The following is a 70,669-nucleotide window of genomic DNA, read 5'->3' as shown; positions in this document are numbered from 1 at the left end:
GGAGTCCAGAGAGCAGGAAGATGATTGAGTCTCTGGGAAAACTGGCTTTTGATCAGCTGCAGAAAGGAAACCTGATCTTCTATGAATCAGACCTGACAGAGTGTGGCATCGATATCAGAGCAGCCTCAGTGTACTCAGGAGTGTTCACACAGATCTTTAAAGAGGAGAGAGGTCTGTACCAGGACAAGGTGTTCTGCTTCGTCCATCTGAGTGTTCAGGAGTTTCTGGCTGCTCTTCATGTTCATCTGACCTTCATCAACTCTGGTGTCAACCTGATGGAAGAAACATCAACATCTAAGAAATCTTCATTATTTAAGAAACCTCAAATAATTTCTCTCCATCAGAGAGCTGTTGACCAGGCCTTACAGAGTCCAAATGGACACCTGGATTTGTTCCTCCGCTTCCTCCTGGGACTTTCACTGCAGTCCAATCAGAGACTCCTACAAGGTCTGCTGACAAAGACAGGAAGTAGCTCACAGACCAATCAGGAAACAGTTCAGTACATCAAGGAGAAGATCAATGAGAATGTGTCTGGAGAGAAAAGCATCAATCTGTTCCACTGTCTGAATGAACTGAATGATCGTTCTCTAGTGGAGGAGATCCAACAGTCTCTGAGTTCAGGAAGTCTCTCCACAGATAAACTGTCTCCTGCTCAGTGGTCAGCTCTGGGTTTCATCTTAGTGTCATCAGGAAAAGATCTGGATGTGTTTGACCTGAAGAAATACTCTGCTTCAGAGGAGGTTCTTCTGAGGCTGCTGCCAGTGGTTAAAGCCTCCAACAAAGCTCTGTAAGGACACACATTGTTAATGCAGTTATCTTTGATAGAAATATACTAATGATGAGGTAAACATATATGTTAATTTTTCAGCTTATATATTGTTGCATTGTCTCCTCAAAGTTTCTCACTGGGGGTGATGTGTGAAGGAGACACAGACTCCCTTCAGCAGCTGACATAGTGATACATATTAAAGCAGCAAAACTCGTCCTCTTTATGTTAAAATTTAAATTGTATTAATTTTGTTAATTGTGGAATTTTATCATTCTCTTTCCAGACTTCTTGTTTCCTGTAGTTCTAAACTTTAAGGATGGAGGACTAACTATAAAATGAACCATTTCGCAACAAAAGGCATCATAAACATGTGTAAAATAAGATTGATCCTTCTCTGTCCAAGAAAAACCTTGAAAAATATAATTTTTGTAGAATTGTATAATAACATATTTTCCTCCCTGTCTCCTCAGACTGAGTTACTGTAACCTCTCAGAGAGAAGCTGTGAAGCTCTGTCCTCAGTTCTCAGCTCCCAGTCCTCCAGTCTCAGAGAACTGGACCTGAGTAACAACAACCTGCAGGATTCAGTGTGAAGCTTCTCTCTGCTGGACTGGAGAGTCCAAACTGCAACCTGGAAACTCTCAGGTAAAATGTTCTCAATCCTAGTGAAACCAGATTTCTGTCCATTATATTCTATCAGTTATGATGCAAATGTTTTTTCAATAATAGAAGAAAATGATAATAGATCTTACTGTTAGATGGGTATTTCCCCCTATATTGGTTTTCTCAATGTTTTTTTTCCAAACATGAGTTTAAATTGGAGCAGTTTCTTTACACAATCCTTTTATAGAACAATTTGATTCTTGTTCAAATAGTTTTTGTCAGTTACTGCTCAGTTTTCCATCTCTGTATCCAACAGTTAAACATGTAAAGATGAAACTAGATTTGCTCTGCTTTGATTCAAGCTGCTGTTTTCCCTCAAACCAGCTCTGATGCTGATCCTCAAACTGAGCCTGATGCTGATCTTCAGCCCAGCCTTGATTCTCAGGCTTCATTGGACTCTTTCTGTTAAAACTGACATAGATTAATTTAGTTCATAGAGGAATTTAATATTTCTCTTGCCAGCCTCCTTGTTGCCTTTAGTTCAGTCCTTCATGGCTGGAGACCCAAATATAGACTGAACCAGTTCACAACAAAAGGCAACATGATTATATATAAAACAGTTCATTAAATCAGTAAAGAGGAACATTGTTGACTGGAAAAAAGACATTTTAATAAATTATTTAATAGTATATTTTCCTCCCTGTCTCCTCAGACTGAGTGGCTGTTACCTCTCAGAGAGAAGCTGTGAAGCTGTCCTCAGTTCTCTGCTCCCAGTCCTCCAGTCTCAGAGAACTGGACCTGAGTAACAACAACCTGCAGGATTCAGGAGTGAAGCTTCTCTCTGCTGGACTGAAGAGTCCAAACTGCAACCTGGAAACTCTCAGGTAACTCTCGGCCATCCATCCATCCGTCCGTCCGTCCGTCCGTCCGTCCGTCCGTCCGTCCATCCATCAGTTCAGACCTTGGTTTCTACCTCAATGTTCTCATTTTCTCATCATGTGATGAATTGTGTGTCTGCAGCTTATCAGGCTGTTTGGTCTCAGAGGAAGGCTGTGCTTCTCTGGCCTCAGCTCTGACCTCCTCCCATCTGAAAGAGTTGGACCTGAGCTACAATCATCCAGGAGACTCAGGAGTGAAGCTGCTGTCGGCTGGACTGAAGGATCCACACTGGAGACTGGAAGCTCTCAGGTATGGAGGAACCTGCTGCAGGAGCAGAGAAGGTCTGATAGAGGAGGAAGAGGGAGAAATGTCTTTAGTCAGTCTGCTGGGAAACATTTAGTTTGAAGCTGAATAGTTAACTTGTTGCTCAAAGGAACAGTTTTTGTCAGTCACTGCTCAGTTTTCCATCTCTGAATCCAACCAGTTAAAAATGGAAAGATATAATTTGAGATTCTCTCTGCTTGTGTTGAAGCTGGTGTTTTCCCTCAAACCAGCTTTGATGCTGATATTCAGACTAGATTTTCATGGACTCTTTCTGTTAAAACTGACACTGGATTAATGTAGTAATATTTCTCTTGCCAGCCTCCTTATTGCCTGTAGTTCAGTTCTTCAGGGTTGAGTCCCAACTATAGAATAAAGTTTTGAAAAATATGACCTATTCTTCAATAAGTCGAAGAATATTGTTGACTGGAAAGTAACACAAACATTTGATGATTCCTTAAACATTGTCTGCTTGAAAACATTTAGTTTGAAGCTGGTATACAGTCATATCATTTATAAATGAATGGATAACATTTTGAACCCCATTTTATCTCTTATTACAGTTTAAGAACTCAAATTATCTCTGGTCATTTTGGTTGTGTAACCTTTCAAACAGCAGCTCATTTAAACTATAAGAATCTTCCACATGGTTCTGAATGAACCTGGGAAACCAACCCATCTACTGAACCACAATAACATGGTATTCAGAGCAGCAGGGGGCCAAATATAGCTCCATGTGGAACCAAGAGGTTGGAGAGAGAAAATCAGTTGAAACTGTTTCCTATCAGAGTTCAGTTTGTCTCTCAGTCTTCACAAACCAGGAGCATCATGGGCTGGGCGGGGCTTCCACTGATGATCTACTGAGGAAATACAAGAAGCTGATTGGCTGATTTAAAAATAAGTTAAAAATATGCAGATTAATGATATCATATAAAAGATATGATATGTAATTGTAGAGACACAGCTGGGACACAATTTGGACTTTAAAAGAATATTTCATGGAGATCTAGACCAATCAGCCCAAATGAGGAAAGATCAGAAAATGGTCAGATGGATGTGGAAAAGTTCTCAAAAAGTGAAACAAAGATTCACAACTTTCAGGACTTAATGAAACCAAAAATACACAAAAACATGAAGCAAACTGTTTGAGGCAGAGTTTAGCAGTTTTATTTGTATGGTAGTTTGTCCTCAACTAGGTGGCGCTAGAGTCAGGAGGAGCAGCCTGGAGAAAAGGCTGATCCTCCTGATCTGTTTCCAAGCAGTCAGAGTGTAGAAGTTGAGATCTGGAGAAGTTTCCTCCTGTTGCTGCAGCAGCAGAGATGTTCTGCTTCATGGACTAAATCAGGTTGGAAAGAGGAGAGATCTTTACTGAGCTGCAGGATAAAAGCTTCTGAAACATTTCAACTCTTTCTGGAAACTAATGAGACAGAAAAACAATGAATGTTTTTTACCATCCAGACCTTTGGAACCAGTTCAGCTCAATAATTCAGTTGTATCTGTGGAAGATGAACAGATTTGATGTGAAATGATGAAATTCTTCATTTCTATCTGATGTTCCAGCAGATCTGTAGAAAATGGAGCTGCAGCTCTCAGACATTTCATGTTTTCTATCAATGAATCCACTGATTAAAGCAGGAATCTCATCTCCATGTTCTCCTCCAGAGGTTCCCAAGGTTTGTTCCTGGAAGCTGCTGCTGGTTCCTCCAATCCAGGCTCCGCCCCCTTTAGAGGAAATCTGTCCATATACGGTGCTAAGAGTCACCTTGATGCTGCAAAGCTTTGTTCAGGGATGTCAGGATGTTGGTGTCAGTTGGTTCCAGGCTTTAGTTGTTCTCCTCATGAGGAGCTGAAGTCTCTGACAGGAACGTGGAGCTGAACAGGAGAAGAACTTGAAGCTTCTTCTTGGCCTCTGATTGCAACAGCAGGACAATCCAACATTTTAGTCTGACTTCATCTGGAAATATTTCTTTGACCCTCAATCAGTGTGAAGGCCAGCTCCTCATCAGAGCTGAGATCTTCTCTGTCCTCCATGCTGGAAATGTAGAAGTCCAGCAGCTCCTGATTAGTGACATCAGAGCATGACATCATCAGTAGAGTGATGTCATTTCCCTCTGAGAGCAGCTTGGAAATCTGAGAGGAAAGATGCAAACAAAGACTCTCTGGACTGTTGGATCTGCTGGTTCTGGTTCCAGATGCTCCTTGGACACTTTCACAAGCCATTACTGCAGCTGCTGGATTCAGGATGCTGCTTCTTCTTCTTGGGCTCATTGTAAATGTGTGCAGCGCCACCTGGTGGTGCTGGTTGGTAGAGGAAGTGCTGAAAGGTTGGAGGTGTTTGTCAGAGGTGTGTGATGATGGAAGCCTCTCCCTGGTTTGTGAGTCTGAGCTCAGAGATCAAATCTTTGATTCTTGTTGAATCTTTGTTGAATGTGATGCAGCTTCTCCTTTTTAATGTTTGTATTTCTGGATATTACAGTGAGGCCACAGCAGGTTTTCAGCAGCACGGCTGTTTAGTGTTTCATTCCTTCATCAGTGTGTGGGAGTGTGGATGGATCAGGTATCCAGGTGTTGATCAGAGTTTAGATTGATTGTATTTTAATGCTGATTATTAAATCAGGTGGAGCTTCCAGAAATGTTTCCTTAGTTTCCTGATGTCCTTTTAGGCTTCAGTGAGTTTCTTCAGGTTGTTACTGAGGGATTTCCTTTCTCCTCTCTGTTGGAGCTTTTCCTGTGTTTGGAGAAATGAGTTGTGCTGCAGCAGCACCAACTGTCCTTCCTACATCCACTGCAGTTTGCAATCCAGATGTTGGACTGTTCCTGTCTCAGTGGAGGACAATATGTGTCTGAGAGACATGTAATGTCCATGTTTGCTGCTGAAAGAGACTGATGGTCTGACCCCCCTCCTCCTTTCAGGGTGGAGCCTGCTGGAGGCCGATTCTTGACTCCAGGTCTGAGGAAATGTAAGTGTGTTTTTCATCTGATTCATGACAACAAAGCAGCTCACATTCAACCATCTTCAAACTGTCACATCACTCATTCAGGAGTCAAAGTGTCAATAAATGATCAATAACTGCAGCTGGATTGTGTTTGTTCTCCATCAGATTCCTGTCAACTCACCATCGACACAAACACAGTGAACAGATTCCTCAAACTGTCTGAAGACAACAGGAAGGTGACACATGTGGAGGAGCTTCAGTCATATCCTGATCATCCAGACAGATTTGATCATTATCTTCAGCTGCTGTGTAGAACTGGTCTGACTGGTCGCTGTTACTGGGAGGTTGAGTGCAGAGGAGATGTTTATATATCAGTGAGTTACAGAAGAATCAGGAGGAAAGGAAACAGTGGAAACTGTTGGTTTGGATATAATGATCATTCCTGGAGTCTGAGCTGCTTTGATCGTCATGGTTACTCTGTCTGGCACAATGACATAGAAACTCCTCTCTCCTCCTCCTCTGACTCTAACAGAGTAGCAGTGTATGTGGACTGTCCTGCTGGCATTCTGTCCTTCTACAGAGTCTCCTCTGACTCACTGATCCTCCTCCACACCTTCAACACCACATTCACTGAACCTCTGATTCCTGGATTTGGGTTCTGGTTCTGGTCCAGTTCTGGTTCTTCAGTTTTCTGATCTGATTTGAGTCTAAAGAGTCTAAAGTTTTTCCTCCTGTCAGAGAAACTCTCTCACTGTTGAACAGATAGTTCAGTCTCTACAATCTATTTCTTGTTGAAACGATTCTGATTGAGTCCTTGGAAACTTTTTCTTCTTCTAGTCCTTTAAAGATGGAAGCTGGGTTTATTCCAGGATTATTCCCGGATTATTCCAGGATTATTTCAGGATTATTCCAGGATTATTCCAGGATCCACATGTTTTTCAGTTTGTTTTCTTGTCATAGCTTCACTCTATCAAGAGATGCTGGTATACTGGTGGTGAAGCAGCAGGCAGAAAACCCAGGATATAGTTAAATGATGGTTTTAATAGTAAAAATAGTCCAAGTGGAAACACAAAAACAGGCAGCATGGCTGAGCTGAAGCCAGGGCTCAACGCCTGTAGCAACTGTTCATCCTGGTGGACAGAAGAACAGGCTTGACAAAATGACGTGGAGAACGATGAGGACCCGATGAGGAACAAAGGACAACCGTGGGATTAAATACACAGATGGTAATCACAGAAACGAGACACCTGGGAACAATCAAGGGGAAACAGGACAACGCAGAGACTGGAAGCATCACAGAAAAATAAGGACCGCTCATTTTGAAGGCTGCCTACGTTCAATAACATGAAAAAACTGCATGTTTTATATGAATTCAATTAGTTCTTAATACTCTTTACACAAAGTGAAAGTACAAATGTAATGTGTTTAAAATTTCACAATAAAATAATCTCATTAATCCTACATGATTAATTTTCCATTTTTATTCAACAATTAATAATTTCACCTCCAAAAACCTAATTTCTAGTTTATTCCTTGACCATTTGTTTATTATTCCCCAATAATTAAATCAAATTTACTGACAAAGATCCATAAGTTAAAACCTGAATCTCTAACAGGGAACATTTAATGTCCATATCTGGTTTAAAAGGCTCAAAATTAGCAGCCATGTTTAAAAATGTTGGTCATCCTGAAACCCAAGTGGCTGATGGGAAACCTGAGGGGTTAGCATGCTAATCTTTATCCCTGTATCTACACTTTAATTACTTTTTCAGTGAAATGCTGAATTTAAATACTTCATCATGTATATTTACATAAGTCTACTCTGAGTCTAGTCAAAGTTTTTATAATGAATCAGTGATTTATGATGGGTTCAGATCCAATCCAAGCTAAAATTATCTAATTGTTCATAACATAAATATCATGTTTTATTATAATTGAGCAAACCAAGAGATTATTCGTGTGTTTTATTTACTGTCACAAAGCTTGACCTCATGACCTCGTGTGTTTTCTCCTGTAGAGGAAGTGCTGCTGCTTCTGTTTTAGCTCAAACCTGAAACAATCGACCTCCTGATGAACACAAAGTTCTGCAGAGTGTGTGTGAACACACCACTGGGTGTGTGTGTGTTGACCGCTGCCTTCTTGTCTTGATCACATGCAAATTAGCTGTTATGAAATGTATTTCCTGCTCCATTTCAGAAACACTTTCCCACTCAGAAGTAAAATACACACATTTTGAAGCGATGTTCATTTATATTTGTCAAACTGGCAGATTAAGCAAAGATCAGAGTGTTTGGTTATTGATCTCTGTTAAAAAGGGAGAGGTTTCGGGTTTTCATAACTTTAGAGCAAAGATAAACTCTGAAGGACTTTCCAGGATGTGATTACATGATCCTTACAAAACATTTTATTCTTAGACCAAAAATAAACAATTCCTCTTCATTTCAGGTGAATAACTGCAAGGTGAAAGTCCTGATACACAAAGAGTGAGTCAAGATTCCAGGATTTTACTAATAAAACAGTTTTTTATCAAGCCAGATAATTTAGAGGATTTTCTTTCCAGGCTGAGAGAAGAAAAATGGATGAACATTCAGGTTGGAAACATCATCAAACTGGAGAGCAACCAGTTTGTTCCAGAACTTTCTGATCTCAGATCTGGAAACAAACTTTAACTGAGACGTTACTGAAGCTTGATGTTCAGTTGGTCCAAATCTAAAGCTGGTCTGCAGAGATGACTTCAGGGTTTGTTTGTTTCTGCTCACCTGGAGCACCAGCCGGGTGGAGTCAGTCTGAGTTCCTTCATCATCTAAAGAGAACATTGAAGATCCTCCTGGAAAAAATGGAGCTTTGGAAAGAAATCAGCAGGAAGTGAAAGAAAAATGGATCTTCATCACTTGTGAAGTGAACGACATCAGAGTCGGATTCAGTGGAGTCATATGAAGAACAAAAACTGAGGCTAGAATAATAAACATCATGCTAAATATCAGCTGCAGCTAATCTGTCAGAAGAAGCTTCAGGTTGAATCTAAAGGAGGCTGAAGATCTCAAAGTGGATGAGAGGAAACCTGATGAGCTCTACAGTCCACTAGATCCAGATCAGAACCCTGGAGAACATCTACGCTGGAAGCAGAACCACAAGCTAGAAAATATCCAGGTTTCTCTCCAACCTGAACACAGGAAGACCTTTCTTCTTCTGCTGCAGCTGAGAAGGTCCTGCTGCAGAACTGGAGCCACACAGTTCCTCCACAGCAGAACAGAGGAGGTTCTGGAGGAGACCAGGGTCCACATCTGGACTCAGAGTTCTCCTGAGCTTCAGCAGAGCTGCTGGCTTTGGTTCTGATCCGCCTCTGTTCTGGTGTCTGATCTCCAGAGAGGATCTGAACCGACCCATCAGAACTCAGTGGAGGTGGTGGAGGATGAGGATGGGGCGCGGCGAGGAGGTGGAGGAAGAGCGCCGTGATCCATCTCTCTGCTGTGGAGACCTGAGGGAATCTGACAGAGAAACAGCAGCCTTGAAATTACAACAACACTATTATTTAATAGTGTTGTTGTAACACTATTGCTGTTATTACATTATCAATGACGATAACGTTTCTCCAACATTGATGTTGAGGGTCAAGTGTTCAAATTAGTGATAGATTCCAGTTTTGACATCATATCAATTTGATTTGTTATTGATTGTTAGGAAATGCACCATGTTGAAATCATATAAAAGAAAATTAAGGCTGCCTGGGAAAATACGAATCACTCTGTTAAATTAACATTTTAATATGAAATTCAAAAGTTTTTGTGCAGACAAATCTGCAGGTTTTCCTTTTTAAGAAGAATATTCTAAGACTTAATGCATCTCAAACTCCCTCCAAGCTCATATATCTTTCTAAAAAGTTACTTTTAAATTAGTTTTGTCTTATTTTAAGTGTCCAAATGTACTTGAACAATAAACTAGACCAAAAATAAATGGTAATATTTTGTTTTTCTCTGATAGTATCCACGTTTTAACTCAATATAAAGTCAGTTCTTGTAATTGTGGCTGGAGAAAGACATTCTCTACCTTTTCTCTGCTTTTCTAGCTGAAGAACAGCGCGCTAGCATGGCAGGCAAGTCCACTGCATATGCAAACATGTAAAACATGACTGCATATATGTCTTAAAAATAACTTTAAAAAACCACTGCACAATTATCTGAATGAAGCAACAAGACAAAACCTTTGTTGCCTCTTTACTGCAACTCCTAGTTTGAAGGAAGTGAGGAAGAGGAGGAAGTTAAAGAGGAAGGGGAGGAAATGGAGGCAGAGGTTTGTTGCAGTTGAAAGTGGTTTTTAACATCCTTCATTCTCCAAATCCAAAGTCATTTCCAAAGATTTTCCCCAAACTGAAACGAAAACATCCAACATGGTGGAGTTTTGTTGTCTGGTTTGATTCTCATCTGTGAGGATTTCCTCTTTAGATTAGCAGCATTTTCCCTTATTTCCCATAAAAGCGCCACTTTCACATCACCTTCAACTGTATTTTTTCATTTTAACACTTTATTTTGTTCCTTTTCTAAACCATGTGTGATAGACTGAGAAGGATGAGGTGGGTTAAACATGTTATCTGGGATTAAATCACCTTAATATTCACCAAAAAGTCCAGAAATCATTTGGATTTATACAGCTCCTCCACCTCTTCAGGACAGTTTGACACTGTTTGTGTTTTTTTATATCTCTAACAATTTTCTGACTCAAAGATGGACGAACCGTTTGAGAAGGTAGGCACAAGCAGAATATCCTAAATTAGATTCTTAATATGCAATTTCCACTTGATGAGTGTCAAAATGGGGCATTTCATCCAAAATGTCTTGTTTTACCTCCCAACTTTCTGCCACATAGAGAGAAAATGCATGTGAGGATCATGAGGTGAGTTCATGCGTGTTACAGGAGGTGAACTGTAACATGCATGTTATTATGAGTAGAAATGCAAACTACACCAACAAGGTGTTTAACGGACTCGTAATGCAACCGTAGACTCTCAGGTGTTTTGTAATAATTCAGCTTTAGAAGTAATTTAGCTTCCAGGTTCTGAGTCTCAGTAAAATCCCAAAACTTCCCAGTTTTATTTCCATTTTTCTTTCTCTAAAACCTTTGTCAGCCTTTTGAACTTGAAGGTTTCTCTCCTCCAGATGGACACGGAGGCCAGCGACCTGCTGAACGACCTGCAGGTTCGGCTCAACAACATTCTGGACGACCTCAGCAGCACGTTTGGGAACAGGTACGCCGCCCTCACACCCCCACGTTTCCCCACTTTGTCCCAGTGCATCACTGGCTTTTCTTCTCCTGCAGCTTCCAGAGCCGCATCACCGACTGCATGCGGCAGATGGCGTCGCTGCTGTACCAGATCAAAGGACCGCTCAACGAAAACACCAAGAACCAGGTGGAGGGCGACTCGGACAACATGCTGCGGCCGCTCATGGACTTCCTGGATGCGCAGTGGGTTCAGTGGGATTTCCCCAAACACGGCTCGTCCGTCGGCGTGTGTGTGAACGTCTTGTTTTTGCAGATTAACGCTGTTCGCCACGGTGTGTGAGAAAACCGTCCTGAAGCGCGTTCTGAAGGAGCTGTGGAGGATCGTGATGACCAGCCTGGAGAAGAACATCGTCCTGCCGCAAGGGAACGACACCTTGGTGAGTCTGACGCTCGTCTCCGTCACTGGACAGGTTTCCATCCAGATGGTTTTGAAATGTTGTCAAAAAGTGTGAATTAAAACACAATCTTACCAAATATTTTTGATCTAGTTGTCAGTGAAACTATCTTAGAACAGCAGAAAAATGAGAAAACTAACTCACAAGTAGCTTTTCAGCAAGAAATAGAAACTTGTTTTAAGTCAATAATTTCTTAATATTGCTGACAAAATTTGATTATTTCACCTAAATCAAGATATTTTTGCAATATTATAAGATATAATAACCAGACTAACATCTTATTATATCAATTTTGTGCAAAATAAATATAATGAACTTATTTTGTGTAGGATGGATTATTTCACTTATAACAAATCATTTTCCCTTAAATTAAATAATCTGCCAACTACTTTTTTTTTAATCAATATTAAGGAATTATCGACTTAAAACAAGCTTCTTCTTGTGATAAGTTACTACTAAGTTATTTTTGTCTTATTTAAAATGTGCTGAGATATTTTTAAATTCAAATTCAAACATTGGATTGAATTTCTCTGGATAAACTCTGAATATCTGAAGTCTGACGTATGATTGCTCTTTTCTCTCTGCACACTTACACAGACACAGGAATTCGGGACAAAGAATTAATTAAAGAGCTAAATCAAGTTATTCCACTTTTTAATTCTTAACAATCCCAAAAGAAAAGTTAAATGTTGTAATTCACATTCGTCAAATTTGCACTAGAAACTAGACCAACAATACTTGGTAAGAGTTTATGGTTTTGCAGTGTAATTTGCATTTTCTTTTATACATTATTATAAAAATTTGTTCAAAATTTGAATCACAGCTGGATGGAAACATGGCTGCCATTTTGAAATGGATCAACTTGTAATTGTGTCAGATGATGAGATGTAAACATTTTGACAGACGTGACCAAACACAAAAAATATTTTTATCCATTATGTTTTAAAATGATGACTGTGGCATATTCAGTTTAATTATTAGTCAACAAACTGAACATCATCCAATCACATATAGAGTAGATAAATAACTCACTTTACGTATGAACATGAGTTGTATCGATGCTTTTTTTCCATTTCCATCAAACTTTACTAATATGATACTTAAAATTGAAACAAGGCTTCTGAAAACTAAAAGAATCATTCATTTTTCTGTTTTTCCTGAAGGGAGCACAGATCCTTTCTGCTGCTAAAGAACTGGGACACCTTTCCAAACTGAAGGTATCAGGTTGCCTTTGAGTTTGCTTTCTCCTATGAATTGGTCTAGTCAAAGTCTTGGTTTGGGTTGTTTAGGATCACATGGCAGGAGACGCGCTAAAAGCCTGACGCCCAGGCAGTGTGCCGTCATGGATGTGGCTCTGGATACCATCAAGGTGAGAGCGAAACGTTGACCTGTGGTCAAACAGAAAAGTACAATTCATTCACATTTTAAGAGTCTTTTAGTTGATTAACTAAAAGTCTGATTAACTCCACTTTAAGTTTAATCATTCAGGTTGTAGAACGCTGATTCCTCTCGTTTTGTTTCCTACGCAGCAATACTTTCATGCGGGCGGGAACGGCTTGAAGAAGACTTTCCTGGAGAAGAGCGCTGAGCTTTCGTCGCTCCGCCACGCTCTGTCGCTCTACACCCAGACCACCGACACGCTCATCAAAACCTTCGTGACCACGCAGCATTCACAGGGTAGATCCAAAGCGCCTCAAAGGAGATTAAATACGGGAGAGTTTCAGATTCCTCGCTGCTTTTATCTCCTGGATTTGGTTGTTTAAGTTGCTGTCTTGTTTTTATCTCCTGCTGCCTCTGTGCCAGTGCACAATGGGAAGGGTATTAGGTTAACCCCTAATGAGAAATCCAGCCCAGCAGGGGTAGGTCTCCATGAAATCATCATCAGCCCAACTTCCCTTCATCGTTTTCTCTCTTCTGTTTTGTGAAACTTGCGTTTCTGTCGCATGACTCTATAAAATGTGGTTTTCTTTGCCTGCATTGGACCAAATGTTGTTTGTGTTAAACCAGGCTCAGCTGTGGACAAACCCATCGGAGAGGTTTCCCTGCAGATTGAGCTGTACACTCATCCCAAGAGCGGAGAGCGGAAAGTTACTCTCAAAGGTCCGTTTGGGCTCATTTTGAAGCAATAAAATCAAAGCTGGAGCATTTTAGTGTCATTTCTGTTTAAATGTTTGTGTCATTGATGCAGTGATTGCAGCCAGTGATTTGAAGTGGCAGACGTCTGGGATGTTCAGACCCTTCGTGGAAGTCACGATGATCGGGCCGCACCTCAGCGACAAGAAGCGCCGATTTCAGACCAAATCCAAGAACAACAGCTGGTCTCCCAAATACAATGAGACCTTTCACTTGTAAGTTCAAAACCAAACGTCGTGACACATTTAGGATTTGAAGCTCTTTTAATTCTGACTTCATAAACTGTTGGTTACACAAAACAAAGTCCTTGTGAAATTACTGGACAATGTCAGCTAATGCGCTAGCAGCACAGCTAATTGTTCATTTAGTGTTTCTGCTAAACATTTAGTGAACTTCCTCAAATTTAACTTTTCCAAATAAAATCTGGATTTATTTTAAGAAATTAATTGTGGCAATAGTTTTAAAAGTTATTTAAAAAAAGCTAAAATTAGCTCTACTATTAGCACATTAGCAGCTTAATGGAAGTGTCCCTTCTGCTGCAGATGTCAAACTTTATTCAACTGAAAGTGTAGAAAACAGCAAAAGTACATTACTGCTTTAGAATTTAACTTGAAAACTGATTTAGGGGAATCAAAATGTGTTGCACAACAAATTTGCTCTGCTATTAGCAGATTAGCAGATTAGCAAAAATGTTTTGATTTAAAATGGAAAATTAGATCATCAAAAGCTAGGTGCACGAATGTTTTTAAAGTTTCAGAAAAAGCACAAAATCAGGAATTAGCTCTGCAATTAGCGCCCTAGCCCATGTGCTCCCACTCCTGTGTTCTGCTTTCGCTCTGCAGCGTTCTGGGTGTTCAGGACGGGTTCGAGTGCTACGAGGTTCAAGCCTGCGTCAAGGACTACTGCTTCGGCCGCGCCGACCGGGTGGTGGGCCTGGCCGTGGTGCAGCTGAGGGACATCATGGAGAGGGGCAACTGCGCCTGCTGGTGCCCCCTGGGGCAGCGCATCTGGACGACACGGGCCTGACCGCCATGCGGATCCTCTCCCAGCGCTCCAACGACGACGTCGCCAAGGAGTTCGTCCGGCTCAAGTCCGAGACCCGATCAGCAGAGGAGGGAAGATGAGGCTCTGCTTGATGCAGTGGCACTGCTTTGACCTCTGACCTGTCTTGGCTGCTGTGTAAAACCTCACCAGCTTCCAGTGTTCTTCAACTTCACATTTTTTTAAGTCTCGTCCGCCTCTACTGAGGAGGCAGAACCCATCCAGAACCTGTCAAAGGGCCGAATAAGAACCCACCCGCCCCGAGTGTTCTTGTGCAATAAATCCAACCCACCCCTCCCAAAGTGTGGCCAAGTGGTTCAAGCCTTACACTCTGCAAGCTGTGAATGTGTGTTCATGTAAAAGGAAAGAAATTCCTGTTTTTAATGAACACAAGTCAAATATTTCACTTCACTTAGCAAAGAAAAACTACAAATCACAATTTGTTTTCTAACAGTTTGAGCAGGAAAATGCCTTGTCATGCAGAAACGATGCTAATCCTCGTTTTCACATGAAAAATGTTTGAATTTAACTCATCGCTTCATTTCATCCTCTATTCGTAGTAATTTTTATTTCTCTCTGTTTTCTGCATGCCATGGCCATTTTATTTATATTTTTGTATATTTATTTCCCTTTTAAAGATTTGATCTGATTTCTGCTCCATTTTTTGACATCTTTGTTGAGATTTTTGGGGTTTTGTTACAAACTGAGTTGCACAGCAGGACTTGAGTTGGAATGATTACAAGTTTACATTTCTCTCCTTTTTTGTTTTTTATCCTGCTCTTCATACGAGTGGCCTTAATTATAAAAATGTTTTATTTTTTGTTTATTTTTAATCTCTTTACCTTGTAATCGTTATAATTTGCATATTGTTTCTCCAGATTGATGTCCTTAACATTTTGTATTTTTCATTTTAGTTATTTTATGTAAGCTGTAATCTGTCATGCTGAGTATCAATCCCATGTTTTTTATTTACCATTTCTTTGTATTTTCTGTAGACAGAGATTTATTTTGAACTCTTTTTGTTTCAGCAGCTTTTTAATGGATGAAATTAAACTACAGATCCAGCCTCTTACCTTCCCTCAGTAATTCAATGTTTCTGTTGATGGGAGCAAATATTTCCTTGTGCCAAGTTAAGTTTTCACTTTAGGTTTTTTTAATTATTGCACATTTTTGTAACTTTTGACCATAAAATCACTGCATTTATCTGGAGTTTTCATTGGACTGTCACGTCTCTTTAAATCTGTCTCACTGTGTATGATTTCCACTCAATTTTTTGTATAAAGTATTTAAGACTTGTATGGAAATGTCTTTTATTTCTTACACTACTGACTAAAAACGTAATTTTCACAGTGAAATCAGTGTATTTATACTGGGCAAATTTATAATAGATCTTATTGCACTTTGTGAGGAAAAAGGCACAAATTCAACTGGAAGACTCTTCTAACCCCACCTGCATCATCCAACCGTTGCTTCCTGTTCATCACCATTGATTAATCAACGCTGGTCCAAGACGCGTCACGTCCAATCACTGTCCAAGTCCCAGCTGAGAAATAGCACCGTCCATGGCGTCTTCTGCTGTCCAGCAGAGCTCAACCCTCCTCCACCCTTCACCTCCACTCGCTCGGCTCTCCGGCTGCATCCTTTCTCACCTCCATCACCAATGTCTCGTCTCGGGGGATGACGTTCCTTTCAGCATATGGAATGCTCATCCAAGCTCATCGCAAAGATTGTGATGATCGATGTCCTCAGCCGGGGCCCAAGCGCCAAAGACTTAAATTTTGTATGTCAATAAACTCTTCTAATGGTTTCCATTTCTCCGTCTAAGTCTCTCCAGATTGAATTAATGTTCAGATGAAATCAACTCAGATTTTTCCATTGTGAACTAACCATAAAAGCATCTGAATATGTGTGAAGGGGACAATTCTAGTCCAAGTTCAGGAAGCAAAAACAATCTTTAATACATCTGCAGACAGAGGGAAAAATATACTCTGCATTAGGCGAAAATCTAAATCTGCTCTAACGAACTCAGAGTTACATAGTTGCTTTATTCACCTCTCAGCTAACAGAGGAGAAGATTAAGTTCCCAGACGACCCGCCTGGGAAACTTCAGCAGACGCATCTTGTTCAGTTAGTTTGTACACCCTCTGCAGCTGCACCGAAAACATCTTGACTATGATACAATTACATTTATGTGATACATAAAAGAACACTGTATGATGCAAATAAAACATTTTCTCTTTAAAGAAAAATCTACTTCACATATGTTGGACTGTCATTGTTCCAGAAATGGTGAATTTCATATGTGCATCTTTTATTTCACCAGTTTTTCTTTCCACTCCACTTTTTATTAAAATGTAATACTGTCTTCTGGGAAAAGCCATCTTGTTCAAGAATGAATTTTTGTGGCAGATATTTACTATGATTGATTACTCCATAATGTGGCAATAGTTACCTTTTTATTGGTTTTGCATAACCATGCAATTTATTTTCTTACAGAATAAAATTTTTTCAATTAGCTAACTGAAAAGTGAGTTTAAAACTTCTTTTAGTGTTGTAGTTCAGTCTCCATCCAGCAGAGCGTCCCACTGGTCATTCTGAGGAGCCATTGATACGAGTTTGCAGTGGTATCTCTGAAGAGGAATGAGGTCAAAACTATCAATATGGTCCAGTTTGGGGTCTCCATTTGTGGATTGTTTGGAAAATTTAGATGGATGTTGGAGGAATGTGTTGAATGGTCGGTCATCACACACGTCTTCTGGTTCTGACCACAAATAAAGACTTTCTGGGAGGAAATGAAACAGGAGACTGAGGACATTCTGAGGACAGATCTCCCCATGGAGCCTCTTCTGTTTCTGCTGGACATAAACACCAAGGATTTACTCACTAAACATCAATGTACATATTGTTGCACCTTCTGCTGCTGGTAGCAAGAAAGACAATTAGACTAAACTGGACTAAACCCAGTTCACCAACTGTTGCTGAATGGAGAAAACTGAAACATGACAACATGATGAAGCGTCTGACTGAACAACTAGACATGAAAAAGATTATTAAATATGTAGTTTGGAAAATAAATACTGAATTTGAAAATTAAATGTTTAGTTTGTAAAATAAATATTTATTTTGAACCCAAATATTTACCTAAAGCTTTATTTCCCAAAATTTTGTTTTCAATCAAAGTAAACATTTAGTTTATAATGAACGTTTGGATGACATGATGAAAATATTTGTTTGAAAAATGCATTTTCACAACTTTTTCTTTATGACATGATGAATAAAGTAAAATACTGTTCTTTATTTTTTGTTTCTATCAATCATCACTACAGTCATGATCAAAAATAAGTACACCCTCATTTTAACAGCACTTTTCTCCTTCCTCATAAAGATTTATCAACCTGCCTCTGATTTCAACTCAGAGCTTCTCCTTCCTGGTTCTGTTGCTCTGAAGAAAAAACTACAAGTCAGGTGAGCTGTGACGTCATCAGTTATGCAACATCCGTCACATTTACTTTCGGTTTGAATTCACCTGTTCAGGTGTGGCTCCAGACAGTTTGTCGGGTTTCTGTCTGTTGTTTAAATTTTCTTGTTTAACTCTTTGGATATTTTGAACAAACTGTAAGTTTGATTTGTTTATTTATTGAACTTTTTCATCACTTTAACTTTTTCCTGATTGTTTCTAATCTCTGATGTTTGGAGAAAAGTTTAACTTCTGATTTCAGCTGAAATTTTAATATCTGCTGTTTGAAGGCTAATCTGCAGAATTATTAGATTATTGATGAACTGGAATCAATCAACATGATGAACAGCTGATGTTTCACTGTTTTCTTCTCCAAACTGATTCATGTTTTTGTTTCCTGGTACTGAACTCTAGTCTCACCATTAATGTCAGCAACAGTTTCCTGTTGCTTCCTTTCAAAATAAAATATTATTAAAATATTATTATTGATTCAGTCAAATTATTAAATAGTAAACATTTAACGCAGCTGATAATCCACGTGTAGAGATTAATCATTAATTAAAATATTTCCTGTTCATGTTGAATCAGTGAATGTAAATGTTGCTCCATGTCTCCATCTAGTGGACTGATAGTAGAAGTGCAGCAGCTGATGGCAGCTTCCTCTGCCTCTCTGCTGTCTGACTGCATTCACCTGACACTGATATGAAGCAGAGAAGAAGAGCCAATCAGAGGAGGAGCAGCTGATCTTTTTCCAGCACTAATGATGTAAAGGATGATCAGAGTTGATGTGCAGATGAATGATGTGTGTTTCCTCTGCAGGTGAAGCTAGAAAGTGTGTGTGAGCTGATGTGGATTCAGCAGCATGGATCAGTGTGAGGACAGAGAGGAGGGAGTCCCTCCCTCTAAAACCACTCTGTGTGGGGAAGATGAGAGCCAGAGCAAAGGTCAGAGGTGAGGTCACCATCTCTAACTGTCCACAGCCCTTTTCACACAGCGTTCACTATATCAGGCCAGAACAGACGTGGTGATGAAGCTGCTGCTGCTCCTCTTTGCTGATTCAGTTTTAATCATCATGTTTCTGTCAGAATCCATCAGAGACGCAAACCAGAACCAGAACCAGAACCAGAACCAGAACCCAGCTGTGTGTCCTTAAAGAGTGACTGGTCAAAGGAAGAGTTCATTGACTTTAAATCTCCTGGATCTCCACCATCAGAGAGGTGAGATGTTTCTAACTGCTGTAACTGTGGAAACTGAACCATTATGAACTCAGATGTTCCCAGTTTTATTTATTTATCTATTTATTTATTTATTTACTTATGTATTTATGTATTTATTTATCTTAGTTAAACCCCAAATAGGGCGCTCCAGAATATGTCATTTCCTTTAACAATAGCTTTGCATGTGTGTACTCTATGTGTGTGCACATATGTATGTATAAGCATGCAAAAAGCTAAAGGAGATAGAGAAAAACAGAATTATTTATTCTCAAAAGAATTTCCAGGATACATTATAAAACTCTCATTTTAACACTCAGGAGAGGACCACTCTTGGACACACACCCACATATTACAATCAATCAATTTTATTTATAAAGCACCTTATATTAAAAACACCTAAAAGTGCTCAGTCCTCCTTCATGTCCACATCACCTCAGATCTAATATTAAGACCATGATAGATGTCCCACTCTGTCCCGAAGACCTGTGTGGACAGAGCCTTCACTTCAACTGTCTCCAAGCTCTGGGACATTGTCTCCACCAGCATCAGATCTAATGACAGTGTGGAGTGTTTAAAGTGCAACATCAACTTTTTTACATCTAATAAATGATTCTGGTGTTACTGTAATTATGATTCCTCTTTCTAACTCCTTTTGTGTTGTGTATTGTGTTCACGACATGCTCTGTTTTTTCTGCGTTTCAGTATTTTTACTGTGAAACTCCTGATGATTTCCTCTGTGAAAACTGCTGGATGAATATTTCCTGACTTCCTAATTGTTCCTGGTTCCTCCACAGAGTGGACCAGCAGAGCTCAGAGGTTCCCAGTGGTCCATCTGTCCAGGAAGATCAAACACAGCTGGACTCCATATTTTTGGTCATTAAATATACATCTACTTTTCTATGGGTTCTGTTCACATTCATCTCCATGCTGCACTTTGTAGACCAGAGGACTGTCAGTCTGTCCAGCATCCATCTGGTGTTTGGCTCCATGATTTCACTCTGATGTTTCCTTCATCTATTTTTCTGTTCCAGCTGCTGGAGGACAACATTGTTACTTTTGTGAAGAACGAGTTGAAGAAAATCCACAACGTTCTGAGTCCAGATTACCCAAAACATTCAGAGAGTCAGAGAGATGATGAGGTGTTGGAAGGTGATGATGAAGAGCAGATGAGCAGCAGAGAGGCAGTGATGAAGATCACACTGAACTTCCTGAGGGGGATGAAACAGGAAAAGCTGGCTGACCGTCTGCATAGCAGTAAGGATTTTTACAAAGATTTAATGTGATAGATAAATCATAAATTTATTGATGTCTGAAAAGATGGAATAACATTCATCACACTGGATAACCACACGACCTGGACTCCAGTCATCTTCATCTTTGTTTCATTATTGATTTTACTTTTTGTGTTAATTAAGGACATCTTGCTGCAGTTTGTCAACATCAACTTAAATCTGGTCTGAAGAAGAAGTTCCAGTCTGTGTTTGAGGGGATTGCTAAAGCAGGAAGTCAAACCCTTCTGAACCAGATCTACACAGAGCTCTACATCACAGAGGGAGGGACTGGAGAGGTCAATGATGAACATGAGGTCAGACAGATTGAAACAGCATCCAGGAAACCAGACAGACCAGAAACAACAGTCAGACAAGAAGACATCTTTAAAGTCCCACCTGGAAGAGATCAACCAATCAGAACAGTGATGACAAAGGGAGTGGCTGGCATTGGGAAAACAGTCCTAACACAGAAGTTCACTCTGGACTGGGCTGAAGACAAAGCCCACCAGAACATCCAGTTCATATTTCCATTCACCTTCAGAGAGCTGAATGTGCAGAAAGAGAAAAAGTTCAGCTTGGTGGAACTTGTTCATCATTTCTTTAGTGAAACCAAAGAAATCTGCAGCTTTGAACACTTCCAGGTTCTGTTCATCTTTGATGGCTTGGATGAGAGTCGACTTCCACTGGACTTCCACAACAAGGAGATCCTGACTGATGCTACAGAGTCCACCTCAGTGGATGTTCTGCTGACAAACCTCATCAGGGGGAAACTGCTTCCCTCTGCTCTCCTCTGGATAACCACACGACCTGCAGCAGCCAATCAGATCCCTCCTCAGTGTGTTGGCATGGTGACAGAGGTCAGAGGGTTCAATGACCCTCAGAAGGAGGAGTACTTCAGGAAGAGATTCAGAGATGAGGAGCAGGCCAGCAGGATCATCTCCCACATGAAGACATCACGAAGCCTCCACATCATGTGCCACATCCCAGTCTTCTGCTGGATCACTGCTACAGTTCTGGAGGATGTGTTGGAGACCAGAGAGGGAGATGAGCTGCCTAGAACCCTGACTGAGATGTACATCCACTTCCTGGTGGTTCAGACCAAAGTGAAGAAGGTCAAGTATGATGGAGGAGCTGAAACAGATCCACACTGGAGTCCAGAGAGCAGGAAGATGATTGAGTCTCTGGGAAAACTGGCTTTTGATCAGCTGCAGAAAGGAAACCTGATCTTCTATGAATCAGACCTGACAGAGTGTGGCATCGATATCAGAGCAGCCTCAGTGTACTCAGGAGTGTTCACACAGATCTTTAAAGAGGAGAGAGGTCTGTACCAGGACAAGGTGTTCTGCTTCGTCCATCTGAGTGTTCAGGAGTTTCTGGCTGCTCTTCATGTTCATCTGACCTTCATCAACTCTGGTTCTGACATGATCAAAGAAATACAAAGATCTAATACATCTTCATTACTTAATAAATCTGATCTAAAGTGTCTCCATCAGAGAGCTGTTGACCAGGCCTTACAGAGTCCAAATGGACACCTGGACTTGTTCCTTCGCTTCATCATGGGACTTTCACTGCAGACCAATCAGAGACTCCTACAAGGTCTGCTGACAAAGACAGGAAGTAGCTCACAGACCAATCAGGAAACAGTTCAGTACATCAAGGAGATGATCAGTGAGAATGTGTCTGCAGAGAAAAGCATCAATCTGTTCCACTGTCTGAATGAACTGAATGATCGTTCTCTAGTGGAGGAGATCCAACAGTCTCTGAGTTCAGGAAGTCTCTCCACAGATAAACTGTCTCCTGCTCAGTGGTCAGCTCTGGGTTTCATCTTAGTGTCATCAGGAAAAGATCTGGATGTGTTTGACCTGAAGAAATACTCTGCTTCAGAGGAGGTTCTTCTGAGGCTGCTGCCAGTGGTTAAAGCCTCCAACAAAGCTCTGTAAGGACACACATTGTTAATGCAGTTATCTTTGATAGAAATATACTAATGATGAGGTAAATATATATGTTAATTTTTCAGCTTATATATTGTTGCATTGTCTCCTCAAAATTTCTCACTGGGGTGATGTGTGAAGGAGACACAGACTCCCTTCAGCAGCTGACATAGTGATACATATTAAAGCAGCAAAACTCGTCCTCTTTATGTTAAAATTTAAATTGTATTAATTTTGTTAATTGTGGAATTTTATCATTCTCTTTCCAGACTTTTGTTTCCTGTAGTTATAAACTTTAAGGATGGAGGACTAACTATAAAATGAACCATTTCGCAACAAAAGGCATCATAAACATGTGTAAAATAAGATTGATCCTTCTCTGTCCAAGAAAAACCTTGAAAAATAAAAATTTTTGTAGAATTGTATAATAACATATTTTCCTCCCTGTCTCCTCAGACTGAGTGTCTGTAACCTCTCAGAGAGAAGCTGTGAAGCTCTGTCCTCAGTTCTCAGCTCCCAGTCCTCCAGTCTCAGAGAACTGGACCTGAGTAACAACAACCTGCAGGATTCAGGAGTGAAGCTTCTCTCTGCTGGACTGAAGAGTCCAAACTGCAACCTGGAAACTCTCAGGTAACTGGGCCATCCATCCATCCATCCATCCATCCGTCCGTCCGTCCGTCCGTCCGTCCGTCCGTCCGTCCCCCATCCATCTCATTGTAGATTTTAATATTTCTCTTGCCAGCCTCCTTATTGCCTGTAGTTCAGTTCTTCAAGGTCAGAGTCCCAACTATAGAATAAAGTTTTGAAAAATATGACCTATTCTTCAATAAGTCCAAGAATATTGTTGACTGGAAAGTAACACAAACATTTGATGATTCCTTAAACATTGGGGGTTTCTGTAAAAAAGAAACGACTTCCTTCTGCATGGATATAAACTATAAAATTAAACAGTTCATAACAAATGGAAATATCATGTAAAATAAAATTGTTCTTTCAAATCAACAAAAAACATTGTTGACTAGAAAATGAAGGCTTGTATTAATAGCATATTTTCCTCCCTGTCTCCTCAGACTGAGTGGCTGTAACCTCTCAGAGAGAAGCTGTGAAGCTCTGTCCTCAGTTCTCAGCTCCCAGTCCTCCAGTCTCAGAGAACTGGACCTGAGTAACAACAACCTGCAGGATTCAGGAGTGAAGCTTCTCTCTGCTGGACTGAAGAGTCCAAACTGCAACCTGGAAACTCTCAGGTAACTCTGGGCCATCCGTCCATCCATCCGTCCGTCCGTCCGTCCGTCCGTCCGTTCAGACCTTGGTTTCTACCTCAATGTTCTCATTTTCTCATCATGTGATGAATTGTGTGTCTGCAGCTTATCAGGCTGTTTAGTCTCAGAGGAAGGCTGTGCTTCTGGCCTCAGCTCTGACCTCCAACCCCTCCCATCTGAAAGAGTTGGACCTGAGCTACAATCATCCAGGAGACTCAGGAGTGAAGCTGCTGTCGGCTGGACTGAAGGATCCACACTGGAGACTGGAAGCTCTCAGGTATGGAGGAACCTGCTGCAGGAGCAGAGAAGGTCTGATAGAGGAGGAAGAGGGAGAAATGTCTTTAGTCAGTCTGCTGGCAAACATTTAGTTTGAAGCTGGTATACAGTCATATCATTTATAAATGAATGGATAACATTTTGAACCCCATTTTATCTCTTATTACAGTTTAATAACTCAAATTATCTCTGGTCATTTTGGTTTTGTAACTTTTCAAACAGCAGCTCATTTAAACTATAAGAATCTTTCACATGGTTCTGAATGAACCTGGGAAACCACCCATCTACTGAACCACAATAACATGGTATTCAGAGCAGCAGGGGCCAAATATAGCTCCATGTGGAACCAAGAGGTTGGAGAGAGAAAATCAGTTGAAACTGTTTCCTATCAGAGTTCAGTTTGTCTCTCTGTCTTCACAAACCAGGAGCATCATGGGCTGGGCGGGGCTTCCACTGATGATCTACTGAGGAAATACAAGAAGCTGATTGGCTAATTTAAAAATAAGTTAAAAATATGCAGATTAATGATGTCATATAAAATATATGATATGTAATTGTAGAGACACAGCTGGGAAACAATTTGGACTTTAAAAGAATATTTCATGGAGATCTAGACCAATCAGCCCAAATGAGGAAAGATCAGAAAATGGTCAGATGGATGTGGAAAAGTTCTCAAAAAGTGAAACAAAGATTCACAACTTTCAGGACTTAATGAAACCAAAAATACACAAAAACATGAAGCAAACTGTTTGAGGCAGAGTTTAGCATTTTTATTTGTATGGTAGTTTGTCCTCAACTAGGTGGCGCTAGAGTCAGGAGGAGCAGCCTGGAGAAAAGGCTGTTCCTCCCTGATCTGTTTCCAAGCAGTCAGAGTGCAGAAGTTGAGATCTGGAGAAGTTTCCTCCTGTTGCTGCAGCAGCAGAGATGTTCTGCTTCATGGACTAAATCAGGTTGGAAAGAGGAGAGATCTTTACTGAGCTGCAGGATAAAAGCTTCTGAAACATTTCAACTCTTTCTGGAAACTAATGAGACAGAAAAACAATGGATGTTTTTACCATCCAGACCTTTGGAACCAGTTCAGCTCAATAATTCAGTTGTATCTGTGGAAGATGAACAGATTTGATGTGAAATGATGAAATTCTTCATTTCTATCTGATGTTCCAGCAGATCTGTAGAAAATGGAGCTGCAGCTCTCAGACATTTCATGTTTTCTATCAATGAATCCACTGATTAAAGCAGGAATCTCATCTCCATGTTCTCCTCCAGAGGTTCCCAAGGTTTGTTCCTGGAAGCTGCTGCTGGTTCCTCCAATCCAGGCTCCGCCACCTTTAGAGGAAATCTGTCCATATATGGCGCTAAGAGTCACCTTGATGTTGCAAAGCTTTGTTCAGGGATGAGATGTCAGGATGTTGGTGTCAGTCTGTTCCAGGCTTTAGTTGTTCTCCTCATGAGGAGCTGAAGTCTCTGACAGGAACGTGGAGCTGAACAGGAGAAGAACTTGAAGCTTCTTCTTGGCCTCTGATTGCAACAGCAGGACAATCCAACATTTTAGTCTGACTTCATCTGGAAATATTTCTTTGACCCTCAATCAGTGTGAAGGCAGGCCAGCTCCTCATCAGAGCTGAGATCTTCTCTGTCCTCCATGCTGGAAATGTAGAAGTCCAGCAGCTCCTGATCAGTGACATCAGAGCATGACATCATCAGTAGAGTGATGATGTCATTTCCTCTCAGAGCAGCTTGGAAATCTGAGAGGAAAGATGCAAACAAAGACTCTCTGGACTGTTGGATCTGCTGGTTCTGGTTCCAGATGCTCCTTGGACACTTTCACAAGCCATTACTGCAGCTGCTGGATTCAGGATGCTGCTTCTTCTTCTTGGGCTCATTGTAAATGTGTGCAGCGCCACCTGGTGGTGCTGGTTGGTAGAGGAAGTGCTGAAAGGTTGGAGGTGTTTGTCAGAGGTGTGTGATGATGGAAGCCTCTCCCTGGTTTGTGAGTCTGAGCTCAGAGATCAAATCTTTGATTCTTGTTGAATCTTTGTTGAATGTGATGCAGCTTCTCCTTTTGAATGTTTGTATTTCTGGATATTACAGTGAGGCCACAGCAGGTTTTCAGCAGCAGGGCTGTTTAGTGTTTCATTCCTTCATCTGTGTGTGGGAGTGTGGATGGATCAGGTATCCAGGTGTTGATCAGAGTTTAGATTGATTGTATTTAATGCTGATTATTAAATCAGGTGGAGCTTCCAGAAATGTTTCCTTAGTTTCCTGATGTCCTTTTAGGCTTCAGTGAGTTTCTTCAGGTTGTTACTGAGGGATTTCCTTTCTCCTCTCTGTTGGAGCTTTTCCTGTGTTTGGAGAAATGAGTTGTGCTGCAGCAGCACCAACTGTCCTTCCTACATCCACTGCAGTTTGCAATCCAGATGTTGGACTGTTCCTGTCTCTGTGGAGGACAATGTGTGTCTGAGAGACATGTAATGTCCATGTTTGCTGCTGAAAGAGACTGATGGTCTGACCCCCCTCCTCCTTTCAGGGTGGAGCCTGCTGGAGGCCGATTCTTGACTCCAGGTCTGAGGAAATGTAAGTGTGTTTTTCATCTGATTCATGACAACAAAGCAGCTCACATTCAACCATCTTCAAACTGTCACATCACTCATTGAGGAGTCAAAGCGTCAATAAATGATCAATAACTGCAGCTGGATTGTGTTTGTTCTCCATCAGATTCCTGTCAACTCACCATCGACACAAACACAGTGAGCAGAAAACTCAAACTGTCTGAAGACAACAGGAAGGTGACATATGTGGAGGAGTTTCAGTCATATCCTGATCATCCAGACAGATTTGATCTTCCTCTGCTGCTGTGTAGAACTGGTCTGACTGGTCGCTGTTACTGGGAGGTCGAGTGGAGAGGATTAGTTTATATATCAGTGAGTTACAGAAGAATCAAGAGGAAAGGAAACAGTAGAGACTGTTTGTTTGGATATAATGATCATTCCTGGAGTCTGAGCTGCTCTGATAGTTATGGTTACTCTGTCTGGCACAATGACAAAAACTGATCTCTCCTCCTCCTCTGTCTCTAACAGAGTAGCAGTGTATGTGGACTGTCCTGCTGGCATTCTGTCCTTCTACAGAGTCTCCTCTGACTCACTGATCCTCCTCCACACCTTCAACACCACATTCACTGAAACTCTGATTCCTGGATTTACAGTCTGGTCTTATGGTTCCTCAGTGTTTCTGAGCTGATTTGAGTCTAAAGAGTCTAAAGTTTTTCCTCCTGTCAGAGAAACTCTCTCACTGTTGAACAGATAGTTCAGTCTCTACAATCTATTTCTTGGTGAAACGATTCTGATTGAGTCCTTGGAAACATTTTTTTCTTCCAGTCCTTTAAAGATGTAAGCTGGGATTATCCCAGGATTATTCCAGGATTATTCCAGGATTCACATGTTTTTCAGTTTGTTTTCTTGTCATAGCTTCACTCTATCAAGAGATGCTGGTATACTGGTGGTGAAGCAGCAGGCAGAAAACCCAGGATATAGTTAAATGATGGTTTTAATAGTAAAAATAGTCCAAGTGGAAACACAAAAACAGGCAGCATGGCTGAGCTGAAGCCAGGGCTCAACGCCGTTAGCAACTGTTCATCCTGGTGGACAGAAGAACAGGCTTGACAAAATGACGTGAAGAACGATGAGGACCCGATGAGGAACAAAGGACAACCGTGGGATTAAATACACAGATGGTAATCACAGAAACGAGAAACACCTGGGAACAATCAAGGGGAAACAGGACAACGCAGAGACTGGAAGCATCACAGAAAAATAAGGACCGCTCATTTTGAAGGCTGCCTACGTTCAATAACATGAAAAAACTGCATGTTTTATATGAATTCAATTAGTACTTAATACTCTTTACACAAAGTGAAAGTACAAATGTAATGTGTTTTTTTCTAAATTCCTTCATTTTATGAAAAGATGGTTAGCTCTCTTTATACAGGAGAAAACTATTTTTAAGAGAGTTGCCACTGATCAATTAATCGTTATTGATTCTAAGACCAATCATCTTTAGATTAATTCAATCAATCTGTAAAAATATTAAATAAATTAGTGTTTTTCACTGGCTATACCCAGTAATTATTCATTAAATATAACAAATTCTAAAAACACCAGACTCTTAATGTTATTTCTTTAAAAATAAGTTTTGTTTCTAAAATGATCAAAAATAAGTTACTTGTTGATTTTATGAGGATATTCTGTAAAATTGTAACATTTTCAAATGTCACAATAAAATAATCTAATTAATCCTACATGATTAATTTTCCATTTTTATTAAACAATTAATAATTTCACCTCCAAAAACCTAATTTTTAGTTTATTCCCTGACTATTTTTTTTATTATTCCCCAATAATTAAATCAAATTTACTGACAAAGATCCATAAGTTATAACCTGAATCTCTAACAGGGAACATTTAATGTCCATATCTGGTTTAAAAGGCTCAAAATTAGCAGCCATGTTTAAAAATGTTGGTCATCCTGAAACCCAAGTGGCTGATGGGAAACCTGAGGGGTTAGCATGCTAATCTTTATCCCTGTATCTACACTTTAATTACTTTTTCAGTGAAATGCTGAATTTAAATACTTCATCATGTATATTTACATAAGTCTACTCTGAGTCTAGTCAAAGTTTTCATAATGAATCAGTGATTTATGATGTGTTCAGAGCCAATCCAAGCTAAAATTATTTAATTGTTCACAACATAAATATCATGATTAATTATAATTTAGCAAACCAAGAGATTATTCATGTTTTTATTTACTGTCACAAAGCTTGACCTCATGACCTCGTGTGTTTTCTCCTGTAGAGGAAGTGCTGCTGCTTCTGTTTTAGCTCAAACCTGAAACAATCGACCTCCTGATGAACACAAAGTTCTGCAGAGTGTGTGTGAACACACCACTGGGTGTGTGTGTGTTGACCGCTGCCTTCTTGTCTTGATCACATGCAAATTAGCTGTTATGAAATGTATTTCCTGCTCCATTTCAGAAACACTTTCCCACTCAGAAGTAATAAAATACACACATTTTGAAGCGATGTTCATTTATATTTGTCAAACTGGCAGATTAAGCAAAGATCAGAGTGTTTGGTTATTGATCTCTGTTAAAAAGGAGAGGTTTCGGGTTTTCATAACTTTAGAGCAAAGATAAACTCTGAAGGACTTTCCAGGATGTGATTACATGATCCTTACAAAAACATTTTATTCTTAGACCAAAAATAAACAATTCCTCTTCATTTCAGGTGAATAACTGCAAGGTGAAAGTCCTGATACACAAAGAGTGAGTCAAGATTCCAAGATTTTACTAATAAAACAGTTTTTATCAAGCCAGATAATTTAGAGGATTTTCTTTCCAGGCTGAGAAAAGAAAAATGGATGAACATTCAGGTTGGAAACATCATCAAACTGGAGAGCAACCAGTTTGTTCCAGAACTTTCTGATCTCAGATCTGGAAACAAACTTTAACTGAGACGTTACTGAAGCTTGATGTTGAGTTGGTCCAAATCTAAAGCTGGTCTGCAGAGATGACTTCAGGGTTTGTTTGTTTCTGCTCACCTGGAGCACCAGCCGGGTGGAGTCAGTCTGAGTTCCTTCATCATCTAAAGAGAACATTGAAGATCCTCCTGGAACAAATGGAGCTTTGGAAAGAAATCAGCAGGAAGTGAAAGAAAAATGGATCTTCATCACTTGTGAAGTGAACGACATCAGAGTTGGATTCAGTGGAGTCACATGAAGAACAGAAAACTGAGGCTAGAATAATAAACATCATGCTAAATATCAGCTGCAGCTAATCTGTCAGAAGAAGCTTCAGGTTGAATCTAAAGGAGGCTGAAGATCTCAAAGTGGATGAGAGGAAACCTGATGAGCTCTACAGTCCACTAGATCCAGATCAGAACCCTGGAGAACATCTACGCTGGAAGCAGAACCACAAGCTAGAAAATATCCAGGTTTCTATCCAACCTGAACACAGGAAGTCCTTTCTTCTTCTGCTGCAGCTGAGAAGGTCCTGCTGCAGAACTGGAGCCACACAGTTCCTCCACAGCAGAACAGAGGAGGTTCTGGAGGAGACCAGGGTCCACATCTGGACTCAGAGTTCTCCTGAGCTTCAGCAGAGCTGCTGGCTTTGGTTCTGATCCGCCTCTGTTCTGGTGTCTGATCTCCAGAGAGGATCTGAACCGACCCATCAGAACTCAGTGGAGGTGGTGGAGGATGAGGATGGGGCGCGGCGAGGAGGTGGAGGAAGAGCGCCGTGATCCATCTGTCTGCTGTGGAGACCTGAGGGAATCTGACAGAGAAACAGCAGCCTTGAAATTACAACAGCACTATTATTTAATAGTGTTGTTGTAACACTATTGCTGTTATTACATTATCAATGACGATAATGTTTCTCCAACATTGATTATTTCACCTAAATCAAGATATTTTTGCAATGTTATAAGGGAAATAATAACCAGACTAAAATCTCATTTTATATCAATAATTTTGGGCAAAATAAATATAATGAACTTATTTTGTGTAGGACAGATTATTTCCCTTATAACAAATCATTTTCCCTTAAATTAAATAATCTGCCAACTACTTTTTTTTAAATAAATATTAAGGAATTATCGACTTAAAACAAGCTTCTTCTTCTGATAAGTTACTATTAAGTTACTTTTGTCTTATTTAAAATGTGCTGAGATATTTTTAAATTCTAATTCAACATACTTTATTTATCCCAAAAAGAAAAGTTAAATGTAATTCACATTCGTCAAATTTGCACTAGAAACTAGACCAACAATACTTGGTGAGAGTTTATGGTTTTGCAGTGTAATTTGCATTTTCTTTTATACATTATTATAAAAATTTGCTCAAAATTTGAATCACAGCTGGATGGAAACATGGCTGCCATTTGAAATGGATCAACTTGTAATTGTGTCAGATGATGAGATGTAAACATTTTGACAGACGTGACCAAACACAAAAAATATTTTTATCCATTATGTTTTAAAATGATGACTGTGGCATATTCAGCTTAATTATGAGTCAACAAACTGAACATCATCCAATCACATACAGAGTAGATAAATAACTCACTTTATGTATGAACATGAGTTGTATCGATGCTTTTTTTTCCATTTCCATCAAACTTTACTAATATGATACTTAAAATTGAAACAAGGCTTCTGAAAACTAAAAGAATCATTCATTTTTCTGTTTTTCCTGAAGGGAGCACAGATCCTTTCTGCTGCTAAAGAACTGGGACACCTTTCCAAACTGAAGGTATCAGGTTGCCTTTGAGTTTGCTTTCTCCTGTGAATTGGTCTAGTCAAAGTCTTGGTTTGGGTTGTTAGGATCACATGGCAGGAGACGCTAAAAGCCTGACGCCCAGGCAGTGTGCCGTCATGGATGTGGCTCTGGATACCATCAAGGTGAGAGCGAAACGTTGACCTCTGGTCAAACAGAAAAGTACAATTCATTCACATTTTAAGAGTCTTTTGGTTGATTAACTAAAAGTCTGAATAACTCCACTTTAAGTTTAATCATTCAGGTTGTAGAACGCTGATTCCTCTCGTTTTGTTTCCTACGCAGCAATACTTTCATGCGGGCGGGAACGGCTTGAAGAAGACTTTCCTGGAGAAGAGCGCTGAGCTTTCGTCGCTCCGCCACGCTCTGTCGCTCTACACCCAGACCACCGACACGCTCATCAAAACCTTCGTGACCACGCAGCATTCACAGGGTAGATCCAAAGCGCCTCAAAGGAGATTAAATACGGGAGAGTTTCAGATTCCTCGCTGCTTTTGTCTCCTGGATTTGGTTGTTTAAGTTGCTGTCTTGTTTTTATCTCCTGCTGCCTCTGTGCCAGTGCACAATGGGAAGGGTATTAGGTTAACCCCTAATGAGAAAATCCAGCCCAGCAGGGGTAGGTCTCCATGAAATCATCATCAGCCCAACTTCCCTTCATCGTTTTCTCTCTTCTGTTTTGTGAAACCTGCGTTTCCGTCGCATGACTCTATAAAACGTGGTTTTCTTTGCCTGCATTGGACCAAATGTTGTTTGTGTTAAACCAGGCTCAGGTGTGGACAAACCCATCGGAGAGGTTTCCCTGCAGATTGAGCTGTACACTCATCCCAAGAGCGGAGAGCGGAAAGTTACTCTCAAAGGTCCGTTTGGGCTCATTTTGAACCAATGAAATCAAAGCTGGAGCATTTTAGTGTCATTTCTGTTTAAATGTTTGTGTCATTGATGCAGTGATTGCAGCCAGTGATTTGAAGTGGCAGACGTCTGGGATGTTCAGACCCTTCGTGGAAGTCACGATGATCGGGCCGCACCTCAGCGACAAGAAGCGCCGATTTCAGACCAAATCCAAGAACAACAGCTGGTCTCCCAAATACAACGAGACCTTTCACTTGTAAGTTCAAAACCAAACGTCGTGACACATTTAGGATTTGAAGCTCTTTTAATTCTGACTTCATAAACTGTTGGTTACACAAAACAAAGTCCTTGTGAAATTACTGGACAATGTCAGCTAATGCGCTAGCAGCAGAGCTAATTGTTCATTTAGTGTTTCTGCTAAACATTTAGTGAAGTTCCTCAAATTTAACTTTTCCAAATAAAATCTGGATTTATTTTAAGAAATTAATTGTGTGGCAATAGTTTTAAAAGTTATAAAAAAAAGCTAAAATTAGCTCTACTATTAGCACATTAGCAGCTTAATGGAAGTGTCCCTTCTGCTGCAGATGTCAAACTTTATTCAACTGAAAGTCTGGAAAACAGCAAAAGTACATTAGTGCTTTAGAATTTAACTTGAAAACTGATTTAGGGAATCAAAATGTGTTGCACAACAAATTTGTTCTGCTATTAGCAGATTAGCAGATTAGCAATAGTGTAATCTACCACTGCAGATGTGGACCTCAAATCAAAGTAAAATGATTTGATTTAAAATGGAAAATTAGATCATCAAAAGCTAGGTGCACGAATGTTTTTAAAGTTTCAGAAAAAGCACAAAATCAGGAATTAGCTCTGCAATTAGCGCCCTAGCCCATGTGCTCCCACTCCTGTGTTCTGCTCTCGCTCTGCAGCGTTCTGGGTGTTCAGGACGGGTTCGAGTGCTACGAGGTTCAAGCCTGCGTCAAGGACTACTGCTTCGGCCGCGCCGACCGGGTGGTGGGCCTGGCCGTGGTGCAGCTGAGGGACATCATGGAGGGGGGCAACTGCGCCTGCTGGTGCCCCCTGGGGCAGCGCATCTCCATGGACGACACGGGCCTGACCGCCATGCGGATCCTCTCCCAGCGCTCCAACGACGACGTCGCCAAGGAGTTTGTCCGGCTCAAGTCCGAGACCCGATCAGCAGAGGAGGGAAGATGAGGCTCTGCTTGATGCAGTGGCACTGCTTTGACCTCTGACCTGTCTTGGCTGCTGTGTAAAACCTCACCAGCTTCCAGTGTTCTTCAACTTCACATTTTTTCAAGTCTCGTCCGCCTCTACTGAGGAGACAGAACCCATCCAGAACCTGTCAAAGGGCCGAATAAGAACCCACCCGCCCCGAGTGTTCTTGTGCAATAAATCCAACCCACCCCTCCCAAAGTGTGGCCAAGTGGTTCAAGCCTTACACTCTGCAAGCTGTGAATGTGTGTTCATGTAAAAGGAAAGAAATCCCTGTTTTTAATGAACACAAGTCAAATATTTCACTTCACTTAGCAAAGAAAAACTACAAATCACAATTTGTTTTCTAACAGTTTGAGCAGGAAAATGCTTGTCATGCAGAAACGATGCTAATCCTCGTTTTCACATGAAAAATGTTTGAATTTAACTCATCGCTTCATTTCATCCTCTATTCGTAGTAATTTTTATTTCTCTCTGTTTTCTGCATGCCATGGCCATTTTATTTATATTTTTGTATATTTATTTCCCTTTTAAAGATTTGATCTGATTTCTGCTCCATTTTTGACATTTTTGTTGAGATTTTTGGGTTTTGTTACAAACTGAGTTGCACAGCAGGACTTGAGTTGGAATAATTACAAGTTTACATTTCTCTCCTCTTTTGTTTTTTATTCTGCTCTTCATACGAGTGGCCTTAATTATAAAAATGATGTTTATTTTTAATCTCTTTACCTTGTAATCGTTATAATTTGCATCTTGTTTCTCCAGATTGATGTCCTTAACATTTTGTATTTTTCATTTTAGTGATTTTATGTAAGCTGTAATCTGTCATGCTGAGTATCAATCCCATGTTTTTTTATTTACCATTTCTTTGTATTTTCTGTAGACAGCGATTTATTTTGAACTCTTTTTGTTTCAGCAGCTTTTTAATGGATGAAATTAAACTACAGATCCAGCCTCTTACCTTCCCTCAGTAATTCAATGTTTCTGTTGATGGGAGCAAATATTTCCTTGTGCCAAGTTAAGTTTTCACTTTAGGTTTTTTTAATTATTGCACATTTTTGTAACTTTTGACCATAAAATCACTGCATTTATCTGGAGTTTTCATTGGACTGTCACGTCTCTTTAAACCTGTCTCACTGTGTATGATTTCCACTCAATTTTTTGTATAAAGTATTTAAGACTTGTATGGAAATGTCTTTTATTTCTTACACTACTGACTAAAAACGTAATTTTCATAGTGAAATCAGTGTATTTATACTGGGCAAATTTATAATAGATCTTATTGCACTTTGTGAGGAAAAAGGCACAAATTCAACTGGAAGACTCTTCTAACCCCACCTGCATCATCCAACCGTTGCTTCCTGTTCATCACCATTGATTAATCAACGCTGGTCCAAGACGCGTCACGTCCAATCACTGTCCAAGTCCCAGCTGATAAATAGCACCGTCCATGGCGTCTTCTGCTGTCCAGCAGAGCTCAACCCTCCTCCACCCCTTCACCTCCACTCGCTCGGCTCTCCGGCTGCATCCTTTCTTCACCTCCATCACCAATGTCTCGTCTCGGGGGATGACGTTCCTTTCAGCATATGGAATGCTCATCCAAGCTCATCGCAAAGATTGTGATATTCGATGTCCTCAGCCGGGCCCAAGCGCCAAAGACTTAAATTTTGTATGCCAATAAACTCTTCTAATGGTTTCCATTTTCTCCGTCTAAGTCTCTCCAGATTGAATTAATGTTCAGATGAAATCAACTCAGATTTTTCCATTGTGAACTAACCATAAAAGTTAATCTGAATATGTGTGAAGTGCACAATTCTAGTCCAAGTTCAGGAAGCAAAAACAATCTTTAATACATCTGCAGACAGAGGGAAAAATATTCTCTGCATTAGGCGAAAATCTAAATCTGCTCTAACAAACTCAGAGTTACATAGTTGCTTATTCACCTCTCAGCTAACAGAGGCGGAGATTAAGTTCCCAGACGACCCGCCTGGGAAACTTCAGCAGACGCATCTTGTTCAGTTAGTTTGTACACCCTCTGCAGCTGCACCGAAAAACATCTTGACTATGATACAATTACATTTATGTGAAACATAAAAGAACACTGTATGATGCAAATAAAACATTTTCTCTTTAAAGAAAAATCTACTTCACATATGTTGGAATGTCATTGTTCCAGAAATGGTGAATTTCATATGTGCATCCTTTTTTTCACCAGTTTTTCTTTCCACCCCACTTTTATTAAAATGTAATACTGTCTTCTGGGAAAAGCCATCTTGTTCAAGAATGAATTTTTGTGGCAGATATTTACTATGATTGATTACTCCATAATGTGGCAATTATTACCTTTTTATTGGTTTTGCATAACCATGCAATTTATTTTCTTACAGAATAAAATTTTTTCAATTAGCTAACTGAAAAGTGAGTTTAAAACTTCTTTTAGTGTTGTAGTTCAGTCTCCATCCAGCAGAGCGTCCCACTGGTCATTCTGAGGAGCCATTGATACGAGTTTGCAGTGGTATCTCTGAAGAGGAATGAGGTCAAAACTATCAATATGGTCCAGTTTGGGGTCTCCATTTGTGGTTGTTTGGACAATTGAGTTAATCAATTTACTGGATTGAACTGGAGATTGATAACACAAAGAGTGGAGTTTTCTAATTTGCATTTTTATGCCATAAAAGAATTGGAAATCAAACGTGCAAAGAGTTTGATGGGAAAGTAAAAACCAGATTTAATAGAACACACTGTGTCAAATAAAGTGTTACTCCTTTGAAAACGTTCATTTCCAGGATTCCAACCACAGATGGATGTTGGAGGAATGTGTTGAATGGTCGGTCATCACACACGTCTTCTGGTTCTGACCACAAATAAAGACTTTCTGGGAGGAAATGAAACAGGAGACTGAGGACATTCTGAGGACAGATCTCCCCATGGAGCCTCTTCTGTTTCTGCTGGACATAAACACCAAGGATTTACTCACTAAACATCAATGTTACATATTGTTGCACCTTCTGCTGCTGGTAGCAAGAAAGACAATTAGACTAAACTGGATTAAACCCAGTTCACCAACTGTTGCTGAATGGAGAAAAACTGAAACATGACAACATGATGGAGCGTCTGACTGAACAACTAGACATGAAAATGTAATATTTTTGAAAATATTAAATTTAAAAATTAAATATTATTTTGGAGGATACATTTGTAGTTTGCCAAATAAATATTTATATTTGAAGTTAGATATATAGATAAATATTTACATTTCTTTACAGTCATCACAACAGTCATAATCAAGAGTACATCCTGTTGAGAATAAATAACTCTGTTTTCCTTCTATCTCTTTTAACTAGTTGAAAAGCTAAAGGAAATGCCCTCAAAGTTATGGTTAAAGGACATGACACACTGGGGGAAGCTTAGATAGAGGCTAATAAATAGTAGAACTGTTTTTGGGTGCCATTTTGTCTTGCAAGCTCATAAAGGAAGCATATGAAATGGACCAGCTGTATTTTGGTGTTAATAAATGTAATTCATGAATTCAACTCATTGACTATTCTTTAACCTTATATATAACAAACGTAGCATGTAGAATGGATAATTCTCCAAGATTCTCATTTGTATCAGAACTTTTCTCCTTCCTCATGAAGATTTTATCAACGTGCTTCTGATTTGACTACAGAGCTTCCTCTTCCTTGTTCTGCTGCTCTGAAAGAAGAATTTACACACCAGGTGAGTTGTGACGTTATTATTTCTGCAAAATCGCTCACATTTACTGTCAGTTTGAGTTACACTGTTAAGGTGTGGCTCTGATCAGGTTGTTGGATCTTTATTTGTTGTTCAAATGTTCTTCTTCAACTCTTGATCGCTTGAACAAATTGTAAGTTTGCTTTGTTTACTTGAACTTTGTCTTCAGGAACCTTCCTGTTTGTTTCTGCTCTCTAATGTTTGGAGAACAGGTTCACTGATTATTTCAGCTCAAAGTTTCATCTATCTGCTGTTTGAAGGTCAGTATTATATTACTGATGATCTGGAATCAAAAAACATGATGAAAGTATGATGTTTCTTTGATTTCTTCTCTGAAAAAGCTGCTTAATGTTTTTATTTCCTGTAATCAAACTCTGGTCTATATAGTTGTTTCTGACTCCCATCAAGATCAGACACAACAATAACTTGTTGCTTCTTTTCAAAGAAAAATTTTTATTATCTTTGATGCAGAATATAATCCAATCAGTACCAATGATTAATTATTTTTTAATTATTTGTAGTAATTAAAAATTAACTAACTAAATACTTCCTGTTGTTCAGGTTGAATCAGTGAATGTAAATGTTGCTCCATGTCTCCATCTAGTGGACTGATAGTAGAAGTGCAGCAGCTGATGGCAGCTTCCTCTGCCTCTCTGCTGTCTGACTGCATTCACCTGACACTGATATGAAGCAGAGAAGAAGAGCCAATCAGAGGAGGAGCAGCTGATTTTTCCAGCACTAATGATGTAAAGGATGATCAGAGTTGATGTGCAGATGAATGATGTGTGTTTCCTCTGCAGGTGAAGCTAGAAAGTGTGTGTGAGCTGATGTGAATTCAGCAGCATGGATCAGGGTGAGTACAGAGAGGAGGGAGTCCCTCCCTCTAAAACCACTCTGTGTGGGGAAGATGAGAGCCAGAGCAAAGGTCAGAGGTGAGGTCACCATCTCTAACTGTCCACAGCCCTTTTCACACAGCGTTCACTATATCAGGCCAGAACAGACGTGGTGATGAAGCTGCTGCTGCTCCTCTTTGCTGATTAAGGTTTAATCATCATGTTTCTGTCAGGATCCATCAGAGACTCAAACCAGAACCAGAACCCAGCTGTGTGTCCTTTAAGAGTGACTGGTCAAAGGATGAAGGCTTTGACTTTAAATCTCCTGGATCTCCATCATCAGAGAGGTGAGATGTTTCTAACTGCTGTAACTTCTGTTTATATCTGTTATTGTGAGCATAAGTTGATACCAAGTTCTTTTGGGTTCTGTTATTATGGTAATTATTTCAGGTTATTTTCTTTTCATATGTATTACATTATGTTAACATGTTTCAATAAGTTATGTGTTTCTTATTGGAAGATGTTGTCACGCCCCACCGGTAGGCAACGACAAAGATTGGGAGACAGATGAGCGAGAATATGAAGAACAATCATTTAATCTGTTCCAAACATGATTCAGAAAACTACACAGCCAGTCAGAGAGAAGCGTGGACCGATGCTGCTCGCTCCGGTCTGGTCCGGAGGCCAATCAAGCAGGCTGGTAACTGACTGAGTGTCAGTATTTAGCAGCCTCCATGTGCGTTCAATTAGCAGCTAATCCTCTGCTTCCTGAAAAGAACAAAAGAGTAAACAAACTGTAGACTGGAGACATCTGCTGGACAGGAGGGGATCGTCACAATGTTAACGGTGGAACTTCATTGTGTCCAATGAAGTTCACCTGCATCAGACTTGATGAAGCTGAAAGACCTTGATTAAATAAAATATTTAATGAAATAACATAAAAGTACAAAACAGGTGCATTTAGATCAACAGTTTTACCCAGAGCTTCTCCACATCCATCTAGTTAACAGAAGTCTGAAGAACTGATTAGATTTTTCACTGAGATCAATTTAACCATCTATCATGATGTGATGTTGCCCCTACTGGCTAGTTATTGACACTGTAAGTAAGTTGATAAATGACAGGGAAAAAATTAACCGTAAGTTGGATTCAACAAAAATTTATCATATGTTCTCTAAAATATAAAGCACGGAAAAACATCCTCAATCAAGACAGACAAACGATTATGTTGATATCATATTTAAAGCAGAAATGTTTAAACAGCATTTTATTCTATTTTGCACCATGTCAATTTTTTCAATTGAAACAGACTCATTCAATTCATCCAATTTTGCTATTAACACACAAACACAAAGGAAGAAGTGAATTTCATGGGTAGCTTTATATTTGGATTATTCTCTAAATCTGACAACAGACAGATTAATGCTGAAAAAGAAAGTTTCCATAAATTAATTTTATGATTCCAGTTTAATCTCTGAGGTCCAAACATCATGCAACATGACTGATTGTGAACTATTACAATAAATAATACCTAAAGTAGATCTGATTCAGAAGCAGATGTTCTCTAACGGACCATCTGGTTCTGATTGAAGCTCCATCAGATCCTCCTTGGATGGTCAGAGTGGAAATGATTCCTGGTTCTGCTCCATGTCAGAACTCAACACTAAATCACCAAACTTCTCTCAGTCATTTCAAACCAACATGTTGGTCTCAGAAACAAATCTTTCTGCTCTTTAAAGAAGGCTGGACATTATTCAGGAGGATCAATGATCAGGAACATGTTGGAGGATTGGACCGGTTCTGATAGGAATCATTTAGAACATCAGGTTGATGATCTGTCTGGTTCTGTTGTCTCACAGCCCTTTATTTTACAATGAACCACATTAAAAATATATTCAAAGCAAAACTTCAAGGAAAGATTTTGAGTTTATTTTTTCGGCAGAATCCATCAGAGTTTTACACAAGAAGAAGAATCAGAAACCAGCAGCGATGAGTCAATGGATCGTCCTTTATCTGACTTTAAATCTGCTGGATCTCCATCATCAGAGAGGTGAGCTGTATCTAATTGCTGTAACTCTGGAAACTGAACCAGTAAGAACTCAGATGTTTCCAGTTATATTTCCAGAGGTTTGATCCATTATCTACAGAAATCAGCTGCTCTGTTCTCATGAAAACACCTTCATATCTTTATCTCTGGATGTTGATGATGATGTTCTGTTGCTTCCTGGCTCCATGTCAGACTAACAGTGGATCACATTTCCACTGGGAAATACCTGGTAAAGCCATTCTGGTCCATCAGGACTTGGATCCTCTGTGCATTGTGAGAGCAGTTCAGCAGGGAAGGAAAGCTTCATGATGTGGTTGGTGAGATCTGCTGGAACTCAACCAAACTGAGCTGATGTGGACCATCAGAGGTTCTGCTGGTTCTTAATGGGATCAGCAGGAACATTAAATCTTTACAACTACTTAGATCACCTGGTTCACTGCTCACATGCAGATATCCTTTTATGGACGTTTACCTTCTGATTGTCACTGTGTGGACAGATACAATGTGAGCTCACTGGCTTCAAGGGATCTACAGGATCCATTTTAAAATCCTCTATAACATCCAGTAGAGGATCCCACATGGACACACCCACATATTTCAGACCTCCTCCATGTCCACATCACCTCAGATCTAGTCATCAGAACCTGATGGATGTCCCACACTGTCCTGAAGACCTGTGTGGACAGAGCCTTCACTTCCACTGTCCCCAAGCTCTGGGAAACTGTCTCCACCAGCATCAGATCTGCTGACAGTTTGGACTGTTTGAAGCCCACGTTCACCAACAACTTTTAATAAGTCTACTGTGTGATTTCGGTGTTTCTGGTCTAAATCCTTGTTGTTCATCTTCCTCTTTCTTTCTACTTTGGATTGTGTTCTTTTCGGCTTTGAAGGCTTTTATTATGAAACTCTTGTCGATTTCATCTGTGAATACTGTTGGATGATTATTTCCTGACTTCCTAATTGTTCCTGGTTCCTCCACAGAGTGGACCAGCAGAGCTCAGAGGTTCCCAGTGGTCCATCTGTCCAGCAGCATCAAACACAGCTGGACTCCATATTTATGGTCTGTATATGAACAACAATTACTTCTCCATGATGCACTTTGTAGAATAGAGGACTGTCAGTCTGTCCAACATACATCTGTTTTTTGGCTCCATGTATTCAGCCTGATGTTTTGTTCATCTATTATTCTGTTCCAGCTGCTGGAGGACAACATTGTCAATTTTGTAAAAAATGAACTGAAGAAGATCCAGAAGATTCTGAGTCCAGATGACCAACAATACTCAGAGTGGAAGAGAGAAGATGAAGAGCAGACAACAAGCAACAGAGAGGCACTGATGAAAATCACACTGAACTTCCTGAGAAGTATGAAACATGAGGAGCTGGCTGACCGTCTGCAGAGCAGTAAGAAGATTTCTATAAAAATTTAACCTGATCAATAAATCAGACATTTACTTATGTATGAAGAGATGGAATCAAATTTCTTCAAACTTCTTCAGAATATGATTTTTATTTGTTTCTTATTTTTCGTTTTATGTTTATTTAGAACATTTTGCTGCATCTTGTCAACATCAACATAAATCTGGTCTGAAGAAGAAGTTCCAGTCTGTGTTTGAGGGGATTGCTAAAGCAGGAAGTCCAACCCTTCTGAACCAGATCTACACAAAGCTCTACATCACAGAGGGAGGGACTGGAGAGGTCAATGATGAACATGAGGTCAGACACATTGAAACAGCATCCAGGAAACCACACAGACCAGAAACAACAATCAGACAAGAAGACATCTTTAAAGTCCCACCTGGAAGAGATCAACCAATCAGAACAGTGATGACAAAGGGAGTGGCTGGCATTGGGAAAACAGTCCTAACACAGAAGTTCACTCTGGACTGGGCTGAAGACAAAGCCCACCAGAACATCCAGTTCATATTTCCATTCACCTTCAGAGAGCTGAATGTGCTGAAAGAGAAAAAGTTCAGCTTGGTGGAACTTGTTCATCATTTCTTTACTGAAACCAAAGAAATCTGCAGCTTTGAACACTTCCAGGTTCTGTTCATCTTTGATGGCTTGGATGAGAGTCGACTTCCACTGGACTTCCACAACAAGGAGATCCTGACTGATGCTACAGAGTCCACCTCGGTGGATGTTCTGCTGACAAACCTCATCAGGGGGAAACTGCTTCCCTCTGCTCTCCTCTGGATAACCACACGACCTGCAGCAGCCAATCAGATCCCTCCTCAGTGTGTTGGCATGGTGACAGAGGTCAGAGGGTTCAATGACCCTCAGAAGGAGGAGTACTTCAGGAAGAGATTCAGAGATGAGGAGCAGGCCAGCAGGATCATCTCCCACATGAAGACATCACGAAGCCTCCACATCATGTGCCACATCCCAGTCTTCTGCTGGATCACTGCTACAGTTCTGGAGGATGTGTTGGAGACCAGAGAGGGAGGAGAGCTGCCCAGAACCCTGACTGAGATGTACATCCACTTCCTGGTGGTTCAGACCAAAGTGAAGAAGGTCAAGTATGATGGAGGAGCTGAAACAGATCCACACTGGAGTCCAGAGAGCAGGAAGATGATTGAGTCTCTGGGAAAACTGGCTTTTGATCAGCTGCAGAAAGGAAACCTGATCTTCTATGAATCAGACCTGACAGAGTGTGGCATCGATATCAGAGCAGCCTCAGTATACTCAGGAGTGTTCACACAGATCTTTAAAGAGGAGAGAGGTCTGTACCAGGACAAGGTGTTCTGCTTCGTCCATCTGAGTGTTCAGGAGTTTCTGGCTGCACTTCATGTTCATCTGACCTTCATCAACTCTGGTGTCAACCTGATGAAAGAAACATCAACATCTAAGAAATCTTCACTATTTAATAAACGTAAAATAATTTCTCTCCATCAGAGAGCTGTTGTCCAGGCCTTACAGAGTCCAAATGGACACCTGGACTTGTTCCTCCGTTTCCTCCTGGGACTTTCACTGCAGAACAATCAGAGACTCCTAAAAGGTCTGCTGACAAAGACAGGAAGTAGCTCACAGACCAATCAGGAAACAGTTCAGTACATCAAGGAGCAGATCAGTGAGAATGTGTCTGCAGAGAAAAGCATCAATCTGTTCCACTGTCTGAATGAACTGAATGATCGTTCTCTAGTGGATGAGATCCAACGGTCTCTGAGTTCAGGAAGTCTCTCCACAGATAAACTGTCTCCTGCTCAGTGGTCGGCTCTGGGTTTCATCTTAGTGTCATCAGGAAAAGATCTGGATGTGTTTGACCTTAAGAAATATTCTGCTTCAGAGGAGGTTCTTCTGAGGCTGCTGCCAGTGGTTAAAGCCTCCAACAAAGCTCTGTAAGGACACACATTGTTAATGCAGTTATCTTTGATAGAAATATACTAATGATGAGGTAAATATATATGTTAATTTTTCAGCTTATATATTGTTGCATTGTCTCCTCAAAGTTTCTCACTGGGGGTGATGTGTGAAGGAGACACAGACTCCCTTCAGCAGCTGACATAGTGATACATATTAAAGCAGCAAAACTCATCCTCTTTATGTTAAAATTTAAATTGTATTAATTTTGTTAATTGTGGAATTTTATCATTCTCTTTCCAAACTTCTTTTTTCCTGTAGTTATAAACTTTAAGGATGAAGGACTAACTGTAAAATGAACCATTTCGCAACAAAAGGCTTCATAAACATGTGTAAAATAAGATTGATCCTTCTCTGTCCAAGAAAAACCTTGAAAAATATAAATTTTTGTAGAATTGTATAATAACATATTTTCCTCCCTGTCTCCTCAGACTGAGTGGCTGTTACCTCTCAGAGAGAAGCTGTGAAGCTCTGTCCTCAGTTCTCAGCTCCCAGTCCTCCAGTCTCAGAGAACTGGACCTGAGTAACAACAACCTGCAGGATTCAGGAGTGAAGCTTCTCTCTGCTGGACTGAAGAGTCCAAACTGCAACCTGGAAACTCTCAGGTAACTCTGGGCCATCCATCCATCCATCCATCCATCCATCCATCCATCCATCCATCCATCCATCCATCCATCCATCCACCCATCCACCCACCCATCCATCCATCCATCCATCCATCCATCCATCCATCCATCCATCCATCCATCCATCCATCCATCCATCCATCCATCATCCATCCATCCATCCATCCATCCATCCATCCATCCATCCATCCATCCATCCATCCATCCATCAGTTCATACCTTGGTTTCTACCTCAATGTTGTCATTTTCTCATCATGTGATGAATTGTGTGTCTGCAGCTTATCAGGCTGTTTGGTCTCAGAGGAAGGCTGTGCTTCTCTGGCCTCAGCTCTGACCTCCAACCCCTCCCATCTGAAAGAGTTGGACCTGAGCTACAATCATCCAGGAGACTCAGGAGTGAAGCTGCTGTCGGCTGGACTGAAGGATCCACACTGGAGACTGGAAGCTCTCAGGTATGGAGGAACCTGCTGCAGGAGCAGAGAAGGTCTGATAGAGGAGGAAGAGGGAGAAATGTCTTTAGTCAGTCTGCTGGGAAACATTTAGTTTGAAGCTGGTATACAGTCATATCATTTATAAATGAATGGATAACATTTTTAACCCCATTTTATCTCTTATGACAGTTTAATAACTAAATTTTTCTCTTGTAATTTTGGTTGTGTAACTTTTCAAACAGCAGCTCATTTAAACTATAAGAATCTTCCACATGGTTCTGAATGAACCTGGGAAACCAACCCATCTACTGGAACCACAATAACATGGTATTCAGAGCAGCAGGGGGCCAAATATAGCTCCATGTGGATCCAAGAGGTTGGAGAGAGAAAATCAGTTGAAACTGTTTCCTATCAGAGTTCAGTTTGTCTCTCTGTCTTCACAAACCAGGAGCATCATGGGCTGGGCGGGGCTTCCACTGATGGATCTACTGAGGAAATACAAGAAGCTGATTGGCTGATTTAAAAATAAGTTAAAAATATGCAGATTAATGATATCATATAAAAGATATGATATGTAATTGTAGAGACACAGCTGGGAAACAATTTGGACTTTAAAAGTATATTTCATGGAGATCTAGACCAATCAGCCCAAATGAGGAAAGATCAGAAAATGGTCAGATGGATGTGGAAAAGTTCTCAAAAAGTGTAACAAAGATTCACAACTTTCAGGACTTAATGAAACCAAAAATACACAAAAACATGAAGCAAACTGTTTGAGGCAGAGTTTAGCAGTTTTATTTGTATGGTAGTTTGTCCTCAACTAGGTGGCGCTAGAGTCAGGAGGAGCAGCCTGGAGAAAAGGCTGTTCCTCCCTGATCTGTTTCCAAGCAGTCAGAGTGTAGAAGTTGAGAGCTGGAGAAGTTTCCTCCTGTTGCTGCAGCAGCAGAGATGTTCTGCTTCATGGACTAAATCAGGTTGGAAAGAGGAGAGATCTTTACTGAGCTGCTGGATAAAAGCTGCTGAAACATTTAAACTCTTTCTGGAAACTAATGAGACAGAAAAACAATGGATGTTTTTACCATCCAGACCTTTGGAACCAGTTCAGCTCAATAATTCAGTTGTATCTGTGGAAGATGAACAGATTTGATGTGAAATGATGAAATTCTTCATTTCTATCTGATGTTCCAGCAGATCTGTAGAAAATGGAGCTGCAGCTCTCAGACATTTCATGTTTTCTATCAATGAATCCACTGATTAAAGCAGGAATCTCATCTCCATGTTCTCCTCCAGAGGTTCCCAAGGTTTGTTCCTGGAAGCTGCTGCTGGTTCCTCCAATCCAGGATCCGCCCCCTTTAGAGGAAATCTGTCCATATATGGCGCTAAGAGTCTCCTTGATGCTGCAAAGCTTTGTTCAGGGATGAGATGTCAGGATGTTGGTGTCAGTCTGTTCCAGGCTTTAGTTGTTCTCCTCATGAGGAGCTGAAGTCTCTGACAGGAACGTGGAGCTGAACAGGAGAAGAACTTGAAGCTTCTTCTTGGCCTCTGATTGCAACAGCAGGACAATCCAACATTTTAGTCTGACTTCATCTGGAAATATTTCTTTGACCCTCAATCAGTGTGAAGGCAGGCCAGCTCCTCATCAGAGCTGAGATCTTCTCTGTCCTCCATGCTGGAAATGTAGAAGTCCAGCAGCTCCTGATTAGTGACATCAGAGCATGACATCATCAGTAGAGTGATGATGTCATTTCCTTCTCAGAGCAGCTTGGAAATCTGAGAGGAAAGATGCAAACAAAGACTCTCTGGACTGTTGGATCTGCTGGTTCTGGTTCCAGATGCTCCTTGGACACTTTCACAAGCCATTACTGCAGCTGCTGGATTCAGGATGCTGCTTCTTCTTCTTGGGCTCATTGTAAATGTGTGCAGCGCCACCTGGTGGTGCTGGTTGGTAGAGGAAGTGCTGAAAGGTTGGAGGTGTTTGTCAGAGGTGTGTGATGATGGAAGCCTCTCCCTGGTTTGTGAGTCTGAGCTCAGAGATCAAATCTTTGATTCTTGTTGAATCTTTGTTGAATGTGATGCAGCTTCTCCTTTTGAATGTTTGTATTTCTGGATATTACAGTGAGGCCACAGCAGGTTTTCAGCAGCAGGGCTGTTTAGTGTTTCATTCCTTCATCTGTGTGTGGGAGTGTGGATGGATCAGGTATCCAGGTGTTGATCAGAGTTTAGATTGATTGTATTTTAATGCTGATTATTAAATCAGGTGGAGCTTCCAGAAATGTTTCCTTAGTTTCCTGATGTCCTTTTAGGCTTCAGTGAGTTTCTTCAGGTTGTTACTGAGGGATTTCCTTTCTCCTCTCTGTTGGAGCTTTTCCTGTGTTTGGAGAAATGAGTTGTGCTGCAGCAGCACCAACTGTCCTTCCTACATCCACTGCAGTTTGCAATCCAGATGTTGGACTGTTCCTGTCTCAGTGGAGGACAAAAACTACACTTGGCTGCAGCATGCGGAAAGGGCGGGGACGGACCATTGTCAGTCTCAGACCTTATATGGAAATGGGACTATTGCATTCCAGAAATGAAGGGGGCGCTAGTGACACCATTTCCTGTATCAGCAGTGTTTCAATATTATAATAATAATAACGCATTTTATTTGACAACGCCTTTAAAAACACCCAATAACACTTTTAACATTTAAAATTAATTACATATTAACTACAAATTAAACAGTAAGGAAATGACATACCACGTGTTACGTCACATGGTATGTCTGTCACATGGTATGTCTGTCACATGGTATGTCCATTTTTATATTTTTAAATCTTTATTAAATCTTTGTTTTGGATGTTAAAATTATATTAGTAACAAACAATCTAAAATAAGCAATAATAAGGAATCATTATGGAGATGTATTTATCTATCCTTACACCCTAACTTTCCCAAACAAAAGTCATAAAACATAAATTAACATTTTAGAGACAAATGTACACTATATTAAAAACACATTTATCAATCCATCAATTATTTTACTCTCAGGTTATCCGTGCAGTGGGTGATGAGAGCTGCTGCAGGGACCCTGGACAGATCGCCAGTCCATTGCAGAAAACAGATATAAAGAAATACTTGCTGGTGCTGAAATTCAAACAATAGATTTTGATGTTGTGAATGGTACTCTTAAAATAAATAAGTTAAAATCTAAAATATAATATCCTTTGCCTTATTTAATAAGGACTAGATGGAAAAGAGGCCGATAGTCAAAATTGTTGACTAACGGTAAAACGTTTAGTCAATTTTGGCCAACTTGGTCTGTCCATTCACAGAACACTTTTGTTCTGTTTATTTGCCAAATATTTTTCTTATTCACATTGTGAACATAATTTACAAACAAATTAAATGACTTTTGAACTTCTAACAAGCTCCACTGTTATCATTGTTTACCCTAATGTCTTAACCAGTAAACTGATTGGTGTCCCACTATTCTGTTTAGAAATTCAAAATCAATTCTACCAATTGCAATTGATTCATAAACTGAGCCCCAAAGACCTTAAATATGCCATTGTTGCAAAACCCAAAGTGATTCATTTAAAAATTTAAATGTAGCTTCAACCTGGAAAGACTCACAGAAAGTAGGTTTTAGAAAGTTCATTTGAGAAGAAATGATCTGCGGACCCCGGCAGTAGACACTGAGCTGGTAACAGCCAGAGAGAATGATTCGCTGTTGGGTTTCTTTTCCTCTATGAAAACCTTTTTGAATAAATTCACTGGATACATAAATTAAATCTGTGTGAATTGTAACCGTCTTCATCTCTGATCACGGCGCCGGTCTCATCTCCTCCGTCCTTCACAAACTCCGGCTTGATGTGCAACTGCTCCTCACCTGAGCCTCCATCACCTCCACCTTCACTCCACCTTCACTCAGCTCACCTTTAATCTTATGTTTGTATTATGACTTTGTAACTACACAATGTTTCTGTATGTGCTTGCTTTATTATAAAACAACAGTTGATTCTGACTGTTAAAACACAAACAACTTAGCCGTATGTCAGGTTTGTAAAGAAAATTTGTATTAATTCCAGTCATTGTTTAAAAAGTATAGGAAACATTGCATTTACACATATAAAATATTGCAAGTTATTAACTTAGCATGTATTTCAAATTTTTAAAACAAGGTGATCCAATTGCTAAACAACACTGTTACAATATATTTACAACTACTTTATTGGATCTACTCTCTCCAAAATGCAGCCACAATGTAACACAATTTCTGTACAAACTAAATAATGTAAATCAACTGAGCTACAACAAAAGGAACATTCAAAAATGTACATAATATTGAAATAACACATTATGAAAACAAATGACTGAACAAGTCAAAAGGCAAATGTGCTTCAGCATAGTTGATTTAAAATGACATTTCACAAAAAAACACAAAGTGTGACAACTGAAATGTGTGAAAGACTATAGAAAACAACTAATATTGTCCTAGCATTCAGTACTGGCATTCAGGGCAGTGTCCAGATGTGTCATCAGGGTAGTAACGAGGGAACTCTCCTCATCTTCCATGTCCAGTGAAGCCCACACAGTCTTTATGTTGCCGGTTGCAGGAAGAACATCTTACAACCGCAAAAGGAATCCTGTTTTCTGCCTTGAATGTATTCTGAAAATGTCACCCAGCTGATCTCACCTGTTGATGAAAAACTGATTTTATGTAGTTGAAATCTAATTTCACATGTTTTAGGTGAAAAAAGTCAAAGGTCTTTACCATCTAGCCAAGCAAAGTGAGTCTTCTTCCTGAAAACTGGGTCAGACACAATGGCTTCTAAGCACTTGCAGGTCAATGCCAAGGTGAGGGAAGATGTGCCTCCCTGTGCCAGAATCACCTCCTGGAGAACAGCTTCCAGTGCAATCAAAGGCATCTGAAAATAATAATAATAAAAAAAACATGTGCAATGCAAGACTCATACTGGAAGAATGGCTATGACATGATTATGAATGAATCTTAAAAAAAGAAATGAATAAAATTAAAAATAAAAACATCTATATACATTGCAGATATGTTTAAACAAGATGTGATTCATTCTCACTCAGAACAGAGCGAAGACTCAGCCTAATAGCTACTAAGATAAAAGAAAAAGGTTATTACACCAGGAAATATACAAATGATTGGAAGAACAAAAGGCATGTTTGAATTAATCACTGTAGATTCTTTAACGTTGTTGTAACTGTTTTGTAGGATTTAACAATTAATGGCTTCCAGAAAACAAATATATGTTCTGCACAAAATGAACAGCCAAAGATTAACTAATCAGATTTACTCAATTACTCTGTAACTTTGATTAAAAAAAAAAATAATTAGGACCATTTTTCCAAATGTTATACTCTTGAGTTAATGTTGTTGATATGCAACATAATGCGAGAAACTTAACTGAATGAAGATCACATTTTAATCCATAAAAGAATTAAAACACGATACACTGATAAATGTTGTTTATGTTAGGTTTCTTCTAACCTTAATTTGTTGTCTTGTATTAAAATACCTAACAGTGCACATAAACTTCATTTTTATTAATGTCTGCTGAAATAAATGGGTAATATTACATTGCACATTATAATCAGTAAAACAGTACTTAATAATAGCCATTTCACAAAATACTTTGTCACTTTTAAATGTGTAGTTTGCTGCACAGTTACTAAAAATACATTGAAGTAGTGCTGCTCGTCATTACAGTATCATCTCTGGGTTCCACTTATGATGGCAGCTGTTAGCTTATAAAAAAAGATGTTAGTTTATAAAACATATTAAACTTTCAAGAAATTTAACATTGGTGTACAAAAACATATTTAAAAAAATATTAACCTTTAAAAATGAAATAAAAACCCTAGAAAACTGATAAGAATGTAAAAAAAAACATTCATAAGTGTAGTTTTACATACTGTTATGTTGAGCCATAGCAGTTGTTGCCATGTGGTTCTGTACCTTTAAGACCTCCGCACTGTATGAGCAAAGGGGACAGCGGTATTTGTCTTCAGACAGTACGGGAAGAATTTTCTGTCCGATCCCAATGTTGCAAATTGATAAGTGCATCTGTATAACGAAAAAAAAATTGGGGCATAAAATACATTTCTCAAGTATACATTTTTCTACTTTTCGATTTTTATCTAATGATGCCCTGCACGGAAATAATTAGCTATGCTACATGCTAAAATTTGCCTTCTCCTGTACGAACTACGAATTTCACTCGTTTGCAGCTGTCAATTATATTTTCAACCTAATCTAGAAAAAGCGCTTTGATGTACTATGTGAAAAAAGTTTTAATAAGGTAGAAAATACCTTTTGCTGACTTTGTGCTTGTTCCATTATGAATAGCGTTCCGAACGTCAATGGCGAAACCTCTTAAACTTCTTCCAATCGACCTCTTCACCCCGCTTCTTTAAGGTATTCGTGATTGTGAAAATAGCGCCCCCTTCATTTCCGGAATGCAATAGTCCCATTTCCATATAAGGTCTGAGACTGACAGTGATCCGTCCCCGCCCCTTTCTGCATGCTGCAGCCAAGACCCTCTCGAGGACAATGTGTGACTGAGAGACATGTAATGTCCATGTTTGCTGCTGAAAGAGACTGATGGTCTGACCCCCCTCCTCCTTTCAGGGTGGAGCCTGCTGGAGGCCGATTCTTGACTCCAGGTCTGAGGAAATGTAAGTGTGTTTTTCATCTGATTCATGACAACAAAGCAGCTCACATTCAACCATCTTCAAACTGTCACATCACTCATTCAGGAGTCAAAGTGTCAATAAATGATCAATAACTGCAGCTGGATTGTGTTTGTTCTCCATCAGATTCCTGTCAACTCACCATTGACACAAACACAGTGAGCAGAGACCTCAAACTGTCTGAAGACAACAGGAAGGTGACATGGATGAAGGAGCTTCAGTCATATCCTGATCATCCAGACAGATTTGATAACTGGCCTCAGCTGCTGTGTAGAACTGGTCTGACTGGTCGCTGTTACTGGGAGGTTGAGTGGACAGGAAGAGTTTATATATCAGTGAGTTACAGAAGAATCAAGAGGAAAGGAATCAGTGGAGACTGTTGGTTTGGATTGAATGATCATTCCTGGAGTCTGATCTGCTCTGATCGTCATGGTTACTCTGTCTGTCACAATGACATAAAAACTCGTCTCTCCTCCTCCTCTGTCTCTCACAGAGTAGCAGTGTATGTGGACTGTCCTGCTGGCATTCTGTCCTTCTACAGAGTCTCCTCTGACTCACTGATCCTCCTCCACACCTTCAACACCACATTCACTGAACCTCTGATTCCTGGATTCTGGTTCTGGTCCAGTTCTAGTTCCTCTTCAGTGTTTCTGAGCTGATTTGAGTCTAAAGTTTTTCCTCCTGTCAGAGAAAGTCTCTCACTGTTGAACAGATAGTTCAGTCTCTACAATCTATTTCTTGGTGAAACGATTCTGATTGAGTCCTTTTTCTTCTTCTAGTCCTTTTAAGATGGAAGATGGGATTATTCCAGGATTATTCCAGGATTATTCCAGGATAATTCCAGGATTCACATGTTTTTCAGTTTGTTTTCTTGTCATAGCTTCACTCTATCAAGAGATGCTGGTAGAGATGCTGGTGGTGAAGCAGCAGACAGAAAACCCAGGATACAGTTAAATGATGGTTTTAATAGTAAAATAGTCCAAGTGGAAACACAAAAACAGGCAGCATGGCTGAGCTGAAGCCAGGGCTCAACGCCTGTAGCAACTGTTCATCCTGGTGGACAGAAGAACAGGCTTGACAAAATGACGTGAAGAACGATGAGGACCCGATGAGGAACAAAGGACAACCGTGGGATTAAATACACAGATGGTAATCACAGAAACGAGAAACACCTGGGAACAATCAAGGGGAAACAGGACAACGCAGAGACTGGAAGCATCACAGAAAAATAAGGACCGCTCATTTTGAAGGCTGCCTACGTTCAATAACATGAAAAACTGCATGTTTTATATGAATTCAATTAGTATTTAATACTCTTTACACAAAGTGAAAGTACAAATGTAATGTGTTTTTTTCTAAATTCCTTCATTTTATGAAAAGATGGTTTGCTCTCTTTATACAGGAGAAAACTATTTTTAAGAGAGTTGCCACTGATCAATTAATCGTTATTGATTCTAAGACCAATCATCTTTAGATTAATTCAATCAATCTGTAAAAATATTAAATAAATTAGTGGTTTTCACTGGCTATACCCAGTAATTATTCATTAAATATAACACATTCTAAAAACACCAGTCTCTTAATGTTATTCCTTTAAAAATAAGTTTTGTTTCTAAAATGATCAAATTAAAATAAGTTACTTGTTGATTTTAAAAGGATATTTTGTAAAATTGTAAAAGTTTCAAATTTCACAATAAAATAATCTCATTAATCCTACATGATTAATTTTCCATTTTTATTCAACAATTAATCATTTCACCTCCAAAAACCTAATTTTTAGTTTATTCCTTGACAATTGTTTTATTGTTCCCCAATAATTAAATCAAATTTACTGACAAAGATCCATAAGTTAAAACCTGAATCTCTAACAGGGAACATTTAATGTCCATATCTGGTTTAAAAGGCTCAAAATTAGCAGCCATGTTTAAAAATGTTGGTCATCCTGAAACCCAAGTGGCTGATGGGAAACCTGAGGGGTTAGCATGCTAATCTTTATCCCTGTATCTACACTTTAATTACTTTTTCAGTGAAATGCTGAATTTAAATACTTCATCATGTATATTTACATAAGTCTACTCTGAGTCTAGTCAAAGTTTTTATAATGAATCAGTGATTTATGATATGTTCAGAGCCAATCCAAGCTAAAATTATTTAATTGTTCATAACATAAATATCATGTTTTATTATAATTTGGCAAACCAAGAGATTATTCATGTGTTTTATTTACTGTCACAAAGCTTGACCTCATGACCTCGTGTGTTTTCTCCTGTAGAGGAAGTGCTGCTGCTTCTGTTTTAGCTCAAACCTGAAACAATCGACCTCCTGATGAACACAAAGTTCTGCAGAGTGTGTGTGAACACACCACTGGGTGTGTGTGTGTTGACCGCTGCCTTCTTGTCTTGATCACATGCAAATCAGCTGTTATGAAATGTATTTCCTGCTCCATTTCAGAAACACTTTCCCACTCAGAAGTAATAAAATACACACATTTTGAAGCGATGTTCATTTATATTTGTCAAACTGGCAGATTAAGCAAAGATCAGAGTGTTCGGTTATTGATCTCTGTTAAAAAGGGAGAGGTTTCGGGTTTTCATAACTTTAGAGCAAAGATAAACTCTGAAGGACTTTCCAGGATGTGATTACATGATCCTTACAAAAACATTTTATTCTTAGACCAAAAATAAACAATTCCTCTTCATTTCAGGTGAATAACTGCAAGGTGAAAGTCCTGATGCACAAAGAGTGAGTCAAGATTCCAGGATTTTACTAATAAAACAGTTTTTTATCAAGCCAGACAATTTGGAGGATTTTCTTTCCAGGCTGAGAGAAGAAAAATGGATGAACATTCAGGTTGGAAACATCATCAAACTGGAGAGCAACCAGTTTGTTCCAGAACTTTCTGATCTCAGATCTGGAAACAAACTTTAACTGAGACGTTACTGAAGCTTGATGTTCAGTTGGTCCAAATCTAACTGTCCAATCAGCTGGATGACTTCTGCTGCCCCCTGGGACCAGTTTGAGTCCTTCTAGAAAGAGAACATTGAGATCCTCCTGGAAAAAATGGAGCTTTGGAAAGAAATCAGCAGGAAGTGAAAGAAAAATGGATCTTCATCACTTGTGAAGTGGAACAACATCAGAGTTGGATTCAGTGGAGTCACATGAAGAACAGAAAACTGAGGCTAGAATAATAAACATCATGCTAAATATCAGCTGCAGCTAATCTGTCAGAAGAAGCTTCAGGTTGAATCTAAAGGAGGCTGAAGATCTCAAAGTGGATGAGAGGAAACCTGATGAGCTCTACAGTCCACTAGATCCAGATCAGAACCCTGGAGAACATCTACGCTGGAAGCAGAACCACAAGCTAGAAAATATCCAGGTTTCTATCCAACCTGAACACAGGAAGTCCTTTCTTCTTCTGCTGCAGCTGAGAAGGTCCTGCTGCAGAACTGGAGCCACACAGTTCCTCCACAGCAGAACAGAGGAGGTTCTGGAGGAGACCAGGGTCCACATCTGGACTCAGAGTTCTCCTGAGCTTCAGCAGAGCTGCTGGCTTTGGTTCTGATCTGCCTCTGTTCTGGTGTCTGATCTCCAGAGAGGATCTGAACCGACCATCAGAACTCAGTGGAGGTGGTGGAGGATGAGGATGGGGCGCGGCGAGGAGGTGGAGGAAGAGCGCCGTGATCCATCTGTCTGCTGTGGAGACCTGAGGGAATCTGACAGAGAAACAGCAGCCTTGAAATTACAAAACACTATTATTTAATATTATTTACTATTATTTAATAGTGTTGTTGTAACACTATTGCTGTTATTACATTATCAATGACGATATGTTTCTCCAACATTGATGTTGAGGGTCAAGTGTTTGGTCAGAGACATCAGAAAGTGAGTTTGTGACAATGGCAGTCTCTCCTCTTCATGCTCGTTCTCAACATAAAGGTTGTAGATGTTCAGATCCATGGAGTTGGAAAAAAAACAACCGTCAGCTTGGATGCAACAGAAACAAAGCAAAGCTACAATGAAACATTCAAGCTTGCAGAATACTGAATCAAACCAATTAATTGGTGGAAATAAATTTGGTTAGACAAACATTTAAGCAGAACTCCTTTAAAACGTTCATTTCCAGGATTCCAACCACAGATGGATGTTGGAGGAATGTGTTGAATGGTCGGTCATCACACACGTCTTCTGGTTCTGACCACAAATAAAGACTTTCTGGGAGGAAATGAAACAGGAGACTGAGGACATTCTGAGGACAGATCTCCCCATGGAGCCTCTTCTGTTTCTGCTGGACATAAACACCAAGGATTTACTCACTAAACATCAATGTTACATATTGTTGCACCTTCTGCTGCTGGTAGCAAGAAAGACAATTAGACTAAACTGGATTAAACCCAGTTCACCAACTGTTGCTGAATGGAGAAAAACTGAAACATGACAACATGATGGAGCGTCTGACTGAACAACTAGAAATTAAAGGAGATTATGAAACATGTAATGTTGACAATAAATATTAAATTTGAAAATTAAATGTTGATTTTGTAAATACATTTTAAAGTTGGTAATTAAATCTTTATTTTGAAACAAATTATTTAGTTGTATGGATTCCTGCATACAAACTGTGAAGTGCTAAAGAAACTAACATATTTTTTTTTTACAATCAATCATCAGTATAGTCATGATCAAAAGTAAGTACAACTTAATTTTTATCATTACTTCCTCATGACAATGTTAAAAACCTTCCTCTGATTTTCCTAGATCTTCCACTTCCTGGTTCTGCAGCTCTGGAAGAATGAACTACCACCCCGTTTAACTGTGATGTCATACGTGATGCAACTTCCGACACATTTACTTTCAGTTTCAGTTCATTTTTCACGATGTGGCTCCAGTCTGGTTGTTTTGTCCCTGTTTGTTGTTAAGATGTTCTTGATCAAATTTTTTGGATTGCTTGAACAAACTGTAAGTTTGCTTTGTTTTCAAACTTGAACTTTTTCATTTTTATTTTATTCTTGTTTGGGCTCTCTGATGTTTGGAGAACAGGTTCATTTTTTCAGGTCAAAGATTCATCTGCTGTTTGAAGGTGAGTCTACATGATTATTAGATTACTAATGAACTGGAATCGAACAACATGATGAACAGCTGATGTTTCTTTGTTTCCTTCTCTGAACAAACTGATTCATGATTTCATTTTCTGGTATCAAACTGTTCACCATTGAAGTCTATCTTGTTGCTTCCTTATATTATGATTATAAAATATGAATGTTAAAATGTGTTCAATTCAGTCAGATTATTAAACAGTTAATCTTTGCTGCAGCAGATAATCCACCTGTATCTTTTATACTGAAAATATAAACAATAGTTGCTCTTCAAGTTGAATCAATGTGCGTGAGTCAATGTAAATGTTGCTCCATGTCTCCATCTAGTGGACTGATAGTAGAAGTGCAGCAGCTGATGGCAGCTTCCTCTGCCTCTCTGCTGTCTGACTTCATTCACTGACACTGATATGAAGCAGAGAAGAAGAGCCAATCAGAGGAGGAGCAGCTGATCTTTTTCCAGCACTAATGATGTAAAAGATGATCAGAGTTGATGTGCAGATGAATGATGTGTGTTCCTCTGCAGGTGAAGCTAGAAAGTGTGTGTGAGCTGATGTGGATTCAGCAGCATGGATCAGTGTGAGGACAGAGAGGAGGGAGTCCCTCCCTCTAAAACCACTCTGTGTGGGGAAGATGAGAGCCAGAGCAAAGGTCAGAGGTGAGGTCACCATCTCTAACTGTCCACAGCCCTTTTCACACAGCGTTCACTATATCAGGCCAGAACAGACGTGGTGATGAAGCTGCTGCTGCTCCTCTTTGCTGATTAAGTTTTAATCATCATGTTTCTGTCAGGATCCATCAGAGACTCAAACCAGAACCAGAACCAGAACCCAGCTGTGTGTCCTTTAAGAGCGACAGGTCAAAGGAAGTGATCATTCTCTTTAAATCTCCTGGCGCTTCACCATCAGAGAGGTGAGCTGTTTCTAACTGCTGTAACTCTGGAAACTGAACCAGTAAGAACTCAGATGGTTCCAGTTATATTTCCAGAGGTTTGATCCATTATCTACAGAAATCAGCTGCTCTGTTCTCATGAAAACACCTTCATATCTTTATCTCTGGATGTTGATGATGATGTTCTATTGCTTCCTGGCTCCATGTCAGACTAACAGTGGATCACATTTCCACTGGGAAATACCTGGTAAAGCCATTCTGGTCCATCAGGACTTGGTTCCTGTGTGCATTGTGAGAGCAGTTCAGCAGGGAAGGAAAGCTTCATGATGTGGTTGGTGAGATCTGCTGGAACTCAACCAAACTGAGCTGATGTGGACCATCAGAGGTTCTGCTGGTTCTTAATGGGATCAGCAGGAACATTCAATCTTTACAAATACTTAGATCATCTGGTTCACTGCTCACATCCAGATATCACTTCATGGACCTTTACCTTCTGATTGTCTCTATGTGGACAGATACAATGTGAGCTCACTGGCTTCAAGGGATCAAGATCCAATTTAAAATCCTCACTATAACATCCAAGAGAGGACCCACTCATGGACACCCACCCACATATCAGACTTCCTCCATGTCCACATCACCTCAGATCTAGTCATCAGAACATGACTGATATCCCACAGCAGGGGTCACCAACACGGTGCCCGCAGGCACCCAGTCACCCGCTGAGCTACTTCTAAAAATAAAATAGCCATTGTCATTAGGGAGCACTACCAAAAAAATTATTTAATGTTTTTACATTGAAGTAATAACGTTTGTTTATATTTAGAGTTCAAAAGAAGGAACTGATAAAAACGTTTAAAAGAAATTATGGGAGGGCAGCAGCACTTGCAGCTGTACTCTGAGTACCTTGACATTTTCCTTTAAGTAAAGAAAGTAAAGAATAACTTCTGGAATTTTTATTATTTAATGCTATTTACTATTAACATAATTGTGAAGAAAAAAAGATATTTTGTGCTAAAGCATCTTATACACAGCGCACATCTGTCTGAGTCTTTGAGGGTGAGAACCCAAAGCCCAAATCTTTTTGTTAAATTTACTTTTTGTTTTTTTGGCGGTTTGGTGCTTTTTCTGTAAGGCAAAAATGGATGACAGGAGTTTGAACCTCCGACAGTTCGAAGAGCGGTCATTTGGATCCAGCCGGAGCTTTTTACTGTGTTCGGTTCTGGCAGGTCGTCGGTTTATGAGCTTTGATGTTTCCCGAACTAGAGAGCTGATGGGTCACCTGATGGCTGATACTGCTGCTACGACTGTGGGTTAAACAATTTAATCCAGCCAAAGTACAGAAGAAATACAGCAAACATTGTTGCTTCACCTTCTCGTTATCTGGACGTCTGACACCACCTGAACCTGGGAATCAATGCCAACCTCTTTCCATGAACCACAAGGGGAAGCTTGGCTTCCATGTCTTTATTATTTAACATCGTCTGGGAAAACAAGTCCACTGCTCTTGTGGTTTCATCATTGAAGATCATCTTTCTCTTTCTAAATTCATTGTACTGGGTTCAGATGAAAAATTTTGTTCTCCGTTAAGGATGTTTAATGTCTTAATATTAATGTTTTTATCTATGAACCTGTTTGATGAATATTCGCTGCTTTTCATAATTGTCCCTGGTTCTTCCAGAGTGGACCAGCAGAGCCTAGAGGTTCCCAGTGGTCCATCTGTCCAGAATCATCAAGCACAACTGGACTCCATATTTATGGTCTGGATATGAACAATTTTTCCATGCTTTCTGTTCATAGTCATCTCAATGAGGCACTTTGTCAACCAGAGGACTGTCAGTCTGTCCAACATCCATCTGATGTTTGGTTCCATGTTGTTGTTTCCTTCATTTATTATATTCCAGTTGCTGGAGGAAAATATTGTTGCTTTCGTGAAGACTGAGCTGAAGAAGATCCAGAAAGGTCTGAGTCCAGATTACCCAGAACATTCAGAGAGTCAGAGAGATGATGAGGTGTTGGAAGGTGAGGATGAAGAGGAGAGGAGGAGCAGCAGAGAGGCAGTGATGAAGATCACACTGAACTTCCTGAGGAAAATGAATCAGGAGGAGCTGGCAGATCGCCTACAGTGCAGTAAGAGGATTTTTACAAAGATTTGGCCTGATAGATAAATCTCACATTTATTGATGTCTGAGGAGATGGAATAACATTTGATCCAATCATCTTCATCTTTGTTTCATTATTCATTTTACTTTTTGTGTTAATTTAGAAAATCCTGCTGCAGTTTGTCAACATCAACTTAAATCTGGTCTGAAGAAGAAGTTCCAGTCTGTGTTTGAGGGGATTGCTAAAGCAGGAAGTCCAACCCTTCTGAACCAGATCTACACAGAGCTCTACATCACAGAGGGAGGGACTGGAGAGGTCAATGATGAACATGAGGTCAGACAGATTGAAACAGCATCCAGGAAACCACACAGACCAGAAACAACAATCAGACAAGAAGACATCTTTAAAGTCCCACCTGGAAGAGATCAACCAATCAGAACAGTGATGACAAAGGGAGTGGCTGGCATTGGGAAAACAGTCCTAACACAGAAGTTCACTCTGGACTGGGCTGAAGACAAAGCCCACCAGAACATCCAGTTCATATTTCCATTCACGTTCAGAGAGCTGAATGTGCTGAAAGAGAAAAAGTTCAGCTTGGTGGAACTTGTTCATCACTTCTTTAGTGAAACCAAAGAAATCTGCAGCTTTGAACACTTCCAGGTTCTGTTCATCTTTGATGGCTTGGATGAGAGTCGACTTCCACTGGACTTCCACAACAAGGAGATCCTGACTGATGCTACAGAGTCCACTTCAGTGGATATTCTGCTGACAAACCTCATCAGGGGGAAACTGTTTCCCTCTGCTCTCCTCTGGATAACCACACGACCTGCAGCAGCCAATCAGATCCCTCCTCAGTGTGTTGGCATGTTGACAGAGATCAGAGGTTTTAACGACGTACAGAAGGAGGAGTACTTCAGGAAGAGATTCAGAGATAAGGAGCAGGCCAGCAGGATCGTCTCCCACATGAAGACATCACGAAGCCTCCACATCATGTGCCACATCCCAGTCTTCTGCTGGATCACTGCTACAGTTCTGGAGGATGTGTTGGAGAGCAGAGAGGGAGGAGAGCTGCCCAGAACCCTGACTGAGATGTACATCCACTTCCTGGTGGTTCAGACCAAAGTGAAGAAGGTCAAGTATGATGGAGGAGCTGAAACAGATCCACACTGGAGTCCAGAGAGCAGGAAGATGATTGAGTCTCTGGGAAAACTGGCTTTTGATCAGCTGCAGAAAGGAAACCTGATCTTCTATGAATCAGACCTGACAGAGTGTGGCATCGATATCAGAGCAGCCTCAGTGTACTCAGGAGTGTTCACACAGATCTTTAAAGAGGAGAGAGGTCTGTACCAGGACAAGGTGTTCTGCTTCGTCCATCTGAGTGTTCAGGAGTTTCTGGCTGCTCTTCATGTTCATCTGACCTTCATCAACTCTGGTATCAACCTGATGGAAGAATCACAAACATCTAAGAAGTTTTTATTATTTAATAAACCTAAACTAAACTCTCTCCATCAGAGAGCTGTTGACCAGGCCTTACAGAGTCCAAGTGGACACCTGGACTTGTTCCTCCGTTTCCTCCTGGGACTTTCAATGCAGACCAATCAGAAACTCCTAAATGGTCTGCTGACAAAGACAGGAAGTAGCTCACAGACCAATCAGGAAACAGTTCAGTACATCAAGGAGAAGATCAGTGAGAATGTGTCTGCAGAGAAAAGCATCAATCTGTTCCACTGTCTGAATGAACTGAATGATCGTTCTCTAGTGGAGGAGATCCAACAGTCTCTGAGTTCAGGAAGTCTCTCCAAAGATAAACTGTCTCCTGCTCAGTGGTCAGCTCTGGGTTTCATATTAGTGTCATCAGGAAAAGATCTGGATGTGTTTGACCTGAAGAAATACTCTGCTTCAGAGGAGGTTCTTCTGAGGCTGCTGCCAGTGGTTAAAGCCTCCAACAAAGCTCTGTAAGGACACACATTGTTAATGCATTTATTTATTGATAAAAATCTGTCAATGATGAGATATGATTGGTATAGTTTATGTATTGGAACATTATCTCCCTAATGACACGCAATAGCAGTTCACAACTAGAAGAGATTATGGACTGGTGTTAACCAACTTCCTTGATTTGTTGGTCATGATATTACTCACGCTGCAAAACTCTCCTTTTTCCAAATCGGAAACGATATTAATTAAGTTAATGATAGAGTTTAACAGTACCCTTGCCAGTCTGCTTTTTTCTGTAGTTCAGTACTTCAATTCTGGAGAACAATTAAGAGCACAAGAAAGAGCAATGTAAAGATCTGTAAAATAAGACAGTCTTTCAATGTTTCCAAAAACAACATTCCTCTTGAACATTGTTTAACAGATTTTCCTCCCTGTCTCTTCAGACTGGGTGTCTGTAACCTCTCAGAGAGAAGCTGTGAAGCTCTGTCCTCAGTTCTCAGCTCCCAGTCCTCCAGTCTCAGAGAACTGGACCTGAGTAACAACAACCTGCAGGATTCAGGAGTGAAGCTTCTCTCTGCTGGACTGAAGAGTCCAAACTGCAACCTGGAAACTCTCAGGTAAAATGTTCTCAATCCTGGTGAAACCAGACATCTTTCTATTACCTGTTATCAGAGATGATGTAAATATTATTTCAATAGTATATTGTTGCTAATAGAAATGTAACTGTGACATTGCTAACCATACTAAGTCCTGACACATAAACATAACTGGTTTTCATTACTGCAAGTTGAAATAACCAAGAAGAGAGATATTTAGAAATGCCGGGATCAGGCTTCCACGACTTTGGTTACTTGACAGATTGCTGCCTCCTGGTGCACAAAGAAGCAATATTGCAGATCTTTCTCCTAGCAGATGTTAGACTTTCAGCACTCTAACTAAAAAGTGACAATAGTCAATTCTAAAAGTGACATATTTTGTTGAAACTTATGTTTAAAATACAGTTTTAGCCAGCCAGCCAGCCAGCCAGCCAGCCGCTTCAGAAGGGAAGCCCAGACTTCCCTCTCTCCAGTCACTTGTCCCTGCTTGACACCAAAGATGAAGATTTCATTCGATTTAGTGATTTTGAGTGACACAAATGCTTTGGTAAACTTGGTAGCATGTTATTTTTGCTATAGTTATCTGAATAACTCTCAATATATTATGTCAAAATACCAAGCACATTCTCAGTTTGTTATGTGTCATGTAACGTTAGCGTACTGTACAATTATTGAGCTTGTTGTTGCCTCTATTTTATTTTTATTTTTAATTGCCTTTCAAGATGACATGTCTGTTATTGGTGTTGGATTTTATCAAATAAATTTTCCCAAAAAATGCGACTTATACTCCCGTGCAACAATAAAATATGGTAGATGCCTGAGCCACCACAACTGGCTCCAGATGACTGAGTTTCTCACCCTATCTCTGAGGGAGAGCCCAGACACCCGGCGAAAGAAATTCATTTTGGCCGCTTGTGTCCATAATCTTGTTCTTTTGGTCAAGACACAAAATTTATGAGCATAGATGAGGGTGGGAATGTAGATCAAACAATAAATTGAGAGCTTCACTCTTTGACTCAGCTCTGTCTTCACCATGACAGATTGGTATAGCGCCCACTTCACTGCAGATGCTGCACCAATCCGTCTGTCGTTCTCCTGCTCCCTTCTTCCCTCATTCATGAACAAGATCACAGGACACTTACCAGACCCAGAGAAGGCACCCTACCTTTTTCCCAGCTCAAGACCATGATCTCAGATTTGGAGGCACTGATTCTTATCCCAGCCGCTTCACAATCAGCTATGAACCACTCCAGCGAGAGCTGTGGATCACAACCTGATGAAGCCAATAGAACCTCATCATCTGCAAAAAGTAGAGATGCAATCCTAAGGCCAAAAAAACGGATCCCCTCAAAACCTTGACTGCATCTAGAAATTCTGAAAGTAATTAACAGAATCTGTGACAAAGGGCAGCCCTGGGGAGTCCCACCAGAAACAAGCCTGACTTATTGCAGGCAATATGGACCAGACTCTGACACTGGTCATACAGGGATTGTATTACCCTGTTTTTTGAACTTTATTTTATTAACTGGTCAAGCACCAGTTGCTTGAGTGTCTTCCTCTCATAAAAATGACCAGTTCAGACCTTGGTCTCTACCTCAGTGTTCTCATTTTCTCATCATGTGATGAATTGTGTGTCTGCAGCTTATCAGGCTGTTTGGTCTCAGAGGAAGGTTGTGCTTCTCTGACCTCAGCTCTGACCTCCAACCCCTCCCATCTGAAAGAGTTGGACCTGAGCTACAATCATCCAGGAGACTCAGGAGTGAAGCTGCTGTCGGCTGGACTGAAGGATCCACACTGGAGACTGGAAGCTCTCAGGTATGGCGGAACCTGCTGCAGGAGCAGAGAAGGTCTGATAGAGGAGGAAGAGGGAGAAATGTCTTTAGTCAGTCTGCTGGGAAACATTTAGTTTGAAGCTGAATGTTTAGATTGCTAATTAAATATTTATTTACAGCCATCTCATTTATAAATGAATGAATAACATAGTGAACATATGACTTGACATTGTGCAGCTCATTTATCTTTTATGACAGGTTAAAAAACTCAAATTATTGTTGTCAATTTTGACTGTAACAGCAGATAAACTCATATCCATCACTGTCTTAGAGACATTTTGTCCTGATGTCTTGGCTAATGTCTCAGGGTTGCTCAATCTTCCTCCCGTGTCTCTGACACGTGTAAGTTGTTCAACAAGCTATCTCCTAATAAGGTCTTGGTCGTCTCTGCTTTTCCGTTACTCCCCATTTTACCCCTAACCTCTCACCTACTATCTACCTCCAACACATCATCAGTGATCTTTAATAGCAGATACATGTTTTACACCATTTCAAGTTCAATGTTAAAATCACATTCATAAACCTTTTAGTTTCTTTAATTTAGCATTAATTTATAATTTTATGATAATCACAACTTTTTACTCTTTCCTTATTTGATACCAAAGTTACAGTTACTTGTTTTACTTGTACGTTTTTCAACAAGTGTAAGTAAGTATTGTTATAAGTAAACCAATATTAATGTAAGTACTTTACTTTAAATCTTATCTAATTACTCAAAATGTTTAGATTTTATACTTTGAAACTTTTATGCTTTTAAACAAGGACTGGTCTCAGCTATTTTTATACAGCTGCAAGCTGGAAACGTTCTTTCTCTTTTTCCAGGAAACCTGCTCTCTCTCTGACAATGATTTCTTATGATTAGATAGAAAAAATAAGTATAATGAAAGCTAAGTTTGCAGGAGACAAAACAACACAAACAACCAGATTTATTTTATTGCAGTTTGGGTCTACTGTTGGATCTAGATGTGATTGGTGTGACTTATTTTAAAGGTAACTTTATTTGTTGTTACTGTTAACTAAAATCTCCAGCATGGGGAAGTGGGATGATCTCGGATTTTTCTTGACACCCCCTCTTCGAGGTCAGACCTTTCCCATGCTGGGGGTCCAACACCCTCCTGCAGTTCTGAGTCCTCATTCCCTGGAGAGAAGAAGAGGTTCATCTGGGATGCTGGGATGTGAAGATGCAGATTCTTCATCCTCAGTTGTCCTGAAGGTCTCAGTAAAGTCATCAAAACTCCACTTCTCTTGACATCTGTCTTTACAAACCAGGAGCATCATGGGCTGGGCAGGGCTTCCACTGATGGATCTACTGAGGAAATACAAGAAGCTGATTGGCTGATGGACAGGAAGTTAAAGTATGATGAAATATGTCATCATAAAGCAGATGTAATTGGTACTGAAACAAATGTAGATTTTAGAATATTTAGAAATATTTCAGTGACAGGAAGAAAGGAACAGGAAAATGAGCAACATCTAGAAAAGATAATCTATGTTCAGAGGAACTGATCTAGATTATGTAGCAATAAACACAATAATAAATGAGCTGAAACTAACTCGAGATAATAATTATGAAAGTTAGATTAGAATCAGTTCATCCACATCAAATATTTAGATAATCCCAGTGCAGATACAACGGGATGAAAACAGAAGACATGTTAGTCAACAAACAGTAAAATAATACTTAGAGGAAACAAACTGATGATATCTGAATGATGGAAGACAAACAAGAACAGATGTTGATCCAGGAAATGGATCAGTCCTTGATTTAACACTATAGTGTCCAGGAAGATTTCAGATGATTGTGAAATTAGATTATTAGAGAAATAATGTGGAGACAGAAATTATTACCCAGTTTTCTGGAATATTATCCTGACTAAGAACAGCTCACAAGGAAAATTAAAGAGTGTAGGGTCTTTAATGGAGCTAAATAGGAATTCAAAGAGCAGAAACTGGTTCAGATCCAACGTTCCAAAAAATTTACTGAGACAAATAAAAAAGTCAAGATCAGCTCATCCAGAACTTCTGCAGTGGAGGGAGGATTACTTTCACAAGCCATTACTGCAGCTGCTGGATTCAGGATGCTGCTTCTTCTTCTTGGGCTCATTGTAAATGTGTGCAGCGCCACCTGGTGGTGCTGGTTGGTAGAGGAAGTGCTGAAAGAGACTGATGGTCTGACCACCCTCCTCCTTTCAGGGTGGAGCCTGCTGGAGGCCGATTCTTGACTCCAGGTCTGAGGAGATGTAAGTGTGTTTTTCATCTGATTCATGACAACAAAGCAGCTCACATTCAACCATCTTCAAACTGTCACATCACTCATTCAGGAGTCAAAGTGTCAATAAATGATCAATAACTGCAGCTGGATTGTGTTTGTTCTCTCCATCAGATTCCTGTCAACTCACCATCGACACAAACACAGTGAGCAGAGAGATCCAATTATCTGAGGACAACAAGAAAGTGACATGTGTGAAGGAGCTTCAGTCATATCCTGATCATCCAGACAGATTTGATCTTCCTCAGCTTCTGTGTAGAACTGGTCTGACTGGTCGCTGTTACTGGGAGGTCGAGTGGAGAGGAAGGGTTGATATATCAGTGAGTTACAGAAGAATCAGGAAGAAAAGAGACAATAGAAATTGTAGGTTTGGATGGAATGATCATTCCTGGAGGTTGAGCTGCTCTGATGATGATGGTTATTCTGTTTGTTACAATAACACAGCAACTCGTTTCTCCTCGTCCTCTGTCTCTCACAGAGTAGCAGTGTATGTGGACTGTCCTGCTGGCATTCTGTCCTTCTACAGAGTCTCCTCTGACTCACTGATCCACATCCACACCTTCAACACCACATTCACTGAACCTCCGCTTCCTGGATTTGGGTTCTGGTTCAGTCCTGGTTCTTCAGTGTTTCTGTGCTGAGTTGAGTCTAGAGAGTTTCCTCCTATCAGAGAAACTTTCACTGCTTATGACAATTCAGTATTTACTTGCTGAATGCATTACCTTATCACTTATACATTAACAAGTGTACCGATCATATTTAATTTTAATATATCAGTAATGTGTCATTTTAATGCATGCTGCCACAGATAAAGCATGTTATTGTGTTTACTCTGTAACATAGTTTTGATGTAGATATGTGATTCTATGCATCAGAATTTCAAGAATGGAAACATCTTTTCTCCTGTCCTAACATAGCATGAACTTAACTTTTTTTTGCAACTCGTGGCATTTATTTTGAAATAAATCCAGCAGAAAGGGGATGGAAAGAAAGTGTGTAGGGTAGAAGATGTTTTATAGAAAAGAAAGCTTTTGACACAATAAATCATGATATCTTAATTAAAATATTAGAACGTTATGGAATTTGGGGAGTAGTTTTGAACTGGATGAAAAGTTATTTAAAGAGCAGAAAACAATTTATGAAAATGGGAAATATTGCATCTGATTGTCTGTAGATTGTATGTGGGAAACCTCAAGGGTGAGTCCTTGGACCAGTTTTGCTTGATTTGTATATCAACAACATAAACAAATGGTCTAATGTATTAAAATTTGTTATTTCCTGATGACACAAATATTCTGGTGTCTGGTAAAACTCACAACGTCTTTCCATAGTCGCCTCAGAAAATCAATAAATTACAGAAATGGGTTGACAATAATAAATTATCACTGAATTTGGACAAGACTAAAATCATCACAGTTTTTAGAAACGGCTATAAAAATACTCAAATTCAAGTTCAGATAGTTTCTCTGTAATAATAGATGACAAAATCAGTTGGAAACCTCATATAAAACATTTACAGAATAAACTAAGTAGAAGAAAATCAATTCTGGCTAAACCTAGACATATTCTGAATAACAAATCACTTCATATTATTTATAATTCTGTTTTTGCCATATTTAACATATTGTTCAGAGGTGTGGAGAATTAATTACAAAAGCTCTTTATAGCTTTACAGCGTCTGACTGAATGACTAGACATAAAAATAGCTAACAAAATATGGAGTATTGAAAAAAAATACTTACAAAATCAGTTCGAAAAAAATAGTTAAAAATCTGACATTTATGAATGTATGAATATCATTGTTAAATATCAATTTGAAAAATGAACATGGTTTTCTATATGACATGGTAAATGTATTAAATGTTGTTAATTCTTTTTACCATCAAACGCTTCGACAGTCATGGTCAGAAGTAAGTACACCCTCTTTATTTTCTGATCTGCTGCTGCAGTTTTGATGTAACATGATCTGTGCAGCTGGAATCTTCCTGATGCTGAAAAAAGCAAAAATCATCTGTTGCTCCTGAACCAGAATCTGCTCTGAGATCAGTTTACTGAAAGTGTTGTGTTGCACTGAAATCTGAAAAAAGGAAATCCAGGAGCTTGTTACAAATCCAAAGACAGACGTAAACAGGTAAACTTTCTTCTGACTCCCCACAAACTCTGAGCAGTCAGACCAGTCTGGGCTCATTTCTCATCATAACACTTTCAGTTTAAACTCACCTGATCAGGTGTAGCACCAGTCCAGTTCTGCTGCAGTTCTATTGGGTCTATATATATTCTTCATCAACTCTTTGGATTATTTGAACAAACTGTAAGTTTGCTTTGTTTCCTACTTGACCTTTGTCATCAGGAACATTCCTGATTTACCGACTCTCTGATGTTTGGAGAAAATGTTCACTGCTTATCTCAGCTCAATTTAATGAGTTTAATCTCTTTGAAGGTTAATCTACAGGAATATTAGATTATTGATCATCTGGAATCAAACATGATGAACAGCTGATGTTTCTTTATTTTCTTCTGTGAACAAACTGCTTTATGTTTGCATTTCCTGGTATCAAACTCTGGTCTTCAATGTAAAGTCAGAACCAACAATTTCTTTGTTCTTTCTTTAGAAATAAAATAGAATTTTAAAGTATTCATGTTGAAATGTCTTCAATTGATTCAAACTATTAGTTAATATTTAATGCAGCAGATAATCCACTTGTAGAGATTAATAATTAACTAAAATCCTTCCTGTTGTTCAGGTTGAATCAGTGAATGTAAATGTTGCTCCATGTCTCCATCTAGTGGACTGATAGTAGAAGTGCAGCAGCTGATGGCAGCTTCCTCTGCCTCTCTGCTGTCTGACTGCATTCACCTGACACTGATATGAAGCAGAGAAGAAGCCAATCAGAGGAGGAGCAGCTGATCTTTTTCCAGCACTAATGATGTAAAGGATGATCAGAGTTGATGTGCAGATGAATGATGTGTGTTTCCTCTGCAGGTGAAGCTAGAAAGTGTGTGTGAGCTGATGTGGATTCAGCAGCATGGATCAGTGTGAGGACAGAGAGGAGGGAGTCCCTCCCTCTAAAACCACTCTGTGTGGGGAAAATGAGAGCCAGAGCAAAGGTCAGAGGTGAGGTCACCATCTCTAACTGTCCACAGCCCTTTTCACACAGCGTTCACTATATCAGGCCAGAACAGACGTGGTGATGAAGCTGCTGCTGCTCCTCTTTGCTGATTAAGTTTTAATCATCATGTTTCTGTCAGGATCCATCAGAGACTCAAACCAGAACCAGAACCAGAACCCAGCTGTGTGTCCTTTAAGAGCGACAGGTCAAAGGAAGTGATCATTCTCTTTAAATCTCCTGGATCTCCACCATCAGAAAGGTGAGATGTTTCTAACTGCTGTAAATGTGGAAACTGAACCAGTTTATTTATTTATTTGTCTATCTTCCTTTGTATGTCATTTCCTTGAACCTTAGATTAGCATGTAGTCTATGAGTGCATTTACGTAAATAAAAGTATGTAAATAGGTAAAAGAGACAGAGGGAAACTGAATTATTTATTCTCAAAAGGATTTCCAGGATACATTTTAAAAAGTGATTGTAACACTCAGGAGAGGACTGCACATGGACACACACACATATTTCAATCAATCAATCCATCAGTCCATCAATCAATCAATCATTCAAATGTATATATACAGCATCCTACATATTAAAAGAAGCTCAAAGTGCTCAGTCCTCCTTAATATCCACGTCTTCTCAGATCTAGTCTTCAGTATCTGATGGATGTCCCACACTGTCCTGAAGACCTTTGTGGACAGAGCCTTCACTTCCACTGCATCAGATCTGCTGAAAGTATGGACTGCTTGAAGTCCAAGTTCAGCATCAACTTGTGTTACTGTAAACTGTTTTCTACTTTCTAGCCCATTTGTATTATGTTCATGTGATGTGAAGTGTGAAACTCTTGGTGATTTCCTCTGTGAAAACTCCTGGATGAATGTTTTCTGACTTCCTAATTGTTCCACAGAGTGGACCAGCAGAGCCAAGAGGTTCCCAGGGGTCCATTTGTCCAGCAGCATAAAACACAGCTGGACTCCATATTTATGGTTTGTACATGTAAAACAAATTTTCTATAGCTTCTGTTCACAGCAATCTCATTGCTGGACTTTGTAGGTCAGAGGACTGCCAGTCTGTGAAACATCCATCTGGTGTTTTGCTTCACAATTTAGGTCTGATGTTTCCTTCATCTATTATTCTGTTTCAGGTGCTGGAGGAAAACATTGTCACTTTTGTGAAGAATGAGCTGAAGAAGATCCAGAAGGTTCTGAATCCAGATTACCCCAAATGCTCAGAGAGTCAGACGGATGATGTTGAGGTGTTAGAAGATGAGGATGAAGAGCAGAGGAGGAGCAGCAGAGAGGCAGTGATGAAGATCACAGTGAACTTCCTGAGGAGGATGAAGGAGGAGGAACTGGCTGACTGTCTACAGATCAGTACGAGGATTTCTACAAAGATTAGATCTGATAGATGAATCAGACATTTACTGATGTAGAGATAGAATCACATTTATTCAAACCTTTTCAGAATATGATTTTGTATCATTCCCAATTTTACTTCTTGTGTTATTTTAGAACATGTTGCTGCAGTTTGTCAACATCAACTTAAATCTGGTCTGAAGAAGAAGTTCCAGTCTGTGTTTGAGGGGATTGCTAAAGCAGGAAGTCCAACCCTTCTGAACCAGACCTACACAGAGCTCTACATCACAGAGGGAGGGACTGGAGAGGTCAATGATGAACATGAGGTCAGACAGATTGAAACAGCATCCAGGAAACAACACAGACCAGAAACAACAATCAGACAAGAAGACATCTTTAAAGTCCCACCTGGAAGAGATCAACCAATCAGAACAGTGATGACAAAGGGAGTGGCTGGCATTGGGAAAACAGTCCTAACACAGAAGTTCACTCTGGACTGGGCTGAAGACAAAGCCCACCAGAACATCCAGTTCATATTTCCATTCACCTTCAGAGAGCTGAATGTGCTGAAAGAGAAAAGGTTCAGCTTA

The 70,669-nt window shown here is 39.8% G+C and overlaps 5 protein-coding genes across 6 annotated transcripts in view; all 5 read left to right on the top strand.

Annotated features, from left to right (window-relative positions):
* The window catches only part of LOC129354562 (NLR family CARD domain-containing protein 3-like), a 2,983-nt gene extending 532 nt beyond the window's left edge, over positions 1-2,451 (top strand). Inside the window, exons 1-5 of one of the 2 annotated variants that reach the window (XM_055024025.1) lie at positions 1-787; positions 1,053-1,141; positions 1,240-1,412; positions 2,083-2,254; positions 2,391-2,440. The exon at positions 1-787 is cut by the window's left edge and continues 532 nt beyond it. In XM_055024025.1, coding sequence (XP_054880000.1) covers positions 1-787; positions 1,053-1,083 — 818 coding nt within the window. In that variant the 3' untranslated portion in view covers positions 1,084-1,141; positions 1,240-1,412; positions 2,083-2,254; positions 2,391-2,440. Of the gene's footprint in view, positions 788-1,052; positions 1,142-1,239; positions 1,413-2,082; positions 2,255-2,390 lie in introns of both variants that reach the window. The other variant, XM_055024026.1, reaches the window with a different exon arrangement.
* An 8,175-nt stretch (positions 2,452-10,626) lies between these two features.
* On the top strand, positions 10,627-12,422 carry LOC129354564 (protein unc-13 homolog B-like). Its single transcript, XM_055024028.1, has 4 exons — positions 10,627-10,748; positions 10,820-10,966; positions 11,037-11,160; positions 12,342-12,422. Exons 1-4 carry the CDS (start codon positions 10,660-10,662, stop codon positions 12,411-12,413), a joined length of 432 nt encoding a protein of 143 aa, XP_054880003.1. The 5' UTR covers positions 10,627-10,659; the 3' UTR covers positions 12,414-12,422.
* A 5-nt stretch (positions 12,423-12,427) lies between these two features.
* Positions 12,428-14,337, top strand: LOC129354567 (protein unc-13 homolog B-like). The gene is made up of 5 exons (XM_055024030.1): positions 12,428-12,547; positions 12,708-12,855; positions 13,186-13,278; positions 13,367-13,526; positions 14,154-14,337. The coding sequence occupies exons 1-5, from the start codon at positions 12,428-12,430 to the stop codon at positions 14,335-14,337; spliced, it is 705 nt and encodes a 234-aa protein (XP_054880005.1).
* A 5,149-nt stretch (positions 14,338-19,486) lies between these two features.
* LOC129354566 (NACHT, LRR and PYD domains-containing protein 3-like) lies at positions 19,487-51,852 on the top strand. Its single transcript, XM_055024029.1, has 10 exons — positions 19,487-19,602; positions 19,830-19,899; positions 20,058-20,280; positions 20,442-22,233; positions 22,685-22,858; positions 23,299-23,472; positions 43,571-43,744; positions 44,044-44,217; positions 50,837-50,877; positions 51,779-51,852. The coding sequence occupies exons 1-10, from the start codon at positions 19,487-19,489 to the stop codon at positions 51,850-51,852; spliced, it is 3,012 nt and encodes a 1,003-aa protein (XP_054880004.1).
* Positions 30,732-33,524, top strand: LOC129354563 (protein unc-13 homolog B-like). Its single transcript, XM_055024027.1, has 7 exons — positions 30,732-31,064; positions 31,136-31,213; positions 31,374-31,521; positions 31,648-31,704; positions 31,853-31,945; positions 32,034-32,193; positions 32,864-33,524. Exons 2-7 carry the CDS (start codon positions 31,142-31,144, stop codon positions 33,147-33,149), a joined length of 816 nt encoding a protein of 271 aa, XP_054880002.1. The 5' UTR covers positions 30,732-31,064; positions 31,136-31,141; the 3' UTR covers positions 33,150-33,524.
* Positions 51,853-70,669: the final 18,817 nt, after the last annotated feature.

Source organism: Poeciliopsis prolifica, unplaced genomic scaffold, assembly GCF_027474105.1.
Source record: "Poeciliopsis prolifica strain line A6 unplaced genomic scaffold, Auburn_PproV2 SCAFFOLD112, whole genome shotgun sequence".
Lineage (NCBI taxonomy): Eukaryota > Metazoa > Chordata > Actinopteri > Cyprinodontiformes > Poeciliidae > Poeciliopsis > Poeciliopsis prolifica.
Note: the sequence above shows the minus strand (reverse complement) of the source record. Positions and strands in the feature narration are given on the sequence as shown.

Excerpts from the sequence above, each read along its gene's own strand:
- LOC129354564 (XM_055024028.1), top strand. The coding sequence starts at position 10,660 with ATGGACACGGAGGCCAGCGACCTGCTGAACGACCTGCAGGTTCGGCTC. Across the intron at positions 10,967-11,036 it reads ATGGACTTCCTGGATGCGCA|ATTAACGCTGTTCGCCACGG; the intron begins GTGGGTTCAGTG and ends TTGTTTTTGCAG. Across the intron at positions 11,161-12,341 it reads CGCAAGGGAACGACACCTTG|GGAGCACAGATCCTTTCTGC; the intron begins GTGAGTCTGACG and ends TTTTTCCTGAAG.
- LOC129354567 (XM_055024030.1), top strand. The coding sequence starts at position 12,428 with ATGAATTGGTCTAGTCAAAGTCTTGGTTTGGGTTGTTTAGGATCACAT. Across the intron at positions 12,856-13,185 it reads GACCACGCAGCATTCACAGG|GCTCAGCTGTGGACAAACCC; the intron begins GTAGATCCAAAG and ends GTGTTAAACCAG. Across the intron at positions 13,279-13,366 it reads GCGGAAAGTTACTCTCAAAG|TGATTGCAGCCAGTGATTTG; the intron begins GTCCGTTTGGGC and ends TCATTGATGCAG.
- LOC129354566 (XM_055024029.1), top strand. The coding sequence starts at position 19,487 with ATGTCCCACTCTGTCCCGAAGACCTGTGTGGACAGAGCCTTCACTTCA. Across the intron at positions 19,603-19,829 it reads GACAGTGTGGAGTGTTTAAA|GCAGAGCTCAGAGGTTCCCA; the intron begins GTGCAACATCAA and ends CAGAGTGGACCA. Across the intron at positions 22,234-22,684 it reads AAAGCCTCCAACAAAGCTCT|ACTGAGTGTCTGTAACCTCT; the intron begins GTAAGGACACAC and ends CTGTCTCCTCAG.
- LOC129354563 (XM_055024027.1), top strand. The coding sequence starts at position 31,142 with ATGGCAGGAGACGCTAAAAGCCTGACGCCCAGGCAGTGTGCCGTCATG. Across the intron at positions 31,522-31,647 it reads GACCACGCAGCATTCACAGG|TGCACAATGGGAAGGGTATT; the intron begins GTAGATCCAAAG and ends CCTCTGTGCCAG. Across the intron at positions 32,194-32,863 it reads TACAACGAGACCTTTCACTT|CGTTCTGGGTGTTCAGGACG; the intron begins GTAAGTTCAAAA and ends CTCGCTCTGCAG.